This window comes from Capricornis sumatraensis, chromosome 8 (genome assembly GCF_032405125.1).
Source record: "Capricornis sumatraensis isolate serow.1 chromosome 8, serow.2, whole genome shotgun sequence".
In the NCBI taxonomy this organism is placed as follows: Eukaryota; Metazoa; Chordata; class Mammalia; order Artiodactyla; family Bovidae; genus Capricornis; species Capricornis sumatraensis.
The window spans coordinates 102,968,546-103,033,919 of record NC_091076.1 but is presented as its reverse complement, the minus strand read 5'-3'; the positions used below and the strand labels follow the sequence as shown (position 1 = coordinate 103,033,919).

Genomic DNA, 65,374 nt, shown 5'->3' with positions numbered 1-65,374 from the left:
TGCTGGAGTTCAGACCAAATCCTTGCTCTTTTCAGCTGTTTTCCCGGTGAGTCTGGCCACATGGGGGCACTGCTGAGACTGGCACTGGCTTTCTGGCAGTGGCTTTGGCCGCATCCAGGGAGGCACGCTGCGGTTGCAGCCTCCCACCTGTCCTCTCCCTGGGCTGTGATAGGGCAGCCTCCTGCCTCTTCCCCTCCAACCTCGAGGTGCTAACAGCTTCCTGCTGTTCCCTTGGCTTCTCAGAGAATTTCTTCCATCAGAATGTAACCAGTCCCTGCCTTAATCCCTGCTGTTTTAAAGGCTGTGCAGAGTGGTTTGGGGGTTCCTGGTTGGAGTTGGACTGATGCAGACTGTAACCCCAACATCCACCTGACTGGCTAGCATCCTGGGTTCCCCTCTCTCCCTCACCCCCATGTAAATTCTTAATGAATTTTGCTAATTTTACTTTCCAAAGATTTCCTCAAGCCATTCCCTCCACTCCATCCAATTGCCCAAGGAAAGCCACTCTCTGCTTTCCCCTACTTTACTGGATTATAGCTGAGTCCATTGCTCAAACTGCCAAACAGAATGATATACTTAAAAGGCCTACCCAACCCATTTCACTCCTGTCTGAAATCCTTTCCTGAAACTCCCTGCCATGCCCCAGCCCTGCTGAAAGGAGAACCAAGCTTCTTAGCATGGTCTCTAATAGCCTGGGGATGGGGGTGGGGGCTGGCTCCTGCCTGCCTTTTCCCCTCCTCCCCAGCCACTCCCTCCCTTGGATCCTTCAGCAGGTGTTGTTCAGTCACTAAGTCATGTCTGATTCTCTGTGACCCCACGGGCTGCAGCGCACCAGGCTTCCCTGTCCACTATCTCCTGGAGTTTGCCCAAACTCATGTCCATTGAGTCAATGATGCCATCCAACCATCTCCTCCTCTGTCACTCCCTTCTCCTCCTGCCCTCACTCTTTCCCAGCATCAGGGTCCTTTCCAATGAGTCAGTTCATAACATCAGGTGGCCATCAGGTGGCCAAAGTATCAGCGACAGCATCAGTCCTTCCAAAGAATATTCGGGGTTGATTTCCTTCAGTAGAGCTAGTCTCCCCCCCGACCCCGCACTGCACCAGGCCCCAATCAGGCCATCTCTACTCCAGGCTCAGGCTGGTCTTTGGCCTAAAATTCCCTTGCCTGCCTGTCCTTCAACCACCTCCTTCGGCACCACCTTCTCTGAGAAGTCTTTCTGGATTCCCCCCTTCCCTGTCATTCAGTTGGTGCTGCATTTGGCTGGCAGAACATTCCACTTATACATTCAGCTGGAAATTTTCTGGATTTCTCTTCCCTTCCCCACCATGCCTTATTTCATCTGTGTGTCCCTGGGCCTGGTGCACAAAGGTACAGTGGATAAATGTGAAATCCAACTAAATGGCAAATGCTAGAGATGAGATAACTGAATAATCTCTAAATCCTGAAGGAGGAAACCAGAGAAACACTGAAGATGAAAGAATGAAGTATGCTCAGTTAAAAAAAAAACAAAAAACTGTAACTGAAATGGATCTAATTAGAACTTACCTTTTTTTTAAAAAAAGGCATCCCTGTGGCTCAGTTGGGATCTCAAAGAGTCGGACACGACTAAGCAACTGGACTGAACTGAACTGTGGCTCAGCTGATAAAGAATATGCCTGCAATGCAGGAGACCTGGGTTCGATCCCTGGGTTGGGAAGATCCCCTGGAGAAGGGAAAGACTACCCACTTCAGTATTCTGGCCTGGAGAATTCCATGGACTGTATATAGTCCATGGGGTTGCAAAGAGTGAGCGACTTTCACTTTCACTCTAAAAAAAGAGGTGGGTTAACAAATTAACAGTATTGTTGCCCAGAAGTCACCTGGGGGTTCCTTACCTTGGAGGTTGAGGTAAAAGGGACTAGATGCTCCCCACCCCTCCAACCGCCCCCCCATTTCACAGCCTGTAGATGACCAAAGATTTATGCTAATTTATGGAAATATCTACATCACATTTCTAATTGTAAATTAATCATTGTTTCTTTTACATCAGTCATTGTTAAGGTTTGGTTCCTATGAGCTGCTCCTGCTGGGCCTACACAACCCTTACAATTTCCAGTTTCTAGAATCTGCCAGATTAGATCTAAATCCGGTCTGGTTGAATTCACCAAGGGAAAGCCATGTGGCAGAGCTCCCAGAGTTTTGCTTTAGGCCTTCTTTCCCCTGCGTGCAGATATCCTTCAATGGAACTGGGCCGGTGTTTGGTGGTTTGGCCAAAAAGTAGCCGATGGGCCTTAAATCCCTGTGCTGGCCGTGGCCACACGCTTGCCTCCTCCTTCCCTTCCCAGGCAAAGCTTCCTCTCTAAGAAAACTCATCCTGGAACTTCCCTGGTGGTCCCGTGGCTAAGACTCCAGACTCTCAATGAAGGGGGAGCCCAGGTTCGATCCCTGGTTGAGTAGCTAGAGTCCATGTGCCACAACTAAAGATCCTGCGTGCCACAGGGAAGACTCGATGCAGATAAATAAATAAAATGGAAAATTCACCCAGAGTCAGTGCCGTGGGGGTGTATTTTCCCTAGGTGTTTGGGAGTCGCTTCCCTCACTGCCAATACTGAAATCCCCAGTCCCCACAGCTTTCATCACGCCTCCCCCTCCTCTCTGCAAAGCCACCTCCGTTTCCCAAACTCTCCCACAAGGTCTCATCCAACTGAGTGTTGCTCCTGCTGCTGGGTCTGGTCTGGTCCGCTCCTCTGGTTTCCCCTCGGGTGGCTCTGGTTATTCTTTGTAGCACAGTGGTCCTTTGCGTGGCTCTGTTACTTTTCTCAAAGCATTGCGTACATCTGTTTGGCTTCAGGACTAGACTGCATACACTTTTCAAGAGTGTTCAAGACACCACCTTGCTTGCAGGCCCTTACTCCCAGCACTGCCCAGGGAACATATGGTAGGCCCGCCTAGACTTCTCCATGCCCTCTGGGCTTACTTGGGAAGCAGGTGGGTGGAGACAGAGGGGCCGTGGGCAGAAGCTGCGTGTTGAATGGTGCTGAATGGCTGAATGGTGACACAGTCCGTCCAGGGCCTTGGGAGGAGGCAGTAGGGGTCGCCCCCAAGCCAAAGAGTCTGAGACTCTGTGGTGCCTCCTTCCCTCCTCCTTCTGGCTGAAAAAAGAGGACTCTCTGGAAGGTGGTGGAGGACACCACGGGAAAGAGTCCAGGTTCCAAATCGGCCGTGGAGGAAGTCCGCCAAACGTCTCCATTGGTCTTGGCAGGAAATAAACTCCTTTGTGTTAGTCCCTGGGTTTCTGGGGTCATTTGCTCTGGCATCCAGAGCTGCCTTAGCTGCTACGCCTTTGCTCCCAGACCACAGGGCAAGGCTTTTGGGTCTCAGGGTTGTGGGAGTGCCACATCTGAGGATGAGCCCTAGCACCTGGGAATACAGCATGGGGTGACGGGTGATATTCCTCGTGTGGTTGGAAGATGTCCCATAATGACAGGGTGACCCTGCATCACAGTTTCCCAGGACAGGCGGCTGGACACCTACTGGCCCCACTAATTGTTCACAGCACCCCCTTTCTCTGTCAAAAGTGTCCTGGTTTGGAAGATGCAGAATATAGAGATGAATTTCCCAGAGCATTGAACTTTATCCTTTAAGTTTGGAAATTACAACTCACAACAAGGCATCTTGATGTGATCAAGTGTCCTCACTGAGACTCGGATTTTGCTGTCATCGTTGCTGCAAAATTCATAAATAAAGGAGAGAAATTTGCCTTTGTTTTGAAAACAAACACATTAAAAACAAACCACTCACTACAAGGCCCTTCCTAGAAATGGAAGGCACAGCCAAGAATAAATAAATAAAATAATTTTTTAAGAGTTCTTCAAGCTCTGCTCGCTTGGTTTGATTTTAAGTTAGATCAGATAAACATGTCCAGGAATAATTTAAGGGGGGGGGGAATATCTGAAGGGTTTTCACCAGCCCGGGTGGCTCCCCTACCCCCTTCCCACCCTCCGCCCCCAACCCTCATCCTAAACTGGGTCCTGCAGAGGCTTCTGTGTTTCTACTCTGAACCCACACGTGTCTATTGTGGGTTCTGACCCGAGTGCCAGGCTGTCCTCAGTTGCCCCCAATGCTTTTCTTTCACAGAATGTGCAAAGCTGAGGTGGGGGAATAGTGGTGTCTGGTAGGATCCCTAACTATCTGCTTACCCCATATGTGGGTCTTCAGACGGACTGAAAACTGTTTGCGAAGATCAAGAAAAGGGAAGATTGTTCAAACTGGATCATGAATGAATGGAGTTTATGATGTCATTCTCTGCATTTCTGTATGTGTTTGAAAATTTCCATAAGAAGTGCTTTTTAAAAAATTACATTTGACCTAAATACATAAAGTAAATGAAATGGTTGTGTCTAGACCCCAAATGTGCCCTGCAGGTCAGAACGGGCACCAGTGCCAAGGAGGGAGAGGGCAAGGAGGGGACCTGTAAACATGGGACTTGAGGGAGCGACTGCACGTATGGATCTTATTTGGATCCTGATTCAAAGCAACAAACTGTAAAAAAGCATTTATGAGGCCATCAGAGGTGTCTGAACACCGACTAGCCCACGACATTCATGAATTATAATTATGTTCTCTTGGTGTGATTTTAAGTATTTTGGAAAGGTTTTAAAAATAGTTTGTGTTTTTTTAGAGATACATACTGAAAACAGACAAAACTGACATTTAGAAACCTCCTGATAACCTTGGGCAGGGTGGTTGGGCAAGTAGGTACAGAGAAAGAAAGCAGTGGGTTGATGGTGGGAGAGGCAAGGTGGACGCAGGTCTGTCTATGTGTGTGGCGTGTGTGTCTAAGATATGTTCCACAAAAGAAAGGGACATGTATGTACCAAATGAAGGGACCCTGTCCTGCCTCTTGGCCAGTTTAAGAAACCACATTCACTGTGGTCTGCCACATCCCATGTAGACCTCCAAGCCCCCAGGCCTGTTTCTCAGGAGATAAACCAACCCACAGGCTTCCCTGGTGGCTCAGTGGTAAAGAATCTGCCTGCCAATGCAGGAGACGCGGGTTCCATCCCTGGGTCGGGAAGATGCCCCTGGAGAAAGGAATGGCTACCTACTCCAGTATTCTGGCCTGGAGAATCCCATGGACAGAGGAGCCTGGTGGGCTACAGTCCATGGGGTCCCAAAAGAGTCAGACGTGAGTTAGACAACAGACCAACCCCCACCCTCCCGTTCGGAACGTCGGAAATGACCGCATGGAGACAGCTAGCGTTCTCACTGATAATACTGTTTATTGTCCATGGACCGAGCGGTCACTTGAGAATGAAACAAAGCATCGGAGACATGCGCTGTCTGCTTGTCGACTTTCAACAACTCTCACGTGTTCCCAGCACAGGAAGGTCTCAAGACTTCATATTCCAGCAAAATCACATTGCCCCAAAATTGAAAAAACAAACAAACGAAAAAAAAAAAATCCAAACAAAAACGAACAAGATCAACAAAGCTTTAAATTACGGCGGCAGGTCCGATATTTCTTAATACTTATCAAGCAAAGATTTGGAAATAACTACAATGTAAACTTTATTTTAAATATTTTGAGTCGCTTGCAGAAGACAAGAATAGAGGGAGGAAAGAGCAGTGCTTAGAACATAACATATAAATTAATGCCAAATGCAGAGCCTTCTTAAACTATATATATATGGCAATTATTGACTGTGAGGCTATTTGCGTGGCTTCTCGGCCACCACTGTGTTCTTCATCTTGACTTTTTTTTTCCTGCTCAGCATGGCTACAAGACCAAAGTGTGGGGGTTGAATATAAAGGCCATCTTTTAGAACCAAGCTACACAAAGACTCTTTGCTTTGTAATAATTGGAACCAGAGAACAAGAAATAGGGGACAGAAAAGCAATGATACTCAAAGAACGGAAGGAAAGGTCTGAAGGAATCACCGTCACAGGCTAGCTACCATGCCATTTCCACTCTGGATCCAAAGCTCCCACGATGCAGAAACCTTTGGGAATAACCCCTATCGAGGGTAATAGAAAACACAGCACAAGAATGATAACAACTGATGTCAGAAACAAACCAAAACATTAAAAAAAAAAATCAGCAGAAACAGGAGTAAATGTTACATATGATAACACCATACAGGAAGCAGACGGGGGTGGGGTGTTATATCGACTGGAGGGTCTGGTGTTCTTATATATACTGAAATCACATGGACTGGTCCATTATGACATCTTACAAACTTTCTATCACTGCACAACATGAAGATGCCCTTGGAGCGGGCCTAATTCCTGGAGAGTCCCCTAGTCTGCCCTAGAAAGGGGGTCATCAAAATCTGTGCTGACCAGGCCCCTGGGTGGGCATGCGGGCTGCACGCCACGGCGGGGGGAGGGTCAGGAGTCTTAGAGGTGCTTTGGGGTCACCACGGAATAGAGAAGGCTTAGAAGATGACTTTGGAAGAACTCTGCAGAATGACTGCTCCTGGGCCAACAGCCTCCAGTTTCATTGTGTGTGTTTGCATAGCGTGCGTGATAAACTCAGGGCAGTTGACCTTTACAACACACGTGGGGAGAAAAAGGAGATTATCTTTACTGTTACTGAGAAATTTCTGCCTCCGTTAACCCCCGATTTACTGGCATAAGGAAACTACCTTTAGGGAACAGCTAGGCTCCTTAGCTCCCTATAAAGTTTCTTACTTGGAGATCTTTGTAATACAAGAAATATAAGCAGAGGAGGGCGGGTACACCGGTAAATTTGGGTTCACCTATTCTCTAAGAATTCATCTTTAGCAGAATGAGATGTCTCTTAAAGCCGGCCACAGTGTTCTGGAGGCCCAGAAAAGCCATGAGCGCTTTGCTGACACCACCTCCCCACCAAAATTCATCCTTCCCAAGGGAGGACTTCATTCTGCGCTTCGCTGACTTCACTCTGGGGAACCCCTGCACTCCCGGGGCACACTGACAAGTCAGTCTTCCAGGGAGCTCACACTGTTAAAACTCTGGCACCTGCTTGAGGGGCTCTGAGGTGTGTTGGGGGACAGGGCAGGACCCAGCTTTTGACGTCTTCAAGATGTGCCAGACAGCAGGGGGAGTTCATGCCACCAGCCACACAGAACCCCTTGCAAAGCCAATTCATGTCCCTCCACCTGGGTGCCCGAGGACAGAAAGAGGAGGGTGCAAGAGGGGCCTTAGCAGCTCAGGAACGAACTCTAGGGGCAGCCAGGCCTCCCTGCCAAACATCTGCGCCAGGGCATGACGTCATAGACTCCCTCAAGAGCTGGGGCGGGTCCTGCGGGCCGGGGATGGGACCGAAAGGACTTGGCTGGAGCTGATGCCTGCGGCCCTCACGTCTCTACGAGGCCAGGGAGGGAGGCTCCTGCTGGAATCCTGCAGATTAATATGATTAACTGGGGAACCTTCAAGAGCCAGCCACTGGTCCAGGGCTGCTCCCGGAAGTCAGACGCTTGGAGTCCATGGTGGGCGTGGGGGAGACAGGGGGTGCACAGGGACCACCACCCCAGGGCCAGAGGTGTGGAAACTGCAGGAACTGAGAGACATGCCCCTCTCAAGATGAAAGGGACCTGGTAGGCCTGCTACACAGTCTGGCAACGACCCTCGAAAGTTCCTGCAAAATGTACATTTCCAGGCTCTGCCCTGACCAGGCTTGGGGACCCCAACTGCTGTCTGCTCAGCATTTGTGACAGTGCCAGGGCTGGGCCCAGGAGGGACACCTGAGCGTCCGGCCCCTGCCTGCACCCAGGGACGGGAGACTGAGACGCACGGTGCCCAGGCTGGCGGATGGGGTGTGGGACCCATCTCTGCCTCCAGACCCACAGCTGTGTGTTTAAAAGGAAGATGGGGGCGGAGAGGAGAATCACACTAACTTAAAGCCACTTGGATGACTGTTTTTATTCATGCTGTTTCCAGGAAGGGATGTCGGAGCTGGACCAGTCTGAACTCTTGGACACTGTCAATTGGCCCCAGGAGTGCTGGCAGCCTGCTTACGGGTCCTCGATGTCCAGAAACTCCTGCTTGGGGGGTGCTGCCCCGCGGTACCAGGCGCAGGAGCCGTCGCTTCTCTTGATGCAGGCGAAGAACTTGGCCTGATGTCCGTTGATGTTCTTCTCCGTGACCCAGTCCATCCAGAGGCACTCGTCCGGGGAGGAGATGTAGCATGGGATCATGGGACAGCGCGTGATCTAGGAAGAGGGACACGAGATGGATTCAGCTGGGGACCGAGGCCATTCAGGGGGCATCTCCAGAACCTGGCCTTCACCTGGTGAAGGTGTTCAGGGGTAATGTGCAGAATGGATGACCAGGTAAGTGCAGCAGGGAAGGAGGGATGGAGCTGCTCCACCAGTAGGCTTTCCTGAGCTCCAAACTCTCCAAATGGCAGCAGGCAGCCTGTCCAAGAGAGGACAGAAACCTTTCTGTACCCCCCAACCACCAAGCACGCCCTCTACTTTGGGCCATCTGGTTTACCTTCTCTGAGCACAACAAACCAGCTTCAGCTTAGTCCCACCTTCCAGAGAGTATAACAGTAACAACAATAAAGGGACTTGAGAGACTTCCCACGTGGGCCCGCAGTTAAGACTCTGCACATCCACGGCAGAGGGCATGGGTTCAATCCCTGGTCAGGGAACTAAGATTCACATGCCCCATGGCACGGCCAATAATACGGAAGTGGACGTCTCAGAATATATGAATAAAACAAAAAATAATAAAGAGTTTTGGCTATCAGACAGGTTCAACTCAAGTAAAAAGAACAGCATCTTGCTCCTAAGCACACGGATGCTTCGAGGGATCAGCAAGGATTAACAGCATCTTGGCAAAAGAACCTGAGTTCACAGGAGGGTGCAAACCTTCAGGCTGCTCAAAGAAAAAGGCAGAACTTGTTGTTTTTTTTTAACTTCACCTTAGGCCCAGGGGAGTTTGCTAGACTTACAAGTAGTTGTGAGTCAGAATTCACCCTGTGAACGAGCTAAGGGGTGGGCTATCGAGGATCTACCAGGATGGGCAGGAAGGCCACACAAGCAGTGTGAACCGGCACAGGCCAATCTCTGGGCCACACTGGGCCCAGACTCACACCCTGTGCTGGGGTTGGGGGAGAGGCGGCGGGGACCGAGGGATGTTAGGAGACAACAAAATGGAACCCTGGGGGCCACAGAGATCTCACCTTCTGTGGCTGCATCTAAGCATTAGCACTGCTGTAACTGCGCTTGGCACCACCTCTGGGGTGCTTTCAAGAAGAAAGGCAGGGACTTCAGGGGTTTTCATCACACAGACCCCATATTTACATGGACCCATGCGTGGAAATGGCTGGTACACTGGCAAAACCATAACATCTGGGATGTTCTTTCACAAGGCACGCCAAGTCTCTGCACTTGTACGTTTGTAGAAAGACACTGCTAAGGCCCATGTTCTGCCCACAAAACTCCTCCTGCTAGAAGGCTCCCTTCCTAGAAGCTACAGCCCACGTGGTCGGATTCCCCTTACCTCCCAAAAGTCCCTGGCCGGACACCCTCACTTGTGGGCAGACCACACCTCCCCAGAGCCCTGTCCTAAGTCAGGACCCTGTGGATTGAGAGGCCCTGGCCAAGTCTGGGATCAAACCCCGGCAGTCTGCCTGGAGGAGGTGGTGGCGACTTACCTTGCACTCACAGCCCATCTGGTACCTGTGGTTCAGGCTCTTCTTCTGGGTGGCGCTCAGGGTGTCCCAGGGCACGATGAAGTCACAGAGGGTGATATGCATATTGCCATTCCCCTCGGCCTTCCCTGAGGAGACAGGGGTCACCAAGCTCAGAACGAAATTACGGGTTCTTCTCTTTTTCCTGCATCTGGATGAGGCTCAGGCATGGGGAGGGTTAGTTCTGACAGTACCCTGAGGCATAGACTATTTTGTGTCCCCTCCAAAACTCTGAGGTTAAAGCCCTGACCCCTAGCACCTTAGGATGTGTGACTCTATTGAGAGAGAAGGTCTTTAAAGAATTGATTAAAATGAGGTCATTAGGGTGAGTCTGAATCCAGTAGGTGCCCTTGTAAGAGGAAGAGATTAGGACACAGACAGACACACAGGGATGACCACTTGGGGACACAGGGAGAAACTGGCCATCTACAAACCATGGAGAGTGGTCTCAGAAGAAACCAACTCTGTCAACATCTGAATCTTGAACTTCCAGTCTCCAAAATCATGAGAAAATACATTTCTACTGCTTAAGGCCTCCAGTCTGTGGTTTTTGTTATAGTAGCCTGAGCAGACTCATACACCATGGAATATTTATTCTGAGTATAAGAATGCAAACTCACTGTAGAAAACTTAAGAAAGTAACTTTTTAAAACGTCTCTCTTTTCATTACCTAGAGCTAACATTCTGATGCATTCCTTCCAATGTTCTTTTACGCAGATGTATTCAAGTGAAAAATGTCACTGTGGAATATAGATTATATTGTTTCCTGTTTTTGTTTTTTTCCCACCAAATATTTATTCACAAGCCTTTCCTCCATTTGATGTTGAACTTGTAATTCTGGGGTATCCCATTATGAACAATAAGAGCAGAATTTTATAAAATCAGCAATCTGCCCTAAATTCCCTGTATTGGGCATGATGAGACGCTTGGTAAGACACTGTTCGCACCTTAGACTCCTAACTCAGCCCCCTTCCTCCCTTTGTGAAGAGTTCTCACTGGTGACAGGCTGGGCGTTAGCAGAGCAGAAGAAAAAGACAGACCAGTGTATTCTGGTGAATGACAGGACCTAATGAGGGCCGGGAAGGTTGTCTAAAATCTTGTCCTTCCTGTTACAATGGCACCTTGTCAAGAGACACAGATGCCCAGTGATGACACCGGAGCCTGGCAGAGAGTGACACGCGACTCCCTGAGAGGCAGACAGGAGCCCCGGGCTGCACCCTGGGCATCTTGGCTTGACAAAGCTACAGCCCGTCCAGCTTAATGATCTCAGGCACAGTCCTGGCCACCAACAATCGCTAACAGAAATACAGCTCAGGGAAGTGCTGATGCAGCTAGCTTACCACTGCATCCCGTCAGGAGGAAGTGAAACAGAAACCGGTCATCAGGGGAAAGACACCAGCTTGCCTGAGGCCGCAAGCAGCACCAATGACAGACAGCCTTTGTGCTGGGCAGGTGGCTGGCAGCACTCCCCAGGTGTGAATTCTCCTGCTCTTCTTTCTGTCTTAACCACACCTCTAACCTTCAAGCCTTCTATTTTTCTCTTGGACTCGTCTGACATTTCAGGTAAAGAAAAGGGTCAAGAAGCAGGAGGACTTCTTGACTGCATTCATTCTGATCCTAATAACTGAAAAAAAAGATGTATCTGGGTGACCTTAAGCTTCAAAAACAGCCGTAATTTTTTCTAGACCTGATGCTGAAGCTGATGCTCCAATACTTTGGCCACCTGATGCGAACAGCTGACTCACTGGAAAAGACCCTGATGTTGGGAAAAACTGAAGGCAGAAGGAGAGGAAGGCGACAGAGGATGAGATGGTTGCATGGCATCACCAATTCAACAAACACGAACTTGGGCACACTCCAGGAGATGGTGAGGGACAGGGAGGCCTGGCGTCTGTGGGGTTGCAAAGAGTTGAACGCAACTTGACAACCCAAAACACACACAGAGCCATTTTCTAAAGAGTACAGAATAGACAGGGGGCTAAATGGACAATGGCAAATAACTCTTTCCTACATCGTGGTTTCTTCTGGCATTGACCTTGCCCGGCCTGGTCATTCAATAGAGGCAGGATGAGTACTCATTCCAGTCGCTCCCTCCAAACTTACGTAGCAACTTCCCCTGCGTCATGTGACTGGCATCAGCCTCCCACATCACATTGTTCTTTGCCTCTCTTGCATATCGTGTTCTCTAATCAAGTCACAAGCACAAAGGGTAATGGTTGTGTCTTAATCCTTTTTTTATCCATAGTTCCTTGCACATGATAATGGCTCAGTAAAAGTTTACTGATGATGACATGGTTATTTGTTCTAACAATGTGTTCCAATATCTTTTTTTTTTTTTTTGCTGTCTTCCTTTTTAAACCTTTTCACCACCAATTCAAGCTTCCACAGAGAGTGGGCAAAGGCAGGGCATGGAGATGAAATGCAAATTTTTTCTTTTTAAAAAATTTTTATTTCCTTACTTTGGGTTGTGCTGGATCTTTGTTGTTGCGTGTGGGTTTTCTCTAGTTGCAGCGAGCAGGGACTACTCTCTAGCTGCAGAGAGTGCATGGGCTTCTCACTGCAGTACTTTCTTCTGTTGCAGAGCACGGGCTTCAAAAGTTGCAGCACGAAGGCTTAGTAGTTGCGGCACACGGGCTTAGCTGCTCTGCAGCATATGGGATCTTCCCGGACCAGGGATAGAACTCATGTCCTCTGCATTGCCAGGCAGATGCTTGACCACCGGACCACCAGGGAAGTCTAAAATTGTGTATTTTCAATGGCCCCAGTTCCCAGTTCCCATGAGCTTTAAATGTCATGTGTAAATGGTGTAGCATCTCAGAATGTTAAGAAGAGATGCCTTTCAGTAGAGATAATTAAGACTTGATTTGGTACGTGAGCATCTGTCTGCCTTGGAAAAAAGCAAAGCCTTTCTTGGACACAGAAAAACAGGAATTAATTAAAATTTGTAACTGAGGGCTGTATGTTTACTTTTCTTTCTGGAGATGAGGACTGGAGAAGAAAATGACAGGGCCGAATCTATAACCGTCCCTGAACACAAGCGTCTCGCGGTGCCAACTCGACATGTGAAGCTGAGTCATCAGCCCAGGAGGAGGTGGGCTGCCCCAGGCTGTGTGGTCACTCGTGGGGCCGCAGCCAGCGCTGGCTGAGTGATTTTCTGTGCCCCGTGATTCTTGGTTAGCCCGTTGTGACTCCAGGAAAACAAGATCTAGATTCTGTGCTTCAGAAAGTAAACACCAGATTGAATCCAGAGCCGTCTCACCGAGCCAGGGAACGAAGCCGGCTTAGAGAGGTTCCTCTGTAATGGGGTGAGTCAGCAGCCAGTGGAAGGGCCTTTTATTAATCTTACGCTCCACGGCCAGTCAGGAAACTAAAATGCGCCCCACGTTGCTTGCTTCCAATGTGAAATGTATGGCAGCTTAAGACGATAGCTTCTCAGGTGGCACAGGGGTAAAGGATCCCCTTGCTAACGCAGGAGACACACGAGTTGCAGATTTGATCCCTGGGTCGGGAGATCCCTTGGAGAAAGGAATGGCAGCCCGCTCCAGTATTCTTGCCTGGAAAATTCCATAGGCAGAGAAGCCTGGCGGACTGCAGCCCACGGGGTCGCAAACAGTAGGACACGACTGAGCATGCTGGCACTAAGGTGACAGGCACACAGTTATCAACTGAGTGCATCTTCAGACATTTCTAGTTTTCCTTAGAAGTGAAGCTACAATTTGGATGCTTTCTGAAGTTTCTGAAATGTATGAGGCCGTTGCTCGTGCAATTGTTTTCTCATTCAGCCTGGGGACAGCTGAAGGGGCTGGGGTGTGGGATCAGTTTCACAGGTCACGTACATATTACATGTTAAATAGCCTTTGATGGCAGACATGAAACAGCTGAGCTGACACGTGAGTGAAAAGAAATGTTATCAGAGAGTGACTGAAATTATGGGGCTTTCTGCGTTTGACTCACCATGTTCCCTTTGGACATGAAGCCTCTCCCTTTCAGAAAAGGGTCTGAGCACAACGGATGTTCCTATCACATCTCCCAAGAGAAAGAAAAGCAACTACCAGCAAAACCATCATCGCACCACCCTCCACGCCTGTCCTGGATCCACCTTCTTAGCAGCCCTGTGGTTTCCTCGCACTCCTGGGATAAGCAGGGCAGGATGGGACCCAAGCCCCACGCTCCAGAGAGACCTCGCCAGGGCTCCTAACTGTTGGACATAAGCCCTCTCCCCGTCCTGCCCTGGGATCCAGCCAAAGGGCCCTGCGGTCTGGACCACCCATCTCGTGGAATAAAAGAGCAGTGCCACTCTCCTCAGGATCTCTGAGCAAAAGGCAGGCCTGACTGCCCAGGAAGGGCCCCAGAAGATGAAAATCACGCCCAGAGGCCGCTGTGCAAGGGGGTGACTGACCTCGGCTGCTATGGCTCAGCCCTCCTGAGTGTGTGAAGACTGGCTCTTTGGCACCTCTAGAACAAAAGGTCTGCCTTTGACCCAGAGCACGGTAGGTTCTCAGCCCTGGCTGTGCACTGGACTCCCCTGGGGAGCTTTACCAATGCTCTGGGGATGGGAGCCACCCCCACAGATGGTGCTTGAATTGGTCTGGGGAGCTGCCTGGGCATCAGGAATTTTGCAAACTCCCTGTGGAATTCCAAGGAGAGGTGGAGGCGGAGGACCGCTGGGTTAGGCGTCAGGGCAACCAGTAATGGCGGAAGCCGAGTGTAATAGACCCAGGAGTCGGGCTGCTGTTGTGTGGTTGCTCAGCTGTATCAGACTCTTTTGCAGCCCCATGGACTGTAGCCCAACAGCCTCCTCTGTCCGCGGAATTTCCTAGGCAAGAATACTGGAGTGGGTTGCCATGCCCTTCTCCAGGGGATCTTCCTGACCCAGGAATCTAACACTGCATTGGAAGACAGATTCTGTACCACTGAGCCACCAAGGGTTACGCTGAAAGTGAAAGTCGCTCAGTCGCGTCTGACTCTTTGCAACCCCATGGACTTCTCCAGGCCAAAATACTGGAGCGGGTAGCCTTTCCCTTCTCCAGGGGAATCTTCCCAACTCAGGGATCGAACTCAGGTCTCCCACATGGCAGGCGGGTTCTTTACGAGCTGAGCCACCAGGGAAGCCCAAGGTTAGGCTAACCAGGGTCTAATTTCTGGCAGCACCATGGCACCACTTCCTGGCAGTGTGACCCCAGCAGGGATGTGTTGAGAATCGTCTAACCAGTAGCTCTCCTGGGATTAAGTGTGTAGCGTTTGAATTCTGTGGTGTCAATACTGCTACATTGGCCAATTTCAAGCTACCAGCATGACATAAATCAAAGTTTAATCATCGGTCTGAAAGTGACAGTGGGTTCAGGTGCACACCATGGGGCCTGAGCACATGGCTCCATCCTCTACTCCTCACCTATAAAATGAGGTTCGTGATGGGGTTAGTGATGGAACCCACATGAAAAGCATTTGAAGAACATCAGTGCCAGGAAAAGGGCACTCCTATTTCTATTAACAGGAAGCTGGTGGGGCCTGATGTAGAATCCTTTAAGACAGATTCATCTGTGCATGTCTGGAGGTAGACACTGGCCCAGACCAAAGTTACCTTCCCACCAGGAGCCACCAGCAACAGGATGCGGGCTCTCCCTTCTGCATAAGGGCTTCTGCAGCTCTGCAGTTTGGTCATATAGCCCCTAGAGGGCAGTATGGAGACCCAGAGGGATGGCTGAGGCTCTCATTTTAAAGGGTGTTACAGCCAAAATCACTGCAGATGGTGACTGCAGCCATGAAATTAAAAGACATTTGCTCCTTGGAAGAAAACCTATGACCAACCTAGACAGCATATTAGAAAGCAGAGACACTACTTTGCTGACAAAGGTCCGTCTAGTCAAAGCTATGGTGTTTCCAGTAATCATGTAAGGATGTGAGAGTTGGACTACAAAGAAAGCTGAGCGTCGAAGAACTGATGCTTTTGAATTGAGGTGTTAGAGAAGACTCTTGAGAGTCCCTTTGACTGCAAGGAGATCCAACCAGGCAGTCCTAAAGGAAATCAGCCCTTTAGGATTGATTATTGAATATTCATTGGAAGGACTGATTATTGAATATTCATTGGAAGGACTGATGCTGAAGCTGAAACTCCAATACTTTGGCCACCTGATGTGAAGAACTGACTCATCTGAAAAGACCCTGATGCTGGGAAAGACTGAAGGCAGGAGGAGAAGGGGACAACAGAGAATGAGATGGTTAGATGGCATCACCGACTCAATGGACATGAATTTGTGTAAGCTCCGGGAGTTGGTGATGGACAGGGAAGGCTGGTGTGCTACAATCCATAAGGTCGCAAAGAGTCAGACACGAGTGAGTGACTGAACTGATAGCCTGGTGGCTCAGCAGTAAAGAATTCACATGCCAATGCAGGAGACACAGATTCAATCCCTGAGTCAGGAAGATCTCCTGGAGAAGAAAATGGCAGCCCACTCCAGTATTCTTGCCTGGGAAATCCCATGGACAGAGGAGCCTGGCGGGCTACCGTCCATGGGGTTGCAAAACAGTCAGGCATGACTTAGCAACTAAACAATAGCCTTTAAAAGGACAAAAAAAAAAAAAGGACACAGAAAACTAGAAGCTGTTGATTTGTTAGGGCAATGAGGTCTCTACACCACGGAGGAGGTTGGGCTACTGTGATCTCAGAGTCAGATCGTCGGCTCTCTGCATTGTGATTTTTGTCCCTGTTCCCTTCTGTTTAATATTATCTCTCCTATTGTAAAAACAGTAAGATACTGCAAGTGTGAAATGGTGCAGCCGTTTTGGAAAACAGTTTAGAAGTTCCTCAAATAGGTCCTGTCATTCTACTCCTAGGTATCTACCCAAGGGAAATGAAAACATATCCAGGCAAAAACTAGAACACGTGTGCTCAGAGCAGCATTACTCAGTAAATAAAAGGTAGAAACAGCCCCAATGAAATGCTGAGTGGATAGACAAAATGTAGTAAAGCCATCCAATGGACTATTATTTGGCCATAAAAAGGAGTGAAGTTCTGATACATGTTACAGTAAAACATTAAAAACTTTAAAAAAAAAACCCACCAAAACATTATGCTGGGAGAAGCCAGACACAAAGGACCATATATTACATGAGTCCATTTATAAGAAAGTCCAGAGTAAAGAAATCCAGAGATTAGTGGTAGCTGAGAGCTGGGAATGGGAGGGAGAATGGGAGTTAGAAAGGTGTTAGCTAAATGGTACAAGGTTTCTTTTAGACCATGGTGATGGTTGCACTCTGACCCTTGAATTATACATTCAATAATAAATACACCCTGACCCTTGAATTAATACATTTTAAATAACAGATGCTCAGAATAAGACATTTAAGAAGTTCAGAAGACCCTTTAAAAGAAGGGAAAAAAAGCTCCTTAAATATAATCTCTTTAAATATTTATTTTTATTTAGTTTAGCTATTTGGCTGGGCTGGGTCTTAGTTACAGCACGCAGGATCTTCAATGTTTAGTTGTAGCATGTGGGATCCAGCTCCTGACCAGGGATCGAACCCAGGCCGCCCTGCATTGGGAGCGCAGAGTTTTAGCCACTGAAGCACCAGGGAAGGCCCCACCTTCACACTTACATCAATTGCAATAAATAAAATTAAAGCCCCAGCTCTTCAGTTGCACCAGCCACAGCCCTCACGTGTTCAGGAACACACGAACAGCTCGGACATAGGGCATTTCTGGCATCAATGGAGGTTTGGTTAGACCCGTGGGTCTCAACTCGGAGTGATTCTGCTCCCCCCACAGGGCACATTTGGGGATGTGGAAGACCCCACGACTTGGGGGGAGGATGTTGCCGCAATCAGCGGGTAGAAGCCACGTGTGCATGTGTGCTCATCATCTGACTCTGCGACCCCATGGACCATAAGACCGCCAGGTTCCTCTGTCCGGGGGATTTTCTAGGCAAGAATACTGGAGTAGGTTTCCTACTCCAAGAAGTCACAGATGCAGCTAAATACTCTCCATGCATAGGACAAGCCTGCCAGCAAAAAATGATCTGATCTCAAATATAGTACTGATTTTGAGAAGCTCTGTTCTGGACCCTGGGGGTGCAAGCTAGCGGGGCAGGCAGAGGAGGCAATGGAATGAAGTAAAGGGATTTCTGTATCAATTCTGGTCCATGCATAGTAATAAATGTACCATACTAATGTTAAGATGTTAATAACAGAGAAAGCTGTAGGAAGACCTGAAAGAGCTGGCTATACTGTATGAACCTGCTCAAGTTTTCTATAAATCCTTAACTGTTCTAAGAAATAAAGTCTAGTAATAATAATAAGAAAAAAAAGAGAAGTCATTTTATGTAAGACTAAAAGAACAAAGACTTTAAAAAGAAATGCAATGATAAAATTGTGGTCTATCCATTCAATGGAATATTATTCAGCCTGAAAAAAGGAGGAAATTCTGACATTGCTGCAACATGGCTGACCCTTGAGGACACTGCGCTCAGTGAAATAAGCTCATCACAAAAGGACACATGGGGCTAGATTCCGCTTTTATGATGTCCCTAGAGGAGTCAGATTTCACAGGGACAGAAAGCAGGACTTTGCAGGGGGCTGTGGGAAGGGGAGTTTAGTGTGCACAGGGTTTGTTTGGGAAAATGAAAGAGTTCTGAAGACGCATGGTGGCGACGTTCGTGCAACAATGTGGATGTGCTTCGTGCTGCTGAACTAGGCACAGAAAATTGGCTAAAATGGTAAACTTTATGCTATGCACATTTTATCACAATAAATGAAAGAGGGATACGATGAACAAAGGAACGGACAAGTAGCACACACAATAATATTAAGAGATTTAAAACAAGGTTCTGGGACTTCTCCAGCAGTTCAGTGACTAAGGCTCCAAGCTCCCAATGCAGGGGGGGCCTGGGTTCGATCCCTGGTCAGGGAACTAGCTCCCACATGCCGGAGTGAGGAGTCCCTCTGCCTCAACTAAAGATCTCATGTGCTGCAACGAAGATTAAAGATCCTGCATGGTTGCGACTAAGACCTGGCACAGCCAGATAAATAAAAAACTACTTAAAAAAATGACAAGGTTTCAACTCTGCCATCCGCCTCTTGCCCAGCCTTGAGCACTTCCAGCCTCTCATCTCTGTGTCCACCTGACCTCAGATTTCCTATGAATACTGGTTTACTCTATTCTTTCTCTTAAGTCGCATTAGTTCCACTATTCGAACAAGGGGAATGTGGAGGACGGTTGAAAATTCATCAGTCCTCTGATGGGAAAAAGCAGGGAATCCTTGAGACCTCTGAGTAGCACCGTGTGTATCATATGTGTCGTCAAGGCTCTGGTTCACCTCCGGCCGCCCCACCTCCGCTCCCCTGGACGCCCTCGAAGAGCAGCCCACACCCATATCCTCGTACACACCTGCAATGAGATACTCCTTCTTTCCTCCAATGTCCAGCGAGACCCCACACACGGCAGAGGAGGGGGCTGTGTAGATAAACTCTATGTCCTGGTCAGGTCCCTTGAACATCTGGAAAAAGGAGGATGAGGAACATAAGTGAACGTGAGCGGCACAGCCAGGAATCCAGATGCCTCCCTGAACACATGCCCCGACCTGCACCCGGGGTACTGCCAGCACGGAAAGGGGATGGGGACACACCAGTCAGACAGGCTGGAAGATGACAATTCCTAATGCACAGGGTTCTTCGGGGTTGCTGTGATTCACTGCCTAGGGTGGCAGTTGTCACCAGGCTGGGGATGACCTGGTTATCCAGAAGGACCCGCCTCAGACACACCTGCCTTCCCAACCACGTGTGAGGTCATCACAGAATCTCCGGGGAGGGGCTTGGATACCTCCAGGTGATTCTGACCCACCACTGAGGGCAGCCACTTTTGTCTCTTTCCAGGAATTCTGATCGAGTACTGGCTACCTGATGCCAGAGCAGACAGGCACCTCTTAATTAGGATGTAACTCTCTGGGCAAGAGGAGTTCAACTTGCGATTTCCTTAGAGCCCCTTGGGAACAGACCTGGTGCTCAGGAGAAGGGGTGCATTGTTCCAGCAGGAAGTGAGAAAGCCCCACCCAGGGGGTTCCTGCTGCCCCACCAGGGACAGTGACAGGCAGGGACGTGAGCGTGGGCTGAGAACTGCCCTCCACTCCGGTTTTAGGGGTGCAGCTCACTCGCAGCCAGGTGAGTGGGGGTGGGGGTAATGGAAAGGGGAGGGCACATACGTCCAGGACCAACACAACACAGGCAGCCACACAGCACCGTGGGACACACACAACTGAGGCTCCACAGTTCCACACGAACCGTATCAGGACTCTTGCTGGGTGGTTAAACCCAGGTTAATGGTATTGTTTGGTTTTGGCGGAGGGGAGAGCTTCAAGAAGCAAACCCAAATGGCACAGGGTCATCCCAATGTCACAGTGAACCAGCTTTGCAAGAGCTATACCCCAACCCATGCCAAGAAAGGTTATGAATGACGTCTGTCACCAAAGGGCTGAAAGTGCTGCCTTGGTGTCAACACCTCTCTTTTCCTAACACCACAGTGGGTCATTAAAGCAGAGATACTGTCTTAACGGCTTCATAAATAGAGACACTGGCACTGAGAGACCAGGGCACCCCTTTAAATGACACAGACATAATGATTAAGCATTTCGCTGACCTTTCGGTAACATGTATTTTCTATTTTTATAACAATATGGACGGCCACAATGACTAACCAGGTCACAAAGCTGTCTCTCCAGCTACAGCCTACAATCTTCTTCCCTCTTACAGACCAAGTTTTGTTGTTGTTCAGTTGCTAAGTCATGTCTGACTCTTTGGGACCCCATGGACCACAACAAGCCAGGCTCCGCTGTCCTTTACTATCTCCCCAAGTTTGCTCAAAATCACGTCCATTAAGTGGGTGATGCCATCTAACCATCTTGTCCTCTGCCACCAATTTCTCCTTTTGCCTTTGATCTTTCCAGTATCACAGTCTTTTCTGTTACTTACTGTCAACAATAACCTTCCATTAGCGCCGGTCCTGTCCTCCCAGCCTCCCCCGTGTCTTCCCTCCCTCCCTCCCAAACATGGGCTCCTTGCCATAGGACCTTGAACACAACCCACATTCTGAAAAACTGACAAATACCAGTCACCTCCCCCTGGGTCTACAGCTCTCAATGCCTCTGGTCCTACCCGGCCTGGCAAAGCATCTTCTCCATCACCGGCTGGGCTGCCAAGTCCATTTCTTCCCTAACTCCCCTCTCTTAGGTAATGTCCCAGCACACCTCTCCATAGGAGCCAGCCTCTCTCCAAATCCTCACCCCTCTTGAAAGTAAAGCTTAACCAGGCAAGACTGGAGCCCACTCGCACTTTGGGGGAATTAGGTCATTTGCCCCGTTAGTTGTGGGCTCCCAGAAACGATGGCCAAGTTCCCACTGCCTTTGAACCCACCCACCATGGAAGAGGCGGGGAAGCACTCATGGAATGTTCCACAGAAGCTGTGAAGTTGGTGACTTAACGCTGAAGCTCTGCCACTGATTTATAGCCATCAGAGTGAAGAAAACACATTTCTGGAAGAACTGAGCCGATGGGAACACACCATGTGCACACAGGTTCTCTGGCATTTACAGTTAAGGAGAATCAGATCCACCTGCAGCTTGATGCCCCTGCTCCTCACCGTCCGCCCCACGCATGGCTGAGCCAGTTCTAGGGACCTAGAGGCGCACTGAGACAGCGGGACACCCTGCCACACTCCCAAACCTCCCACGGCTCTGCTGGACACAGCAACCCCAGGACGGCCACCGTTACCTTTATCTGCTTGATCTCATACTGAATCCGCTTGATGGGGTTGCCATAGATGTCATTGCCAGAGTCCACCTCCTTCTTACTGACCGCTTTGGCCCTGATCACTGTAAAACAAAGATGCAAAGGTGAGCAGAGTCTCCCGCAAGACCGTCCTGGCTCTGAGGTTGAGGGGATTTGGGCGGAGTTGGCAGCAGGGAGGCGGGAGGCAAGGGCAGGTAATCCCAGCCTGGGCACAGCACTGGACTCCATCCAGAAGGGGCAGACCCGGAATGACGCCAGAGCCCTCTGCTGACAGGACCCCGGAGCAGCTCTTGTCCCTCAAGACCTGGGGGTGGCTGAGGCCATCACTGATTTGAACAAGGATCGCTGTGGATCTCATACATTGGGACTCTGGGGCTTTTTCCCCTTTCTCGCCAATGTGTATGTATTGGTGGCTGGGAGAGCAGATGAGCACACTGACTGGCCAGCCGTCCTGATCGCGCAGTTAAGGATGGTGAGAGCCCCACCCTGCCCACCTCCTCCCATAGCCTACGGTCAGTCAGGCTTTTTCAGGCTGAAGGTAGAGGGGGAGTTACCTTCCTGCAAGAGGCCCCATCATATTTAGGTTGGAGGTCTGACATCAAAAAAGTCTATCCTGCCAGCCTCTGAATCCGTCCTCTGCATGTCCCTGAGAAATGTCCTGGGGCTGCTTTTTGTAATAACACACATTCTATCAGAGGCAATGGCAGAGGGAGGTCAAACATTTTAACCCAAAGGGTGTGGAACGGGAGGAGGAGACATTTAAAAGCATCAGTGGCAGAAAAAAGGGACAGATGCCGAGGGCAAAGGCCAAAACACAAAGGATGGTCCTGGACCTTGACACGAGATGGAGGAGTGGGGAAGAGGTCAGGCTGGAAAGGTTCTGGAATGTTCCCTGAGGCCTGAGGTTGCTCGTGGACCTTGCAACCCAGGGCTTCCTACTAGCAATTAAGCCGGGACCCTGCTCTGCCCCATAACCTGGCAGGCGGGGATCAACAGCTCACGCTGTCACTTGGGCAGAGCCCTCCCTCCCTTTTTCATTTTGAGGTTCATCAGCTGGTGGCACAGGCCATTCTAATGGCTTTAAAAGCTTTGTCCTTCAAGATTCGGCTGTTCAGGGTCACTGTGGATGAGTGTCACGTGAGCATGGGTGTGAGCAAAATAGAGAAACAAGGAGCAGACAGGGCCTGGCTTGGAGGAGCCTCCCACCCTCCACCCCAGTGAGCGGCTGGAGTCTCAGCCCCTGGCCAGCGCTGTCTTTTCCTGCAGAGCAGGGAGGTCCAGGACACAGACCCCCGTCTGTGCCCACCCCCCTGGATCCCCTAAATGCTCTCTGGACCCCAGCCTGGCACCAGAGCCCCACACCACAGCTCCAATGCCCTGCTCTGGCCCAAAGCCACCCTTATTTTTCCTTCTGTTGGCGCTGAGTCATGACTGGCCGAGGCCACAGGTTCCTGTTTCCCAGGCTGAGCCAGGCCCCAACCTACGAAGCCACATCCAGGAAATGCCAAGCGGTGGGCCACGCCAGAACAGAGGGCCTAGCCCTTGTAACAGGTCATCCTGATCTCAGTGTTTCTTCCCACCCCTCCACCCATCTTCCCACCCCAGCACGTGTTGCGTTTTCACAGCCACACCCCATCCAGCTCAAGCATCTTCCTTGGCTGCCCACTGCTGCCCTCTAAACGTCCTCCTGGCGACCTGGTACCAGTCAGCGATTGTTTCAGCTGCCTTGGTGGTCACCCGCTCTTGTTTGTTCTACCAGTCCATAATACTTTCTGAATCTGAACCTGCCCAGAGGTGTCCATATTTTCAGCCCTGAATGCCATCTCCTCTCTGCCTGGAGAACTTCTATTCATCCTTCAAGACCCAGCTGAAATAGCCCTTCTCCATCTTCCATCTGGGAAATCCTGTCCTCTCGTGGCACTCGGTGTACATCCCACACCTCTCATCCATTTTGCTATAAACACCTGTACCCTTGTTTACACAGAGACGAGGGAGCTTCGAACAGGAAGAAGCTATGTTCTAACCATAGAACAGTTAGCTCTATTTGCTGAGCTGAACCTGAGATAACTGGATGGCAACACAGGCGAGGTTTGTCTTGGTCCCTCTTACAACCTGCCTCTTATCGCAACACTGCACGGAAGTTTCTCTGTACATGAGTAAACATCAGATCAGTCTGTCCTAAGCTTGCTCTTCCACAGTATCATCCTCAGCGCATGCTATCAAATGAACCAGGAACATCCAAAGGAGATCATAGGTCTAGAAGAAGCATTGCTGCCAAACTGCATTGTGGTGTACCCAGTCCTGAATGTTTCTTGAAGCTGTTTGCTACTATTGTTCAGAGGCCCAGCACTCTGCACAACGCTTACTGCCTCATAGGTGTTCAATAAACACTCTGCTGACCATCAGAAAACAAGCAAAAAGTCAAAACTACCATGAGGTAACACCACTCATCAGTCAGAAGGGCCATCGTTAAAAAGTCTACAAATAACATATGCTTAAGAGGGAACCCTCTACACTGCTGGTGGGAATGTAAGCTGGTGCAGCCTCTATGGAAAACAGGATGGAGTTCCTCAAAGAACTAAATCTTGAGTTGCCGTATGATCAAGCAATTTTATTCCTGGGCATATATCTGGATAAAACGGTAGTTCAAAAAGACACATAGACTCCCCCTCATGTTCAAAGCAGCACTATTAGCCAAGACACAGAGACAACCCGAATGCCCCCTGACAGATGAATGGATGCGTGACATTTCATCCTTGTCACTCAGCCATAAAAAAGAATAAAATAATATCATTCACAGCAACGTGGATAGACCTAGAGATTATCACACTTAAGTGAAGCAAGTCAGAAAAAGACCAATGCCGTATGATATCACTTACATGTGGAATCCAAAAAAAAGACACGAATAAACAATACCTATGAAACATAGAACTCTGGCTGTCCAGGGGAAGGGGTGTAGGGGGAAGAAGGAATTGGGAATTTGAAATTAGCAGATGTAAACTATTATATGCAGGATGGGTAAACAGCAAGGTCCTACTATACAGCACAGGGAACTATATTCAATATTTGGTGATAAATCATAAATGGAAAAGCATATGAAAAGAATGTATATAATATAACCGAATCACTTTGCTGTACAGCAGAAATTAACAGCACTTAAATCAACTACACTGAAACCGATTGTTTTTTTTAAAGGAAAATAAGCAAAAAGTACTTCCAAATAGCCAAGAGACCCCATTCGATTCCATACGATAAGGTCCATGCATTTTTCTCTCCTAAAAGCTCCTAAAGCTCCCGGGCAGTCTGGGTCCTGATTTGAAAGTGGGCAGCACCGGGACTCCATCCTGCTGTAGCCCCTCTCTGCGACACAGCCTCAGGGAAGCTCCCTGACCTTGCTGGGACGCAGTTACTCATTTCTGAAACAGAGAACCACCACCATCGCCAGTATGGGCACACCCTCAGGGTGAGGGAGGGGACTAAGAGCTGGGCCCAGGAGATGCCTGGCACAGAATGCGTGCACAGCTCAGCGCAGAGCAAACACAGCCCCACCGGGAAGAATGGCACCGACTCTCTCACTCGCCAGGGGGACGAGGAGTTAGGAGAATCGCACCACGCTCACGGCTCAGGCTTAGGGAACCCACCCTGGGCATCGTGGACGCCAGATCTGGGTCTGGTAACAGCTTCCTGGAGGACCTGCTTTGGGGCTACAGAGCACACACTCGTCTTCAAAAATTGTCGTAAAAGAAGAGTTAAGCCTAGAACATTCACTGGCCCCTGAGATGCCGGCAGGGAGGTCGGGGGTGGGGTGGGGAGGCTCTCTGATTGGGCCTGTCACCACGGAACAGGAGTTCAGATTCCTCAGGGCCTGTGAACTGAGTCTCAGTGTTTTATAGAATGAAAGAGAAAGAGAAGGAAAAGAGAGAAGGAAGAGAGAAGAGAGAGCTCAGTTCTATGGAAAACCTTCCCCAAAGCATCAACACCCTCCAACCATGAAGGAGAGAGGCTGGGCACACTCCTGTCCACCTGGGTGCGAGGTGCCATCTGGGCTCAGCACCCTCTGCACAGGGTGGGGGTGGGGAGACACATATAAGTATTGGCAAAGGAACGGCTTACAACCAGAGGATCCCAAGGGCAAGCTACGGATAGCAGACCCAAAGGGAAACAGATGTCTAGGCCCCACATGAGAGGGAGGGCGAGATGGCATCTCCGTGGACCCCAGCCAGCTCAGCCGCAGACATCCTGACCTTCAGCTTTCTGCCCCCGACACGAGCCAGAGTGGGGACTGTCTTCCCTGCCAAGCTCAGAGTTGGGCGACCTTTTAAGTACAAACCCGGAGAGCAGGGGCCCCATTCTGTTGTCCAAAGGAAAAAAGGTGCAAGGTATGGGAAAGTCTTCAGTAATAGAGCCTGCCTTCAAGAAGATCCAACCCAGGCAAGACAGACGGATGATGGACTGGAAAACAAAGGAGTACAGTTTCCACCTGCCAGTGGCTGACAGAGGAAGACGCAAGAACGTTCCAGAAACACGTTTCCTGCACCCAGCACGATGGCATCACCCTGAGCTCTGGAGCCACTCCAAGTGAGGGACGGGGCTCTCTGACACCCAGGCCCAAAGGACAGGGCTGGGGAGTAGCGAAGAGACCCGAAGAATCTGGGAAGAAATGAAAATCGAGGCATGGACTCCTGTTTACCAAACACCTGCTGCGTGCTGAGCCCAGTGTCTGGCCCTGGGGCAGGGGATCAGGTTATGTCCTGTCCACCCCCACGAGCAGACAGCTCTGCTCCACCGCCCCGCCCCTCAAGAACCAAAGGCAGCAGCAGGAGGGAGGGTCTTGACAAAGATCCCTGTTCTAACTGCTCTGCACCCCAAAATGATGGCCTCTCCCCGGGCTGCTCAGATTTCTGTTTCTTTCCCTTCGGCTGTGAACACAACATCTGGGTTTGAGATCAAGGGTGATTCGCTGGCTGATGAATTCACCGCCAGATGTTGGCTACTGGAATGCACAACCGTGGACTTAATTCAAAGCACACGCGACCGCAGAGCCCCCGCCCCCACCCCTGGGCTGTGGACACCACACGACGTCACTTCCCCCACTAGGAGCCTGCAAAAACAATCCTTAGTCCGCCCAGCCAGATTTGGGATGGAAAAGAACGGAGTGGATGGAAAGTCAAGGTTGCGGACGACGATCCAAGGAACACAGGCGACGGTCAGACTTTGAGAGATGACGACAGCCCAGACAAAACCAGCGGAGGCCAGGCTGTGCCACTGCTCCGGGTGGGGAGCCGGGGAGGGGACAGGGAGAGGGCGGGCAGGAAATCTTGGGTGTCCCCAGCACATGGTGTGGCCCGGAAGAACAGCACACTCGACCGGCCCGTGTTGATTCAAGTCTCTCCCATACCCCACTGACATGTGAGTCCTCCCATGTCTGCGGACCTTATGGGGGAAGTGATGGAGGCTAAGAACAAGCCAAGGACATAGTCTGTGGGGAAGCCAGACCGCACCCCCCTCCCCCCAACCAAGGAGAATTGCCTTTCTGAAGTTCATTTATTTCACACTGAAATAAACTGAATTATCTTGATTGTCTTGCCATGGTCCCAAATGCTCTCTGGAGGCACCCCATATGTTACCTATATATCCTATAGGACCTTTCCCAACGGGGCCACTTTGCCAACATGGGCTCCTGACCCCAGAGCATGGTAAACCCCTGGATGTTAGGACTCTGACTTGTTCAGGTCCTTGCCCCAACACACTCAACATCCTTGAATCCCAAGAGCCCAGTGCCAGCCCCAGCACAGCTTCCAGCTTAATAAAAAAATAATCATGGGTCTGCCTGGAAGAGGTGTGGGCATCTCCAGGATTCGGAAAAACATCCGTCTAAACACAAGGTCAAAATCCGGCCCGAACCATCTGAACCTTACGTGTGTACTGACTCAAGCTGGAAAGGGTGGCTCAGCATCCACAGAAGCCACCGGTCCTCTCCCAGGCCAGCGCACCTACTGCAGCCTCTGCTTGGACCTGGGAGGGGTGCCCAGGGAGATGGCATTAACCAGGACCCCACTGCCCTGCTCTTCAATCTTGCTGACAGTCGCATGGAAAATGCCCAGTGGTCCCCCTGGTGAGGCACACATGGCCTGAGAGTCACCTACTGCAGGGGAGGAGTTGGGGGACTTTGGCCAGCACATCAGCCAAAGACCCTACTGGCCCCAGTCAAGAGTGGGTGGGGGGTCGCTCTGCTGCCATGCCTGGAATGGGAGCCCTGGTTTGCGAGCAGGAGGGTCGCCTGGTCCATCTGCTTGTTCTGGGAAGAATTACACACCAACCGTTTCAGAACAGTACAGATAGAAACAATTTTGTTCCAGACAGGACCTTGTTCAGTTGCTAAGTCACGTCTGACTCTTTGCAACCCCGTGAACTGCAGCACGCCAGGCTTCCCTGTCCTTCACGACCTCCCTGAGTTTGCTCAGACTCATGTCCATTGAGTCGCGATGCCATTCAACCATCTCATCCTCTGTTGCCCCCTCTTCCTTCTGCCCTCAATCCTTCCCAGCATCAGGGTCTTTTCCAATGAGTCAGCTCTTAGCATCAGGTGGTCAAGGTACTGGAGCTTCAGCTTCAGCATCAGTCCTTCCTAGCCCCCAGTTATTTCAGGCTGGGCTCCAGCCCCCCGCTCTCCAGCTGTGCTCTGCTCCGCTGGGGTACTTTGGAGGGGCCTGGAGGATTCCACACTTTTGTCTACACTCACTGGAGAATGGGCACCTCGAGTATAGACATCTACACCCTCAAATCACAGAGCTACCAAAGTCTTTGCTTAATCCCTGCAGCGATATCCCGGGGCTGCCACTTGGGCTGAGGGTCTCCTGTCCCTTTTGGGTGAACACAGTGACACTGTAGGCTGGTCGACCTGGCTGAGGCCCCTTAACCTTTGATTGATGAACGTGTTCCAAGTCTCAGGGGGATGTGAACGGGGGCACCTCCATCCCAGCTGCCACTAACCTTTGAGGCTAGAGTCAGGAGAGCGAGGGGCACCCTCTTCCTCCATCTACCACCTCAGACACACAGTCGGCTGCTCTGCCCTCTGAAAGCTGTAATGGAATGATTATATTTTTTCAGAGCCATGGTCTGGTATTACTGAAGGAGTTCTAACTGCTTGCATGTAACTAAATCATCTCAGGGGGCCATGGGGTGTGTGGTAAAGACACTGTGAGCCTTGGCAATGGGGCTGCATGTGCTTGTTTGGTGGGGGCGGGGGAGACAAACTTCACTGGCTGGAGTGGTGGGGGGGGTAGATGGTGACTTAAGAGACAGGGTCGTGCTCACATGGATGCAGACCACCCCGACGCCCCATGTTTCGGGACCCCACCCCTCTCTACAAAACAGTACGTGGAAATGGGGTGTGGCTTCAGGTCCTGGGAGATGTCACAGGAATGCATGACGTCAGCGCTGGCCTGGTGCCTGGAAGGCCCTGGGAGCATCCAGCCCCACCTCCCCTCCAGCCTCACTGTGCACCCAGCCCTCACCTTCCCAGCTGTCCCTCGGTGGACCCAGCCCTGGGAGCTCTCCCTGGGCACTCAGCTCTGCCTTCCCTGGCCTCAAGGCCAGGCCCCTTTCAGTCGGGCTGGAGGAGACCTCCAAGTGTGCTGCTTTCAGGGAAATGAAGTAATCAGAAACAGCCCTGAGATGCTGCAGGCAACTGAGGGTTTCGTCTGTCCCCACAGCAGCTGTGAGAGACCGGACCCTCCCCCCGCCCCCACCAGGTCCCCCAAAGCTTCCTAGACCTCCCCAACCCCAGGAGCCAACAGATGTCCAGGGCGGAGCAGGGCTGGGCTCTCCAGGGTGAGGTCAAGACTTGGCCAGCACAACTCAGGCCAAGGTCAAAAACGCCTGGAATGATAACTGCTCAGCGCAGATGTGTTTATTCGGGAATCAAGGGTGGGGCAGGGAGGGTGCAGACACAGGAAATAGCTCGGCCCCAGCCCGGGTCTGCTGCTCGAGAGCCTGCTACCTGAGGATCTGCCAGGCCCGCCCTTGTTGCTCAAGATTCTAGCACACACACGTGAGCGGCTGTCCACTGGATGCCCCGTCTCCATGGAGACCAGCTCGCCTATCTCCATTTTCTGTCCGTTGCTTCGGCTCCCCTGGGGAGCGGGAGAGAAGCAACTCTAGGAGAGCCTTGCCGTGCAGACACACGCTGCAGGCCTCACCGCCCCACTTCAAGCTGCCCTCCCGACCACCCCCACCCGCCCCGCCCAGGACCCGGATAGGACTGCGACTCAAGCCCCACCACCCTTCCTCCCTTCTCCCTGTCGGCCCAGCAGGATCTCACGCCAGAGGCCTTGATCACGGTCTCCAAAGCCTTGGGCTCGGGGCCCTTCCCATTCACGTGCTGCTGAATCACTTGAAAAAAATGCATCCCGCTCCTGGGAGGATTTGCTGAGAACAGTGCGGCTTTGTGGAGGGAACTGCTGCTCTGCACTTTCTCCGCCAAGACCCTGAGGAGGAGCCAAGCTCAGCCCTGCAAACCCAAGCCTGGAGCCTGCAGCGGGGGCAGGAGCAGGACTGGGCGGGGCAGGGGGCAGCAGGAGGCTGGGAGAGACTCTGGGAGGACACCCGGCCACCCCGCCTTGCCTTCATCCCTCCCTGCCCACAGGCTGAGGAAGGGGTGGGATGGACAGCAGAGAAGCGAGGGGCAGCAGACAAAGGTCCCATCCTCACTGGTGGGCTGGGCCCTTGGGCAGGCCTCATTTCAGGGTGTGTACACAAAGAGTGCCGGGCCGGTGGCTCAGGCCCCATCCGCGTGGACAGTGCTGCAGCGGCAGCCCTGGCCTGGGATGCTGAAGCACGTGGTCTGTGGGCTGACCCCGACGCACGGCACTGCTCAGGAGCCAGGGGCAGGGATGGGAAGGCGGGAATCCCAGGACCACACCCCCAGCTGTCAGTGTGCAGGGATCCTGGGCGAGCGGGCTGGGAGGTCATGCGCCCACTCCTCAGCTAGTCCTTGTGAGCTTAGCTCACTTGTCCCTCGGAGTGGGTGGTGTGTGGGGTGCAATCCACCCCCCAAACCTCATCTCCAGGCGGGGATGAGGGTGGGCTACACTCTGCCATCGACTCTCCATCCTGTTAACAGAGCAAATAGGGTGGAGGCAAGAAGTGGCCGCACCTTATGGCCGCCTTCTGCTCACTGGAAGAGGCGCCCCCTGCCCCATGCCCCAACTTTAAAAACCTATTTTCCCATCATTTTACATTTCTGAGCTTCTGGATGTTCTTGTGCACGCTGCGACCCGGCACCTGGCTGGATGGGAGAGGGGACAGGCACGAGGACCCCCAGGGCAGCACCCACGGAATGCGGGGACACACCCAAAACCAAGGGTGCCCCCCTGGCCCCACCAGGGCAGGACCTGTCCCGTCATCTCGGCTGAACTGCTGTCCCTTGTCCCGCTTCCTGTCCGTCACTGCCGGCCCACACGTGCCCGTGGACAGTGGACCTTGTGACAGGTACCACTGGCACTGCCTGCCCCGTGCGGATCGCTTGGGCAAATGGGGGCACGGAGGCCTTCCCCAGGGGCCACCGTCTGGCTGCAAGCACGTGACCTGATGACCCAGAGTGAAACAGGAACAGGGAAGCTGCCCCAAGTGTGTGTGGGGGAAGCACACAACCAGAGGAGCGTCCTAGAAGATGCAGTTCCAGAGAGGAAGAGCCCATGGGGAAGGAGGGAGGGCCCCCCGGGAGGAGCCACCGAGTCGGGGTCCTCACTTCCCTCTGGCAGGACTGGGTGGAAACCTTCCTGGGGGCGTTGCCCCAGGGTCCTTGGCACCTGCATCCACTCGCATCAAAGTGACCAACAAGGAGAGAAGGCGGTGTATTCGCAGACGCCACAGGGGGCCCCTGGGATACCATCGAGATCAAAGTGCCCGGTGACGCCTCTGTTGGGAACCACTGGAGGGTCACCTGTTTGGGGGGAGGTGGTCCTGGAGGGCTGTTCCATTGCTCGCATTGCCGGTCCAGGCGAGAGGGTGCTGCAGACCACCCTGCTTCGGTCTTCGGCAGGTCAGGTGGAGAAGGGCAAGGTGTCTCATACAGCTGCCGGGGGACGATGTGGGAGGGACCGTCCAGGCAGAGATGAGTCACCCTCCACCATGTCTCGCTGCCCTTCCCCGACACCTACTTTTAGCTCGTGTGGCCAAGAGGGGACAATTCCTCACCTAGAACACACGGGGCGCAAACACGACCTTTGAAAGTGGAAACAAAAATAACGCACTCAAAGGCAGGCTTGCCCCTTCATTAGACTGTGGCTTCCAGGCCGAGTCAGGAGAACATCATTACTCAGTATTTGGGTCCCATCGTGGCCACGGCTTTAAACCTGGTGACCCCAGGGCGCCCCCTCCACCCTCAGACCGAGGCAATCCCATGGCGACAGACGGAGTTCTGGCTGAGCACCTGCTGAAGGCCTGTATCCCTCCCCGCGGGGAATCCTCATTTGGCCCGGGAGTGACAAAGCTCTCCCAGCCCCAGGACTTTTGTTTTTATTCACATTGGACTCAGACCACACTGAGCTGCTCTGCAGCCCTGACCCATGACTTTCCAGAAGCAGATGAGAGAAATGGGGCTGGAATCCAACACTTTCTCTACCTCAAATGGAAAAGCCACAGACAGCAGAGACCCACATGATGGAGACGTGAGATGGTGGAAGGATCCTCACTCAAAACTATTGATTTTAAAACAAAACCATAAAAAACCCACAAAACACCAAACACCTTGTAGGATGCCATTACTGCTCCATACAGATGGGCACGTCCAGGGGTTGGGGGCTGGATGCTCAGAGACGTGCATCGGGTCACTCACCCTGCCTCTCTGAGTACCCTTCCATTGCCAGCTGAGTCGTTGTGCTCACCTGTCACCTGTATCCTCCACTAGAATGCAAGATTTCCATGCGCCTGCTGTTCACTGTTCACCTCCAGGTTTGTGAGGCAGTGTCTGCCAGTCAATATTTGCACAGGAAAAAGGGTGCAAGGTCAGGCCAACATTTTCCAGAGGCAAAAAAGAGGTGAAAATGGGAAGAAAAAGAGGAAGGAGACCTTTCCCACACCTCCGTCCCAGCTGGGGTGGCCACACATTCCCAAAGCACTTTCTGATGACAGGCCTTTTGACCCCAGTGCATTAGGGATGTTACTCTCATTTCGGGAACTGGCCCAAAACAAGCAGCGATGGGAAGAAGGCTCAGAGGGTCCCATGATAACGTGACGCAGCAGCAAAATTGACACCTGCCTGTGAGATGGACGAACTCACTACGCTGGGTCCACAAAAGCTTCCAAAAGACCACATGTGCTATGACATCCTTTTTTATAGGGGTCGAGCATAAGCTGGACAACACAGGGTGTGTTCTGGTGGGTGAAGTGGGGACAGCTCCCAAGTTCTGCAGATACACAATACAGCTAAGCAGCAACAGTGCACAGAAGAGGGAAGAGGCACACAGATATAGCTGGTTTTCGGCAAATATTTCAGATCTCAGATTTGAATGGTGGGCTCACAGGTGATGATTACACCGTCTACATATGGGCAGGCTGGGATCCCAACAGACCCTGCCTTTACTTCCTGTTGGTCACTACAGCTGGGCTATGGTGCCAAACATACGTAAGATTAAAAAGGCCATTGATGGCCCACTGATGCCCACACACCATGACTAAAGAGGGGCTCCTACTCAGGACAGCTGAGGTTCCTGGAAGGGAGGGAGGGAGGCCCATCTTCTTGATATGCTAGGCCCAGGGGTCAGCTAACACTGGCTTGAGGGCCAAAGCCTGCCTACCCGTTATTTTTGCAAATCAAGTCTTATGGGAACTCGGTCACACCCATTCATTTAGTCTACGGCTGCCTTCCAGGCACTGAGTAGTTGCCCAGAGACCATATGGCCAGTGAAGCTTAGAATGTTTACTCTCAGCTCCTTGCAGAAAAGGTCTGTCCACTCCATTCCAATCCCTAAGAATGCAACTGGTAGATAAAACCCCATCCAGCGGAGGGTCTCCGCGGCTGCTGAGGCTTCTGGGTCAGGGGTAAAGCTGGGAAAAAGGCAAGTGATGAGACACCCTATTCCCCGCCCCCACCAGCCTCAAAGGAGTCTGTAGGGCTGTGTCACTGAGAAGCATTTCCCCTTCCTTTTCTTCTCTTTCCTCTTTCTTCCTCTTGCTCCCACCCCCTTCTCTCCCTCCCTCCCACTTTCTAATATTAAATTTACAACAATGTTACCAAGTGATGTCCTATGAAATGATGTTGCTTTGAAAAGACTGAAAGATTTTCGTTAAACCTCTCCGTGAACGTCTCAGCCACTGGCTAAGCAACCAATGATGTATCTTTTGAAACTGCGCCCGTCTGACCTTGGATGCCCCCTCAAAGTCCAGTGTTTATTTGACTAAAACATCTGAAGCACTTAAATGTACCTGGCGCTTCCATCTGCGCTTGCGGTACATGAAAACAGCCTCAGCTCCAGGACACACCCCTGGGCTAACGCTGGCCAGACCCACATACCGCGCCCTACACGGGTTCTTATTTTCATGCTAAGGATTCTTTCCGAATAGGACTTAGTTTTTAAAGGCAAGATTGGGAGTAAATAGGATTTCTGCAGAGGAACTCGCGCCAAAAGCACAGGAGGATGACTGATGGCCCATTTCAAAGAGGCTACGGGTTTCTGAGCAGATGACGCAAATACAATCGCACAGACTTGGGTACCAGTTCCGGCAGAAGGCCCAGTTATCGGCGATGTATTTACCATGGGTGGGACTCTCACTTCTAACATGTTTTCTGAAACTCCAGCAAGCGTTTCCTGGCTTCTTTGAGAAACTGCTTGTGCAACAGGTTCTGCTCTAGAATCTGCTGTTGAATGTCACGGATCATCTGACTGTGCCTGTCATCATCGACGACGGCAGCCGAGGGGGAAGTGGGGCTGCGGTCATACCCGCCTTCCTTCTCCGGGTCTGGAGGGGAGTCAGGCTTCGGATGAACCAGACGAGCTTGGCTGTGTCCCCTCCTCCCGTCTTTCAGCTCCTCTGGAGGTCAGCCTCCAGGCTTACCTTGTGGTGTTCGATTGGCTCAAGCAAGTCCAGCGGCTTCAGTCTTCTTTGCTCCACCTGCATTTTCTGCTTCTGCACTGATGCCATCAAGCCAACCCTGTCTACCTGTTCTTGTGGGTGAAGCTGATGGGAGCCCTGCACCAGCGCATCCAGTTGGGGCTGCTCCCATCTGGATCCGGGGCTGCATGAGAGCCGGTCCTTTTCATTCAGAGAGGTTCCTGCCTTGGGAAACCAAAGTGTACTGTCGCTCTTAACCACGCCCTTGGCCATCCTCTGGTATTTCTGGCTCTCGAGCTTGCTTAGAAACTTTTGCAAGCTGGTTCTGGACGGCGTCAGGTGGGCTTCCATCCCCACTGGATTCATGGGCTCCCCGGCGGGCACCACAGGAATCTCTGCATCTCCTTCCGCCTTCTCTCTCTGGCTCTCCCTTCTCCATGCTTGCGTCTCCTCCTTGGAGTCCTGACCTGCACCAGGGCTCTGATCCACCGCGGGCTTGAGATTCAGCTGCAAGTTCAGGTGTTTTTTCAGCTTCCTGTTGGTATCAAACAACTCTTCGAAGGCAAATTCCAGCTCTCTCTGCCACTTGCTCTTGTTCCCGAGCTTCGCGGGTGGCGAGGCCCCCCTTCTGTGGGTTGGGCCGACTGGACACAGCTGTTCCAGGTGGTCGGCTTTGCCTTCGGGGCTCTGATCCAGACAGTTGTTTTTCGGGCCTTGACGACGAGCTGGCCGCTTCCCCAGCTGCCTCCTGCCCTCCTGGGCTGCGTCACTCTCCTGTCCCTCCAGGCACTTGATCCCCTCTGTGGCAGCCAAGAGCTTCTCCACGTCTGTCCCGTGACGGCAGCCCCCGCCCGTCTTCATGGAAGGCGCTCGTTTTCCTTTACTCCTCTCCAGGGGGCTCAGGGAAGGGGGACACGGGCCCGTGGCTCTGGAGGCCCCCTGCCTCTCTCGGTTCACTGCTCTCCTCCGGGACGTGGCGCACCAGGGTTGTCGTGGGGCCAGCTCCTCCGTGCGTCCCTTCTCTTCCTGCACGGCCACTCTGTGCTTCCCCCTGGCCCTGGGCAACCTGGCTGCTCCTCGCTGGGCTGAGCCCTCTGAGTCAGGTTCATGGTCCTCAGCCCGTTCGCCCCCCGAGCCCAACAGATGCGCTAAGTACAGCCGCCCCAGGCCTCGAATTTGCTGGTCCAGGGCCTCCGGCCACTCTGCCTTCAGCTCCTCAACCAAGCGCTGGAGCAGCTGGGTCTTCTGCTGCTGGGGGTCCTTCTGTCTTCTCTGCGGGGCCAGGGCTCCCTTCTCTCAGACCTGGAGCAATCTGTCCAAAAGGTTCTGCCTCGAGAGCAAGGATTCCTTGTCGGGACTGGGGCTCCGTCGAACAGCTCTCTCCGAGCTTCTTCGCATGTCAGGGACCTCTACAGACACAGCTTTGGAGAGAAGGTGGTAGGAACCGAGAGAGCGGAGGTTCAAGGGCACTGGGGGCCGAGAGGCCACAGGTGCCACGGCTGTTCTGGGTCAAGCCCACCCAGCAGGAAGATGCACAGCGCTACCCCGAGCGTTCCAAGGAAAGCGAGGCCCTGGAGACAAGGCACAGGGGAGGACTCTGAGTGTGGCGGGCTCAGGGGGGCCAGGGGAGGTGACCCGTCCCTTCAGACTGCCCTCCTGGCCCCCACCTGCAAGGGCCCGTTCTCAGCTCCCGATTTCTGCCTCACATGCCTCCACACAAGACCTGCAGGGCAGCTGTTTTGCTTCAGAGGGGCACGTGTGGCCATTTCTGGAGACAGTTTTGGTTGTCACAACTGGAGGAGGGGGGCAGTGCTACAGGCATCTAGTGGGTGGACACAGGGCTGCTATGAAACAGCCCGGGATGCAGAGGATGGACGGCCCTGCGACTAGCAGACCCCTGGCCCCCAACGTCCACAGTGCTGAGGTTAAGACCCCACCTTAGGAGATGAGTTAGGGCTCAGGTAGGGGGGAGGTGTGCAAATGCCTGGCCCTCTGGAGGGAGCTACTTATAAATGAAAGGAGGAAGGAGTGTAGAGGAAGAATCTGGCGAGAAAGGTGTGTGCGTGTGTGCACGTGGATAGGGGGAGGTAGGCAGGTGACTGCGGATCGAATGTTTGTACTAAAATTCAGTGCAAACAGAGGTTAAGCTGGCGCTATCTCTTTTCTCACATCTCTCTGGCATCAGGCAGGGACATGTGCTCCACCAGACCTTCCTAAAGAAGGACCTGCATTTATACCAGAAAAAAAGAGTATGGAACTATAGCTACTCACAGCTGGTGTCCAAAACTGCCATTATTTGTGGGCTACATGAGCCGCCTCCTGGACACTGCAATTTGAACGGAGCCCACTTCACCTGTGTGGGATTCCCTTCCCTTCTTTCATCTTGGGGTGTGAGGGGTGGAGTCAGGCTGAGCAAATTTTAGCTCAAAGTAATGGTGGTCCCCAGAAATCCCACTGCATCAATTGGAACAACTAATGTGAATTGTGCGGGCTGCCCTCCACTCATCTTTTTTCCAGTAACCCTGGAGGTAAGGAGGTATCAAGGGTCCAAGGGTGAACCTGTGCACCCCTGGTTCACAGGTGGGGAAAGTGAGGCAGGGCAACTAAGACACTTGACCCAGATCACACAGCTGGGAAGTAGCAGCTGCCGCTCAGGTAGACATCTCGTCTTTGACCAATGTCACATAGCCACCAGCTTTTGGTAACTGTGATCATGCAGTTAGACATGTGGAAACCTGGTTAATACCATATTCTACCAGTCTGCCAACCCCCATGATGAGCAAGAGGAGAGAGAAAGAGAAAGCGAGGGCGTTAAACACAATGGTTGAGATTTTCACCCAAAGTGACACGGGTATCCACATACAAAGAAGATTAATTTAGACCCTATCTTACCATATACAAAACTGTATATCATATACAAAAATTAATGCAAATGGATCATAGAGCTTAACGTAAAGTCTAAAGCTACACTTAGAAGAAAGCAGAAGTGCAATTTCATGACCTCAGATTGGGCACACATTCTTAGATACAACTCCAAGAGCACAAACAGCACAAGAAATTGATAAGTTTGGCAACATCAGTATTAAAAACCTCTGCACTTCAAAAGACATTGTTAATAGGTATAAACACAAGACACGGACTGGAAGGAAATACCTGCAAATCACACACCCAACAGAAGACCTGAAGCAGTTGGTATAAACTACTCGTACAACCCAGTAAGAAGACAACAAACAATCCATTTAAAAATGGGCAAAAGGCTGAAATATACACATCATCGAAGAAGATTTATGCATGGCTGATAAAGCCCATAACAAGATGTTCAACATCAACCCTCATCAGGGAAATGCAAAATGAAGACACCACTTCACACCCACTAGGATGGCTACAATGAAAAAGATAGGCAATGACAAATGCTGGTGAGGGCATGGGGACATCAGAACCCTCACAAGCTTCTGGTTCCTGGTGGGGATGCAAAATAATGCAGCTGTTCTGAAAAACAGTTTGGCAGTTTTATACGAAGGTGTAGGTATGGGACTTCCCTGGTGGTCCAGTGGTTAAGAATCTGCCTGCCAATGCAGGCAACACTGGTTTGATCCCTGGTCCAGGAAGATCCCACATGCCTCGGGGTAACTAAACCCGTGTGCCACAGCTGAGAAGCCACTGCCGTCAGAAGTCCAAGCACCGCAACTGGAGGGTAGCCCCTGCTCGCTGCAACCAGAGAAAGCCCGTGCCAAGCAACGAAGACCCAGTGCGGCCATAAAACGTGAAAGTAGATCCACCTAAGCACACGCCCAGGGAAAAGGAAGTCATGTCCCTACACCAAGAAAGGGAAGCGCAGAAACCAAGTAACTGCCCCAGCTCACAGGGACGAGCCGGGTTTGAATCTGGGTCCCAAACATCAGAGACTGAGCTTTTCCTGCCCCTAGGAATGGCCACAGGCTTCCCTGGTGGCTCAGAGGGCAAAGAATCCGCCTGCAGAGAGGGAGCCCTGGGATCGATCCCTGGGTTGGGAAGATCCCCTGGAGGAGGGCATGGTAACCCACTCCAGTATTCTTGCCTGGAGAATCTCCATGGACAGAGAGAGGAGCCTGTCTGGCTACAGTCCATGGGGCTGCAAAGAGTCAGACGTGACTGAGCAACTGAGCACAGCACAGGAATGCCCACAGCGGTGTCCAAACAGATGAGGAGAGAGAAAGAGCTGTGAAGGTCTCTTTGTCTGTCTTGGAATACAGCTGGAGAGAATAGCGTAAACTGCACTGCTAACAGGTGACAATGAGCATAACCTGGACGAGCGTCTCCCACTCTGGAGGGCCCCCACCCACTCAATCACCATTACAGCCCAAGCCAGGTCGGCTGGGGCAGGTACCCCAGTGCAGTCCAGTTGGTTTTCCTAGAGACATGCAAATGGATGAAAACCTATAACATTTGGATGGTGACCTTGGGGAAAAAGTCCAGAAATTAGTCAGCTCCCTCGCTGAGGAACTGAAAACCCTGGAGCAACTGGCAGATGCACCTGGGCCCTCTGCCCACGTCCCCAGCTTCCCAGGGCCCTCACCTCCAAGCCCTGCCCTGCTCACTGACCAGACCAGAATGCTCTGGGCATCCAGTTCTCCCTGGGGTCTTCTGCTCCTGCTCCCCCAAAGGGGGATGGGCTGGGCTGTGACCGCCACCCTCAACCCCTCAGGAAGCCGCAGCCCCATCCTTACAGAAGGCCCGTTCAGCATGACCGCTGGGAGGGACACTGGGCCCATTCTCCTCTCACCCTCTGCTGTCCCCAGTGCGTAGAGCCAGCCCTCGGTGGTCACCTGGGCAGCGGCTCAGATGACTCTTCAGCCAAGGCAGATCCCCTCCCAGGCCACCGGGAAGCACCCAGGCCCACAGCAGCCCTCCTGCCTTCTGACCCCTCAATGGAGCTTCCACGGCAACCCCACTCCAATGAGGAGGAACAGTGACCACGAAGGAGGTGGTGAGGCTCTGATGCCAGGCGGGCTGGATCGAAGGGTCTCACCTGAGCGTCCTAACCAGGCTTTTGTCACCTCCCCCATCTCCACCCCACCCGGCACCTCCACGCCACCCCTGCCCTCCTCCCTGGCACTGTGGTTACAGCCATGTTCTGACTCAGCCCGCTGTGTCCCCTCAGCATCTGCAACTGGCCCCCTGGTCCGCAGAGCAAGTCTCCAAGCAGAACGAGAGGCCACCTGCATCACGGTTGCCTGAGCTACTGGCTAAAATGCAGATTCTGGGGCCCTGCCTCAGACTGATGATCCCACCCCAGCCTCAGTGGGAAGGGGGCCCAGGAATGTGCTCGGTTAACCATCTCACCAGAGTCAGTTGGTCGATCCCTGATCTGCAGGCTTGAGAACATTCCAGCAGTTCATGATCTTGCCCCCTTCTCCCCAGCCGGGCATAGCTGGCCAGGCTCCGAGCCATCCCAAATGTCCCCCACGCAGGTCCAGCGCCTTCGCTGTATTCAATCCCATCCTTCTTCCTCAAACAGAACCCCTCCTCATCCCACCCACCCACCTTTCTCAGATCTCGTCTGGTTCCTCCTCCCTGACAAGGTGGCCCCTGATTTCCACAGCAACGAGAAAAATGCTCCGGCTTTTCTCCCAAGGCCCACAGACTCAAGGCCCAGGTGACATAGTTTAGCACATTTTCTTTGAAACATTTAAAAATAGAAATAAAAGGGCCCCCAGTTAGTGGCATGGCCAGCGAGAACCTTTCCATGTAATTAAAGCTCTTTCACACGTGAAGTTAAACATTTCTCTGTCTCCTGAGTGTACACAGAAGACATATAACTTGACCTTTTTAGAACTCTGGATTACCTTTAGGACTACAATATAGAAAATCCCTCAAGGGCTTTTAAGATATATAGGACCCCTCAAAAAACATTTCTGAATATTCTGAATATTCATTAGAAGGACTGTTACTGAAGCTGAAGCTCCAATACTTTGGTCACCTGATGCAAAGAACTGACTCACTGGAAAAGACCCAGATGCTGGGAAAGATTGAAAGCGAAAGGAGAAGGAGGCAACAAAGGATGAGATGGTTAGATAACATCATTGACTCAATGGACATAAATTTGAGCAAACTCAGGGAGATAGGGGAGGACAGAGGACCCTGGCAGGCTGCAGTCCATGGGGTTGCACACTACTTGGCAACTGAACAACAAGAAAAACCATACATATATGACGCAATTCCTCTGGACTAAATGGCCCCAGAATATAGTTTAAGTCAACTTTTCACAGCTTCCTCCACAGTTGTAACTTTCTGGGGGGTCTGACGGCATCCTATCCCCCTTTTCTCATACAGCTTCTAAACTGCTCTGGACTGACTGGGACTCACACAAAGAAGTGTCTTAAAACTGTGTCTAAAACCAGAAGAGTGAACGGAGTCTGGGGCTCTGATGGGCTTTCCGTGAGTCAAGTGCACGAGCGTCTGAGTCCAAGTCCATTGTCACCGAATGTGACGTCCCCAGCACACAGTCACCCACAGGGAGATGGAAAACCAGCCGTGCTGCTGGAATGCAAGGCTTCAGCTCAGATTTTTCACAGGTTTGAACACCTGGTCAGATCTAACAAGGCCAAGTGTCCTGGGAACCCACTGACAACCCACACGTGGGTCTCCACGTCCAACCCTGCATGTGCCAAGTGGGAGACCATAGTTCCTAAAGAAGCAACGCAGGAAACGAGAGGGTCTGAGCCAGCTGTGAGCTCAGAGTCGGCAGAGACCTGTGGCCACCAAAACAGCCAACGTGATCTTTACCACAGGTACTTGGAAGAATATCCATGCCATTCCCACCCCACAGGATGCGTGAGGATCCAAACAAAATAGTCTGGAAGTTTCAAAATCAAAATATAATTACTGAAATGTTTAGGAATTCACCTAATAGAAAATATACACCAGAGCTTCCCTGGTAGCTCAATGGTGGAGAATCTGGCTGCCAACGCAGGAGACACAAGTTCGATCCCTGGTCTAGGAGGGTCCCTCATGCTGCAGAGCAACTGGGCCCACGCGCCACAACTGCCGAGCGTGTGCTCTAGAGCCAGGGAACCACTACCGAGCCACGTGCTACAACTACTGAAGCCCAAAGGCCTAGAGCCCGTGCTCCGCAACAAGAAAGCCACCACAATGAGAAATCCATGCACCAGTAAGAAGCCTGTGTGCACTGCAAGGAGAGAAAAGCCCTCAGCAACGAAGACCCAGAACAGCCTGAATAAATAAATAAAACTATACATTAAAAAATATATGTATGCTAGATAAGAACGACACATTTACTAGATAAGGAGAAAACCTCAGTAAAGGAGACGCTGTCTCTTCCCAGATAGGGTTCAGAAAGACAAGGAATGGTTAAAGGATGAGGAGGGCCTCAAAGTTCAGGAGAAGGAAAAGAAATAGACAAAAACAGGTCATAGGAAGTAGTCCTATGGAACTAAGAATGTTTGGAGGGATGCTTGCAGGTGGTAGAAAAGTCTAGAACAATATACGCTGGTGGTTCAGAGTATTGAGCAGTTGTGTGACCTAGGGTATGTTTCTTAACCTTAGGTGCCTCAGTTTGTTCGCCTGTAAGATGGGGATGATAACAGCAACATCCATCTGGGCAGATGCTCATCACTATCAGAAACACCTATAAGCTTGGTGAGCTGTTTAGAAAAGAGGGTGGTACTTACTGTGCGTGTCTCCAGATGCCTGGACCAGACCACTGAGAACACATTACAGGGAGGCAGAAATTGGCCCAGGTGGAAAGCAGCACTTTCTACAGGGCTGTCTTGAAATAATTGGGCTGACTTGATAAGTAGTGAGACACCCATCACTGGAAACATCCAAGTCAAGCCAGGATAAAACAAACATCAGAAACATTTTAAACTCCACTTCTCTGAGTTCTAGCCTCTCAAAGCACACTTGTGACACCGCGTGTGCTGCCTGGAGTTTCCGTTTTTGCTCACTTCCCTGCCCAGTTTCCGTTTTTGCTCACTTCCCAACTCTCCCTCAGTTAAGTGATGGCTCCTAAAGCCGGCTGGGTGTTAGACCAGCTGTATCAGAATCGCCTGGCAAGGAGGTGATCGTGGACAGAGACTGTGACTATGAGTCCTGGCTGGGCCCCACCACAGGTCTCTCCTGGCGTGGTGTTTGTAAACCTGTATGTTTAACCATCTCCCTGATGCAAATTCAGGACCAGGACAGTTCTAGAAAGCTAAGATGGTCAGGCAGCCAACCTCTTAGGAGAACAAGCCTAGGTCACTGTGTCTGTTACCTTCCCAACCAGCTTCATTAAGACAGTCCTAAGGCATAGACTCTTCCAAAATTAGGAGAGACACCAGGCTAGCTGCGGGGGGTGGTGGGGGGTGGGGCTGCTTATGGCTGATCCACCTAAATCTCTCTTGATGATGTCAATCGTTTTCCCTCCGACCTTAGGCCTGTGACTACCTGCCTAGGTCAGGGGTCCCCATTGCCAACAACTGTTCTTGTTGTATAATGATCTATCCCCGCCCCCGAGGAACAACCACATTCATCCCCAACCCTGTCCCACTAGCTTCCACTGTCCATCCTCCCCAGTCGAACTGTAGGTGCAGAGCCCCATGGTGCAAGGACTTTCAGTTAGCCTCTGGACATGTGGCCTGGACATCCTTACTGACCCACTTCCTAGGGCCCCCTTCAGAGCCTCACCAAACCACTGGCCACAGAGAGAACACGGCCCCCACAATGGATAAGGTGCCGGACCCAAGAACCTCAGCCCTGGGTGGTCTGCATAGGGTTTCCGGGGCCCACTGACCAAAGTTGGCTGGAATTGCAGCTCTCCACCTTCGCCAGCAGCCCAGCACCCGCCCTAGCTGGTGAACTCTGGCAGCCGCTGCCACGGAAATGACAGAGCTGCTGTGCCGTGACATCAGAGCAGGGGAGAAGTCAGAGACAGTGACGGGCCAGCCAGAGAGCGAGCACGGGTCAGCACACCGGTTATGGGTCCACTGATCACGGAAGACTTGGCTTAAACAGCTGGGGCGATGAGCGCATGCATGCGTGCTAAGTCACTTCAGTCGTGTCTGACTCGTTTTGCAACGCTATATGGAATGTGGCCTGCCAGGCTGCTCTGCCCACAGGATTCTCCAGGCAAGAATACTGGAATGGGTGCCACTTCCTTCTCCGGGGATCGTCCCAAACTAGGGATTGAACCCATGTCTGTCTACCTGCACTGGCAGGCGGGTTTTTGCCAATAGCGCCACCTGGGAAACGCCCGGCAATGAGCAGAGGGATGGCAGACGGCGACCATGAAGATGCCTGTGGAGAGTGAGCTTGCGTGCTTTCGATGTTTAAAGATGGCCTGGCAGGGAGAAAACCCTTCCTGTTCCAGCTTGACAGCACGATCACAGTGGTCCTCGTCAGGACGTCTCTCTTCTGAGTTGCGGCACCTCAAGGTCAGGGCTCCCTGACTATGCTGGCCACCCCTCCTCCCACAGGGAGGGTGTCTGGTCCACTCAGGTTGGGGACGCTTGCCCCTCCAGGATCCACTGCTAAGCTGAGCTGACTGGAGGTGGAGGGAGGGAATGCTGGCCTGGGGCCCCCGCTGCACACCCAAATTAAGAAATCATACAAGCCTGACCTCACGGCTAGGACTTAGGGCACTCGTCTTGAGAAATTTAGTTTGGGGGACATGATATTGGTCCCGAGATGTCAAAGCAACCGATCTCAGGGTTTGGTTTCTTGACAGTCAACAGCAGGAACTTGGAATCTTGGAGGCAGAGCGGATCCAAGGATGAAACTCTTTCGTGTGGGGCTGGAAGGGTTCTGGAGAGGTCATCTGGTCCCTGACCTGGCACGTGGTGGGAGGAATTCTGCCCCTGAACCCCTCAACCACAGCCCACCCCACCCACTCTCTGGGCCCCTCTTCCAGGCCCCCTAGATACAAAATCTTATGTGTATTTCTCCTTCCCCAGAGCATACTCAGCCCCCAGTCTCTTAGCCTCTTCTCAGCAAGGTCATGGACACTCACCTTCAGCATGGGACAAGTTTGGAGTGGGGTCAGTGGGGAGGGCAGATAATATGACTAAAACCTACAGCCTGTGGGGCCTTTGATGGCATTCCAGAATGTCCCAGCACAGCCACCACTGCCATCCTCTTCCAGACGATCCTGCACTGAGGGCATTTCTCCCAAGCCCAGGCTCTCCCGACACCAGCTTAGTGATTCCGAGAACATGGTTCCCATCCTCTGGATGACCCTGCTCTGCTCAGGGGGCCCTTCTTCATGGGGCCCATTGCTGAACGTGGACCAAACCAGCTTTAAGAGTCTGGGTCCCATCCTACTGTTGCCCACAGTCAGACCCATCCTTCAGCAAACTCTGACTTTAAAAACAACACGTGTCATTCAAGTTCAACACAGAAAAATTAGAAAACCACATTGCAGAAGCAAACCTAATTCCTCCTCCTTTATCTGAACATTTTACAACTCAGTAAAAAGTCCTCGGGGACTCCAGAGTTTACGACTCCATGCTTCTACTGCAGGGGGCGCAAGTTCTATCCCTGGTCAGGAACTAAGATCCCACATGCTGCTCAGCTTGGCCAAAAAAAAAAAAAAAAAAAAAACCTGCACCCTTCGGTCCTGCAGAGCATCTGCGGCTGTGATGTACCTAACACTGAGATAAACAAGATGGAGGTGAGGATCCTCGTGAGGAGATGCTAGCACACATCCTTTCTTATTTTCTGCAGAAAAATTTATAGATTCAGAGTTGCTTGACCACAGGGGAGACTTCTTTTCTCCCTTTCTTTTTCTTGTATAGTTGACTTACAATATTGTGCTAGTTTCTGGTGTACAGAAAAGTGATTAAACTATACGTACCTTCTTTTTCATATTCTGTTCCATTCTGATTTATTACAGAATGTTGAATGTGTCCCTGTGCCCTACAACAGGACTTTGCTTTATGTTCAGTGGTTTATATAATCTAGCCTTCCACCCACTTTCCCCTTTGGCATCCATGTTTGCATTCTACGTCTGTGAGTCTGTTTCTGCTTTGTAAATAAGCTCATTTGTATATTTTAGACTTCACATATGAATGACATCCTATGATATTTGTCCTTCTCTTTTTGACTTGCTTCACTTAGTACGATAATCTCTAGGTCCAGCTGTGTTGATGCAAATGGCATTATTTCCTTCTTTTTTTATGGCTGAGTAGTATCCCACTGTATAAACAAACCACATCTTTAGCCATTCATCTGTTGGACATTTAGGTTGCTTTCATGTCCTGACTATTGCAAATAGTGCTGCTCTGAACACTAGGGTGCGTGTATCTTTACAAACCAGTTTTCTCCAGATACAAGCCCAGGAATGAGATTGCTGGATCATGTGGCAACTCCACTTGTAGCTTTTTAAGGAACCTCGACAGTGTTGTCCGTAGCGGCTGTACCAATTTACATTCAAGGGGAGACTTATTTTTAAAGTTGTAGATCGGCGCTGTCAAAATGTCCTTCAAACTTCTAAACTGCTCAGGTTAAGACAAAACACACCCACCTAGAGTCAGCCCTTCCAAGGACAACACGCTTCTTGGCCACGTGGAACAGAGCAATGGAAAGGCCGTAGCTGTGACGTCCAACCTGTTTCCAGAGACTTGAGCCAGGTTCTGGCTCATTAGATTCCTGGCACCACGTCGACCACGAGACCCTGGGTGAGTCATCGACTGTTCCCCATCCAGACAGGGGAGGACACCTGCCTGACCTACCACCTACCTCATGAGTCCTTGCCAACAGGAAGAGACAAAGTCCTTTTGCACCAAAAGGTCATAGTTTTTATGTAAGGGACTTCTGATTGGCGACTATTTGCCGGTCGTTTTACCCTGCTTTCCAGAATTGGCACATAAGAAATAAACACCCCCTTATATGTGTTCCTTTGTTCCCTAGTGTTAGTCCCCCAGGCGTGTCTGATTCTTTGCGGGCCCCATGGACTATAGCCCGCCAGGCTCCTCTGTCCATGGGATTCTCCAGGCAACAATACTAGAGTGGGGAGCCCATTTCCTTCTCCAGATCTTTCCAACTCAGGGATCAAACCCAGGTCTCCTGCACTGCAGACAGATTCTCTACCATCTGAGCCACCAGGGAAGCCCCCTCCTGGAGCCAGTGTGCCCGAGAGGCCAAGACGTCACAACAGAGAATCAGAGACCAGCTGTGCTCATCACTTCTCTGCTCCAATGCCTCTCTTCCCGATACCTGGTTTCTTTCTGGGCAGAGCCTAGCGGGGCCATTTCTCCCAGGGGCTTCTGAGGGTTGAAGGGTAAATGCTGGAGAGGCTGCGGAGAAAAGCCCCCAGGAGAGAACTGTGTTTGCCCTCAAAGCTGTCCTGTCACAGGGTCAACAGTCTTGAAAAGGGACGCTTCCCTGGGAGTGGAAAAGTCCACACAGACCTGAAATCCATGAGTGACCTCCAGTCTTTTCTCCCAGCTACACAGAACACTGTCTGTTTAATATTTATTTTTATTTGTTTATTTGGCTGCACTGGGTCTCAGTTGCAGCATTCAACCTCTTTGTTGTGATTTGCGGGATCTAGTTCCCTGACCAGGGACTGAACCCCAGTCTCTGTCCCGGGAGACTCTGTGCTCCTTGGTGGTCCAGTGGCCACCAAGGAAGTCCCTGGAGTGCTGCTGACAGCCTCCTGGACTCCAGCGCCTGGGGCACCCACTTCATTGTGTGTGTGCAAACGCGCTAGACTTGGGGCCCTGTAGGATCATTCCTACGCATCTCCATGCCTAATGCATTCCTGGCATCCCCCCCTCCTGGTCCTTGTTCTTCAGTACCTCACATGTCACGTGACCCATGTGAGATCACAGTGGTCTGGGGCGTGTCAACCAACTCTGCACAGTGAATTCTCAACTACCCTCACATCACGTGCCTGCACTAAAAACCCATCCGGGGCCCTGAATTCTTGATCTGGACCAAAGGAAGGGCAGCAGAAGTGAGCTGAGCCAAAGAGAAAAACCAGGCTGAGTTTTCCACATTGTAAGGACAGGCAATCCTAAAGGAAATCAACCCTGAATACTCATTGGAAGGACTGATGCTGAAGCGCCAATACTTTGGCCACCTGATGCGAAGAGCCAACTCATTAGAAAAGGCCCTGATGCTGGGAAAGATTGAAGACAGGAGGAGAAGGGGACGACAGAGGATGAGATGGTTGGATGGTATCATCAACTCAATGGACATGGGTTTGAGCAAGCTCTGGGAGATGGTGAAAGACAGAGAAGCCTGGCATGCTGCAGTCCATGGGGTCGCAAAGAGTCAGACACGACTGAGCAACTGAACAACGAGGAAGAGCCAAAAAAAAAAAAAAAACGGAGGGGGCCAGGAAAGTCAGAGGAGGTTTATTTCTTTTTTTATGCACATGACTTTCTTCTTGAGGAGCTCTGAGGACAGAGGCCCACAAGGTTTCACAGAAGCATTATCCAGGATCTCAGAAATCTAGATGGAGTGGGCGGGGTTGACATTTATTGAGTCCCTCCCATGCTTTCGCACACTTTACTCATTCATCAGAAATTCACTCACCATCTGCTGTGGCCCAGCCCTGAGGAGTTTCTTTTTTCAAAAAATATTTTTTATATTTATTTGGCTGCGCCAGGTCTTAGTCTAGACATGTGAACTCAGTTGCAGCATGTGGGATCTAGTTCCCTGACCAGGGACTGAACCTGGGCCCCCGCATTGGGAGCACACAGTCTTAGCCACTGGACCACCAGGGAAGCCCCCCAGACATTTAATTCTGCTTTTGCAGAAGAAACCGAGGCTCAGAGAGGCACAGAGGCAGGACTCAGAACCAGCTCTAGTAGGCTCCAAAGACCCAGGCTTTTCCTCTGATATCTTTTACTGCATCTTTTTTTCTCTAAAATGTCAGACCACTTCCCCATCCTGTCCTTGGTTAACAATCAGCTGTTGAGAAAGATGATAACGATAACCCTGTATGCAAGACAGCAAAAGAGACACAGATGTATAGAACAGTCTTTTGGACTCTGTGGGAGAGGGAGAGGGTGGGATGATTTGGGAGAATGGCATTGAAACATGTATAATATCATATCTGAAACGAATCACCAGTCCAGGTTCGATGCATGATACTGGATGCTTGGGGCTGGGTCACTGAGACGACCCAGAGAGATGGTACGGGGAGGGAGGAGGGAGGAGGGTTCAGGATGGGGAACACGTGTACACCTGTGGCGGATTCATGTTGATGTATGGCAAAACCAATACAATATTGTAAAGTAATTAACCTCCAATTAAAATAAATAAATTTATATTAAAAAAAAGAATCAGCTGTTGAAGTGCCTCCTAACTAGAGACTTTGACGGTCATCAGTGAGTCAAAGCAAAGCCTGGTGCAGAGCCTGAGGGCTGAGCCGAGTCGGTGAAGATGACCTGACCCTACAGGGTCTCCAGGAAGCCCAACCAAGACCTCCAGACCACAGATGAGAAAGGGCCAAGTGAAGACTCATCCCAAACCAGGCTCCGTCCCTGGGAACTCTCCACCCTAGAACGTCACACAGCAGAAGGCTTACGGCCTTGAAACTCATCTCTCCCTCTCTAGGGTTCACAGGTTCAAAATTCACTGCATCTTCAGGGTCAGTTCAGAGAATGATACCCCAAGGCATCAGTCTTTCTGGAAAGCAAGGAGCAGGCCACCAGGTGAGAGGTGAGTCGACCCCAGAAAGTTCATACCCAGGGATGAGGGAAAGTTTTCATAAAGGGCAAGATGGTAATTCACGTAGCTCTGTTGCAACCACTCAAGGCTGCCATTTTTACAGCCCGTAAGCAGCTGCAGACTTTGTATTAGGAATGGGTATGGGTGCATTCCAGTAAAACCGTATTTACCGTAACAGGAGATCAGAGGTGGGTGGGGGGGTAGTGGGGGTACTGTTTGCCAAGCCCTGAAAGGCTACCTCCTATGCGTCCTGTTGCAGGGCATGGCCTTGCTGCTGCAGCACCAGGTGGAAACATACTACCTGAGTCTCATTGGAAATATCAGACTGAACCCAGCACAGGGGTCCTTGGGATGCTAAAATCAGATAGTGGTGATGGCTGCACAGCTCTGCGACTGCATTGAAAAACCCACTGAGCTGTCCTTTATTTAATTTATAATTTAATTAATTAACTTATAAAGGAGAACTGAAATTTATTGATTTTGGCCATGTCGCACGGCATACGAGGATCTCAGTTCCCCCGAGCAGGGATCGAACCCCTGTGCCGCCCTACGGTGCAAACGCAGAGTCTTAACCACTGGAGCGCCAGGGAAGCCCCTCCCTGAATTGCCCGCTTTAGACGGGTGAATGGTAGAATCACAGCTCAACAAAGCAGAGAAAAAGCATACATCTCTGAGGCAGAAAAATGGTAACAGTTCTTTTCAAGAAGCAATAAACCCTTCCCGAATCTGCTTCTCAGAGGAACAAGGCAAAGGGAGGCAGCCCTGGATGTGATCCCCACCCTCTAGGTTCAAGGCTCTCACGGCCTCGCTTGTAGCCTTCTCTTCCGCCTTCCCAATCCTGAAGATATCCCTACCCCAGTCTTCCTGTTGCCTTTTCACTTTAAAATAATTATACAACTAACACACGTTAATCACAGAAAATTTAGAAAATACAGATAAGCAAAACGAAATAAAAACTACCCTTGATCTCACCCACTGCCTAGAATTTTGACAGACATCCTGCTAGACTTTTCTCTACATGTGTATGTATAAGCACAATTTTTAAAAAAAAAACAGACTAGAGATAAATACAGAATCAGTAAACTACATTAAAAAAAGCCAGGGGAAAAAAAAAAAAAGCCAGGGAATTTTCACCATAAAGCCCAGGACAGTGGTTATCTAAGGAAAAGGAGGTCCTCTTTTCCTTAGGGACCAGGAGGAATTAAGAGAGTTTTTAGGGTTGGCAGGGTCTTGTTTTTTTTAACCTGAGTATCTGCTTGATAACTTTGTTAACAGTGTACAGTTATGCACTGTGCATTTAAAAATTATATTAGACAGGGTTTGAAACGCGAAAGCATACAGATGTAACAGGGCTTTTAAATTTAATGCACTCTGAACATTTTTCTAGGTCATAAACATGAATCTATAATACTGTTTTAAATGACTGCTTAATATTCTGCTGTCAGGATAGAGCTTAATTTAATTTAGCTCATCTCCAGTTGATGGGGAAATCTCCCGAACAAGGTCAGCTCTCCAGAGTTCTCCTTCATGGTCCTCCATCCTTCATGCTCTGCAGAGACCGCCCCCTCCGAGCCTCGGTGGACCGAAATGGTCGCCTTCAGCTTCCCCTGTACGCCTCCTCGCATTTTAAAACCCTGCCTTCTTACTCTGCCATTTGATAGTCATATGACCCAAGCAAATGAATCAGCTGGTGCCTCAATCTGATCATCTGTAAAATAGGGATAATTATAAATTAGATGAATTAACAGCAAAAATGTGTGAAACACGGTTCCAAGCACTTAGCACCGATGGTGACAGCTGCTGTTACCGTTTGTCATAGTCACTCTTCCCTCACAGACCTAGCGCAGTTTCCCTCCCAGTTTCCTGGCCGCCCTCCTGGAGGCACCAGAGCCCAGCTTGTGCGTCTCTGCACCCCCCCACACCTGTATGAGAGCCACGCCAGCTCTCGGGGTGGGGTGAGGATTACGCACCCAGCACAGCATCAAGCACAAAAAGTCAATACCCTCCCAACCCCAACAGTCTCCATGGGCACCGTCCCAGGCACTGCACTTCTGCCCTAGGAGATTGGATCATCGCTTCTTGGGAAATGGAGAAACCGAGGCAGAGGGCACCTGCCCAAGTCTCACCCCTGGACTGAGGCGTGGGCTGCAGGGCAGCCATCCTGACCATGCTGCTCCGAACCTACGTGCCCCCACCCCTTTCTCTGCCTCTTCCCTCCAAGGCCCCTCACTCATTCCCATGATCCGCTGGAGCTACAGCTGGAGACCCCCCTGTCTCTCTTTCCCAGCAGAACTCAGCAGGGAACGCGCACCCCCGCTGACCACCTGACCACATTAGGGGATGCCTGGCCCCAGCCCTGAGGTCAGACCCCAGAGGCAGCCCCCAGCCACCCTGCCCTGCCCCTCCAGCCTATCACCCTCCCTCCTTCCTGAGTTCCTCCCCCGTCAGGTACCTGCTCTGCTCACTTGGGTGACTACAAGCCCCTTAACCCGGCTCTCCTGCCTGCAGCTTCCTTCTTCCTCCCCTGCCATGTCTAACAGCTCTCAGGGGGACAGCAAAGACCCTCACCCTGGTCCCCACGGCTGGGGCTCAAGGCTGCCCACCCTTTGGTTCCAGAGCCCCTACTCCCCCCACAGGCCATAAGAACACCTTCTAAGGCAGTGGCTAACCTTTTAGAGGTCACATATCCCTTTGAGAACCTGGTGGAAGCCACAAACACAGGCATGCACACACTCAGCTGAGCTGACTGCTTCAGGGCTCAAGGCTGTCCTGCCAGCCCATCTCTGGACACACATTCACACCCCCCGGGTTCAAAGGATGAAAAGGATCAGTCGTGTCCGACTCTGCGACCCATGGACTGTAGCCTGCCAAGCTCCTCTGTCCATGGGATTTTCCAGACAAGAATACTGGAGCGGGTTGCCATTTCCTCCTCCAGGGAATCTTCCCAACCTAGGGATCGAATCCAAGTCTCATGAGCTTCCTGCATTGCAGGCGGATTCTTTACCACACTGCACCATCCGGGAAGCTCCCTGCCCCCTGGGTTAGGACCCTTCTTTAGAGGTAACATCTCAATTTGATTTTAAACTTAAAAAAAAAAATTATTATATTTTAAAATGGCTGATCTGCTGGCCATGTGGGAAATTAGTTCCCCAACCAGGGTTCAAACTCATGCAATGGAAACTAGGAGTCTTAACTACTGGACCACCAGGAAAGCCCCTCAATTTGATTTTTACAGCAAACCCTCACCCAGTCCACCGTGCTGGGGCCTCCAGAAGCTTAACGCAGGAGGCTAACTGCACACAGCTGACCCCAATTTTATCAGCTACAAAATGGGATTCCCCTGGGTCTGTATCACTTTTCCACTGGAGCTGCACATCCATGCAGTGATGGCGGCACCGAAGGCTCCAGGATCCCAGCCAGACCAGGCCTCGGGGGCCCGGGACTGTGGGCCTGGGCTGGGGGAAGCCAGCTTCATTCCTGCCCTTTTGGAGATGCTGGTGCCCCTGACCATCCCTCAGGCTGGAAGTCCTCCCCAGCCTCACTCCTCTTGACTGCCTTTCCTCCCAGCCTTCCAGGGTGTCTCACATACCCCTCCTGCACCCTGACACCCTGTGGTCTCACGGTCTACGGGCCCTGTGGCAGCCAAACAGAAACCTAGCCAATCACTCTCAAAGTCTACCTGTTCATTTTAAAACTGGGCACAAGTGCTGCTGTCAGGCCGTATGCTAAGTATCTATAAGGTTCTCCTCTCAAATCCAAGTTGCCTTGGTTACCCACTTTGGAGATGACTGCTCTGTGCAAACTTTGGTGGGCATCAGAATCACCTATGAGATGCCAATGGCCAAGCCCTGGGTCCTGAGGGTCCCATGTGTGTCTGTGTGTGCACTCAGTCGTGTCTGACTCTGTGACCCGATGGACTGTAGCCTGCCGGGTTCCTCTGTCTATGGAACTTTCCAGGCAAGAATACTGGAGTGAGTTGCCATTTCCTTCTCTAAGGGATCTATCTGACCTAGGGATGGAACCCGTGTCTCCAGCACTGGCAGCCGGATTCTTTACCACTGAGCCACCTGGAAAGCCCCAATATGGGACGCTAATTCAGACATCTGCCTTTTGGCAAAATCCCTGAGCAATGCCCACTGTCGCCACAGGGGCACAACCTCAGTGCTTCTCCTGGGGTCCTTCCAGATGGAATGCAAACTCCACGTGATGAACCGGATGTCTAGTCTCATTCGTCCTTTTGGGCCCTGCTGTCCAAGAGCCTGCTATGTACCCAGACTCTCACCTTTCCCAAGTAGCCTGTCTGTTTACTTTGGCACCATGAAATGGCACTTAACCATGCCTAGTCCACAGAGAAGGCAATGGCACCCCACTCCAGTACGCTTGCCTGGAAGATCCCATGGACAGAGGAGCCTGGTAGGCTGCAGTCCATGAGGTTGCTAAGAGTTGGACACGAGTGAGCGACTTCACTTTCACTTTTCACTTTCATGCACTGGAGAAGGAAATAGCAACCCACTCCAGTGTTCTTGCCTGGAGAATCCCAGGAACGGGGGAGCCTAGTGGGAGGCCCTCTATGGGGTTGCACAGAATCGGACACAACTGAAGCGACTTAGCAGCAGCATGCCTAGTCCATGTTTCCCTAGCTCTATCCTCCAATTTAGGGTTCTTTATGCTTCCAACCTTGACTTCCTAAGTCCGCCCTTCTCTTTTCAGAAAGCCCATCCTAGCCACAAGACCACTTGCTCTTGGCTCCGGGGGTGTGTGTGTATACGCAGGGTGGAGGCATGTCCAGGACAGGGGAGAAGAATCAGTGGCATTTACACTCCCACCCCAGGTCTGCCTTCTCTTTATCTCCTTTCTTGTATTTTTTTCTTTTTTTTGCTTTATTGAGATATAACTGACATATAGCACTGTATAAACTGAAGGTGTACAGCATACATAATCATTTGACTTACATATATCATGAAATGATTACCATGAAATATTACATTAACACCCATCATATAAATACACATTAAAAGAAAACCAATTTTTTTTTCCTTGTGATGAGAACTCTTAGGTTTGCCCTCGTAACAACTTTCTTATCTATCACCCAGCTGTCTTAACTACAGGCAACACATTGTACGTTAAATCCTTAGTACTTATTTTTATTTTTTAAACTTTTTATTTTACATTGGTGTATAGTTGATTACGGAGAAGGCAATGGCACCCCACTCCAGTCCTCTTGCCTGGAAAATCCCATGGACGGAGGAGCCTGGTGGGCTGCAGTCCATGGGGTCAGGAAGAGTCAGCCACGACTGAGCAATATGTCACTTTCACTTTTCACTTTCATGCCTTGGAGAAGGAAATGGCAACCCACTCCAGTGTTCTTGCCTGGAAAATACCAGGGACGGGGGAGCCTGGTGGGCTGCCGTCTATGGGGTCGCACAGAGTCGGACACGACTGAAACGACTCAGCAGCAGCAGCGGCAGCATAGTTGATTAACAATGCTGTGATGGTTTCAGGTGTATAGCAAAGTGGTTCAGTTAATATACACACTTTTTCTTTCTCCTTTTTTTTTTTTTTTTTTTTGCCCATCCGCTAGACTGCCCCGGGGTCCTCCAAGCATATCTCTTAGCTGTTTTGGGAGCCAAGGGCTTCATCTGCTCCCACAGCCCCTTGGGCACTGGATCAGTGGCTCAGGATGAGGATGGCTGCATGCCCCCACCCGAGCCTGGGAGTCAACTACACCCGCGCATATGGGATGCCCTTGGCAACTCAGCAGAGACGGCAAAGAGAAATAGCGGGATCCCAGCCCATCTGCAGCTCAAGGACTAGCATCCAAGACCACTGATTGCAGAGGACACGGCAGTCCCCAAGCTGCAAGCTGGCACCACGCCCTCAGATCAGAGAGGGAAGAATACGTACGGTAGGAGAGCGCCCTCCCAGCCACATGCCACACCCACAGCACAGCCTCTAAGCCCTGCACACATCTCTTCCCACTTCCCAACCCAGGTTCTAGTCAACCCCCTGGAGAATACATCCATCCAGGGACACTGTCCAGGACCAGGAACTCAAGTGCCCCACCCCTGCCACGGTACCCTCCTCCTCCCATCAGAACCTGGAATCTCTCTTTGGAACCCCAAATGCTTTTCATCTTGTGACCCAGTTACTCTCTTCATTATTTGCCCGAAGCACATGGAGTCTGGTTTACTTTAAACCATCCCCTGGCAGTTGGCTGGGGTGGGGGGTTCTACAGGGCTTCGGTCCCCCTTGACCCACACAGTCTTACACCCACTTCCACCCTGCCTGGAGCCAGAGTCCTGGTATTCCTTCCCAAGGGCAGGGAAAATGCCTTGCATCTCCCTGCCATCCCCTGGGGTGGAGTGGGTCACTCCATAACTGCTTGTTGAAACGCAAGCAAGCCCAATAGGCTAACTGGGATTACAAAACACAGCTGATTGTACACTGTGCAAACAGACTTGCCAACAGTGTCTTTAAAGACACCCACCCACACCCCCACGGCACCCAAGGCCTCACTCTGCTCACAGGAAGCTCTGCCTTGCTTTCTCCCAGCATGTTTCTGGAGAGGGCACTGCCCTTTCTGAGTGCCTGCTGTGTATCTCCCCGAGAGCCCACTATCTGGAACCCATCAGCGTGTGCCCTAGGCCAGCCCATTTGCCCTGGCAACCAGCATGTGGCCTTGGCTGCAGGCCCTGCCCCACTTGGTGCTAGAGACCATTGGAGGGTCTGCAGAAAGCAGTGACTGGAGATGGAAGCGTTCTGAGAAAGATGGACTGGAGGTGCTTTTCTGGAAGACAGTGGCCCTGGGCACCACCACCCAGGTCAGAGTGGGTGGGGACTGGTGGAGATTTTACCGTCTGGATCCAGGGAGCTCCTGGATTTACCTGTGACTCCAGAAACCAGCTGGAGCAGCCCAGGTCTGCCAAGTCACTCAGCTGGCTTAAGGAACCCCAAACTCCTTCACAGTGGCACTGCCCAAAGAGCAAGCCCAATGCTGGCTTCCAGCCAGATTCCTGGAGCCATGCGGGCCTGCAGGAGATGGCGAAGGACTCATCCACTAGATAAGACAGGGCCAGGCCAGCGGCACTTTGGAGCAGGGCTCTGAGACCCAAAAGGCTTCCGGCTTATTCCCACTTTCCTGGAAAGGTCAGGGAGCAGGGCCGTCCAGGAAGAGCCCCGGTCACCCCTTCCCACCCCTTCCTCCTCAATCACATAACCTCATAACAAACTTTCTGCCAACCCCAGTTCCAATCCCACAGGCTGCAAGAGCTAAGGAGATGCCATCCCCCACCCTTCCCCCAGTAATCTCTACACAGGCAGACAGAAACATAACTGTTTCTTAAGCCAACTGCCTCTTGCCGACCCCAAGCCTTTTATTAAGCCTGCGTCCAGCCAACAATGAAAGGAGCTGGCACGCTGCATTAAAGATCAGTCTTTAGGGAACCCCAGTGTGCAACAGGCCATCACCCTTCCCGGATCCCTGGCCCACTTCCCTGGTGGCAGTCACCTGTAGAGCTTGACAACTACAAAAGCCAAGATCTGAGCCAGATTTTGTGTCTGCAAAGAGCTCCAGACCCCAGGCAATTCTGCTGTCAGTCAGAGCAGGGAATCATCATCAAGGACGTCATGGACTTGTACCACGTAAAGTGGAGGTGGAAAGGCTATCATTTTGCAAGGTTTCCTCCACAGCCACCCAGGTCTGCCACCCTAGGCTGTCTCTGCGACATGTCCCCAGTTGAGTGAGCACAGAAGGGCTGCCTGCACAACGGGACTGGGCAGCATTCCCCCCAAATTCGCATCCACCCAGAAGCTGTGAATGTGACCTTATTTGGAAATAAGAGTCTTTGCAGATGTGATCAAATGAAGATGAGGTCAGTGGACTAGGGTGGGCCCTGAATCCAATGACTGGTACCCAAGTAAAAGGAGAGGACACACACACACAGAGAAGGCGGCCACCTGAAGACAGAGCAGAGATGGGAGTGATGTGTCTGCAAACCAAGGGACACCCAAGACTGCTTGGAGCTACCAGGAGAGGGGCCTGGCACAGATTTTCCCTCCGGGCTTTCAGAAGGAACCTGCGCTGCCAACACCTTCATTTTGGACTTAAGGCCCCTAAGCTGTGAGAGATCGATCTCTGCTGCCTTAAGCCCCCCATTTGTGGTCACTTGTTACAGTAATCATGGGGACCAAAAACTCTGGGCTCTGCAGCAGGACCATGGCATCAGCACACCCTGTGGAACCTCTGGGCTGGGCTGAGGTGAAAAGTTTTGGCTCTACAATGACTTTGATACAATGACTGAGACACAAATGCCAGGAGATGCAGGTGGAAGAGAGGGCAACCTACAAAGCAAGGAGCCTTGAGGCATATGGACACTCCTGGACCCTGACCTTTGCTGTCCTTAATCCAAATCTAAAGCAGAAAACAGCCCCAGCGCTGCCTCAGCTGATGCTGAGCAAGGATGGGAGTTGCTGGCTGGACATCCTCTCTGTGCAGCTGAGGAGTGTGAGATGGTCCCAAGCCCAACCCCTTCCTGCTCCTAGAATCTTCTAATTTATGGATTCTTTCCGGCCCTGGGCCTGATCCTGCCCCAGAAACACAGCTTCTCTTTCTGCAAGAGGCCTGGACAGGTCTGGACTCCCAGGGGACACCCCTTGGAGGGCCGATCCTGACTCCCACACCAGGACGAGCCTCTCCTCCCCATGCCAATCTTCCTGAGCAGTGAAGCCAAGTTGGAGGGCTTCCCACGGTTGGGGTGCTGTAGGGAGCCACTCTGGGAGTGCACGCTGGGTCCCAAGTGCAGGTTGGCCTGAGCTATGTGACTCGCACAGGTAGGATCACCTGAAGACTGCCTGGAGCTGGCGGTGGTGGCAGCTCCAAGGGCCAATTGGGCTGTGGCCAGAAGTCGTGGCGAGATCAGAACGGTATGGTTCAGAACGGGAGAAACCCAGAGACCCCAGCTTTGAGCCTGCATAGGTGAGGGCAGCCCAGCCTCCCTACCCCTGGCAACAGGCTGTGGGGCTGGCTGAGACTTAGAAGCAGAAAATAAACCTGTGCGGAAGTGAGAGGGAGCCACAGAGACCCACCTGCTGTACATCTGTCGTCTTGGTGAAACCTGTCCCAGGAAAACCAGGGCAGTGGAGGCCTGCAAGTGAGAACTAGATGGAAACCTCCAAGGTCAGCTGGTTCTCCCCATTTTGCGGTGCTCTCTCCCCACTCTGCCTCCTGCCCCTATGTGGCTCAGAATAACTGGGCTCTCTTTTCCTTGCCAGCTCCCATATTTGGGGGACAAGGAATCTGGAGGGGAAAGGATATGTGCTGAGGAGTCTAGGCAGCCAGACAACCCTACCTGCCATCTCCAGTCACCAAAGCTTGTGTGGATGTCCAGAAAAAGCGGTCCCTACTCAAGGACCATCCTGCCTGTCCCTGCAGAGCTGTGCCTCCTGGGCAGAGCCGGGGAGGAGCCGGCCCTGGGGCTCGGCCCATCTTTCGGATTGCCCCACTGAACCCGTGGGGAACCTGCCCAAGGGAGGGACGCTTCCATCCAGCCCCAGCCGGATCTGGTGAACCCCACATGGGGTTGCTGGCAGAGGCCCAGGCGGAGTAGCTCTTCCCCACCCAGCTCCAAGCCCAGAGGAGCCCAAGTCCCATCTCATCTGTGAAAGTTTCTTCCTGGGGTCCTCCGTCCTTCAACCCACCGAGGTCAAGAGGGCCCCCACTCCCGCGCTGTGGCCCCCACTCTCCCCGCCCCCCCTCGCTGGCATCCCGGGGCCCTCCGCCTGCCAAAACCCAATCCGCTCCCTGGCTCCCTTTCTGGGGCTGGAAATGCAGCGGAATTTCGGTGGAATTTTGAGGTTGAGAAGCATCTCGGCAGAGAGGAAAAGAAAGGGAGAGAAGGAATGGGGAAAAAGAAAGTACGATTTTGGTGTCAACTTGCAGGATTCTAGAAAGCACCAAGGCCCCCGGGAGGCGGGCGCTGGGTCCCTCTGCAGGATGCGGACGGGCGGGGCGCTGGCGAAACCTCGAGGTCCCGCGCACCCCGCGGGGGCGGTGGGCGCCCGGCCGGGGCGGGGTCGCCGTCCTTACCTATGTCTGCATTGCAAAACGCCTGTTGCGGGTGCACCGGGGAGCAGCTGCAGGCGTCGGCCCGGGGGAGCAACGTCCCCAGCAGCAGGAGGCAGAACGCGAGCGGCAGGCTGCGGGCCGCGGCGCCCATGGCGGGCGGAGGGGCGGGGGTCGCGGACTCGGGCTAGCCGCCGCCGCCTGGGCTCGGGGCGCTCCCCTCTCGCCGGCCGGGGCCCCGCTGGTCTGGACGGCACTCCGCGGGCGCGCTCTCCTCTCCGGCCCTCACTCGCCGCACAAACTTTCTTGGCTCTAGGTTGCGGGGTGCAGCGAGGGGGGCGCGGGGCGCGGCTGACGGCGCGGAGGCGAGAGCTGGCTGGGGGGCGGCGAGCGAGCGAGCGCGCGCGCCGCGGACCTGGTCCCGGGTGCTCCACTGCCTTCTATGGTTGTGTGCGCTGCGGGTGCGGGCCGAGCCGGCCTTTTATTGCGCTTCGAGGCGGTTTGGCTCCGCCCCCCGGTGGCGGGCAGCCAATGCCGGCTCCGGGAGCTCTCGGCCGCCTCCCTCCTCGCGCGCCTCCCGCGCCTCCCGGCCCTCCCCCAAGTCCGGCTTTTGTTGTGCCCAGCCTGGCACTGCCCGGGCCCCCAGCTGCTCACCTGGCTTCCCACCGCTCGGAGCCGCACCCCCGCAGCCTCCCAGATCGTCAGAGGTTGGTGGGGGGAGGACACTGCAGGCAGACAGCGCCCAGTGGACCCTGACTCAGCACTTGGGACTCGCAGTCCACCTCTCCAGGGCACCAGGCGACCCACCCATCACCGCTTCCCCTCCAGCTTGGCGCGGGAGGTGTACGCTGCCTGATTCACTTCCACCCCTGGGATCCCTGCGATTCTAGCCGGGATTGAGGGAAAGGATGTGCTACTTTGGAGCACGGATCGGATCGTTCTCTGCCGCCCCTCTCCCTGCACCCTGCTGGGTGGACTCCTGAAACTTACTGAGAACACCTTTTTCAATTAGAGGCCTTAGAATTTTAAGTGCGATTGGCCAGTAGAGTCAGGGGGCGCGGGGTGGTGGGGGGAGGGGGGGAAGTGGGTTCTATGAACAGCACAGGATTTCATATAAACCGGCCGTCATTTTGACCAGCCGGCAAGAGTGAGGAGCCAGCCCAGAAGAAAAAAGGGTTGGATGAAGGTGTTTTCTGGGCTCTCCTTCTTTAGCCCACAAATGTGGAAGCTGAAATACTTTATCCAAAACAGTTCTGTGTTCCAGGAAAGGCAGAGGGTCTTAGAGGCATGGATGGCATGGAAAATGTGACCCCCCCGGGGATCTCTGTCTCTGAGCCCCCTCTGTGGTGGGCACTGTTGCACGTAGGGCCTCATTCTTGTCATCTAGCCCAGGAGTTGTAAACTGAGAAAATGACACAAACAATCATTGTCCGCTCCACTATGTAATGCTGTCTTGGGATATGAAACAGGAAAATACTGAAAGAAATTTTAAAAATGGCTGCCTTCTGTTTATGCATGGTTTTGAACCAGTAAATGGGCACCCCCAGAGTAAATTGATTGGAGATTCGTTCCCTGAGGACTGAAAACCAAGAGGAGAATAGCAGGATAATTAAGAGAGGAGGCTGGGCTCTGCCCAGTCATTCTCATTCTGGAGGTCAGGAGATCTCCCAACCACACAGGCACAGAAAGGCTTGTTGGAGGTCAAAGAGGAGTGATGCTAACCTAATGCCAGGCTACCCGTAGGTTTTTCTGGTAGAATCCATCTTGGCCAAGAGATGCATGTGCCCATATAGAAGGATTCTGAGACACGCCAAATGTAGACTGTGAAGCAGACAAATCAAAATGATCGGCCAAAGGAAACCAGAAAGAAACGCCCCATTTAAGTGATTTAAATTGCCACAAGGGTGCAACTCAGGGACTTTCCCTGAGTCTGCCCGTGTCTCTATCTGCACGTACTGTACTCTCTTTCCTTATAATAAATCCTTTGAGTCACTACTCTCTGTCTTTGTGGGGATTCTTTTCTGCAAAGCTGAAGCGCCAGAGCCTTGTCATTGACCGCTGGTCTAGTGGCTAGAACTTGGTGCTTTCACTGCTGCGACTTGGCCCCAATCTCTGGCTGGGAACCCAAGCCCCACTTCAAGCCATTGCAGCCCGTGGCGACCCCGGATCACTTGGAAACAGACAACTTAGAGAAAAGTTAAACTGGTAGAATCCGGACAATTCCAAAGTCAGTGCTTCAGCTTCTGTTTCTGTAAAATAAAGTGTCATTTGTGAAATGATGTTTGATGCTAACTTAGTGAGTACAGTTAATGCAGAAAATTATGACAAGTTGGCTGTCTGTAGCCTTTGCTTTCTTTGTTATTGCAGGTAGAACAAAATGCTGTTGAACTTTACAGAAGCTAAAATTCATTTGTCAGTTTATGAAAGAAATAGATAACCTAGGGGCTTTCAGCCTTTTAGGCAAGGTAGACACATAGATGATCAAGTACACAGAGGATGAGAAATACATTACAGGCAGATTGATGGTGGTGCAGGAGGGGATTGGGGTCCACACTGGGCACAAGGCAGGAAAGGAGTTGCCTGGGCTGGCCTTCCTTCCATCAGGAGTGCTTTCTTAAACATCGACAGTGGACGCTGTTCAAAGAGTAGGATGGTCAGGCCACCACGGAACAGACAACAATCCCTGGACCAGTGAGACTCCTGAGCTGGTGGAAGAGGAAAGAAATGAAGGGAGAGGAGCCGCGGAGGAGACTTTTGAGGGTCTGGTAGGGGATCTCATCTTCTTCTGAGGTCAGAGCTTCTAGAGCAGAGGGGCAAAGCGATCCCCTCTGAAAGGATGCTCTCTGTAGTGGGATGGGCAGGAGTAGAGGCAAAGGGTCCACCTTGTGGCTCAGAGATGCTGCAGCCCAGCTGCCTCAGTGGCCTTGCCAAGCCTCTGCCTCCCCGTCTACAACATAGGGATAAAAGCCCCTTCCTAATATGTGAACCATGAGCTTCCAGATGTTCAAGCTGATTTTAGAAAAGGTAGAGGAACCAGAGATCAAATTGCCAACATCTGCTGGATCATGGAAAAAACAAGAGAGTTCCAGAAAACCATCTATTTCTGCTTTATTGACCATGCCAAAGCCTTTGACTGTGTGGATCACAATAAACTGTGGAAAATTCTGAAAGAGATGGGAATACCAGACCACCTGACCGGCCTCTTGAGAAACCTGTATACAGGTCAGGAAACAACAGTTAGAACTGAACATGGAACAACAGACTGGTTCCAAACAGGAAAAGGAGTACGTCAAGGCTGTATATTGTCACCCTGCTTATTTAACTTATATGCAGAGTACATCATGGGAAATGCTGGGCTGGAGGAAGCGCAAGCTGGAATCAAGATTGCCTAGAGAAATATCAATAACCTCAGATATACAGATGACACCACCCTTATGGCAGAAAGTGAAGAAGAACTAAAGAGCCTCTTGATGAAAGTGAAAGAGGAGAGTGAAAACGTTGGCTTAAAGCTCAACATTCAGAAAACGAAGATCATGGCATCTGGTCCCATCACTTCATGGGAAATAGATGGGAAAACAGTGGAAACAGTGGCTGACTTTATTTTTCTGAGCTCCAAAATCACTGCAGATGCTGATTGTAGCCATAAAATTAAAAGATGCTTGCTCCTTGGAAGGAAAGTTATGACCAACCTAGACAGCACATTAAAAAGCAGAGATATTACTTTGTTAACAAAGGTCCGTCTAGTCAAGGCTATGTTTTTTCCAGTAGTCACGTATGGATGTGAGAGTTGGACTATAAAGAACTGATGCTTTTGAACTGTGGTGTTGAAGAAGACTCTTGAGAGTTGCTTGAACCGCAAGGAGATCCAACCAGTCCATCCTAAAGGAGACCAGTCCTGGGTATTCACTGGAGGGTCTGATGATGAAGCTGAAATGCCAATACTTTGGCCACCTGATGCGAAGAGCTAACTCATTTGAAAAGACCCTGATGCTGGGAAAGATTGAGGGCAGGAAGAGAAGGGGACGACAGAGGATGAGACAGTTTGACGGCATCACCAACTCAATGGACATGAGTTTGAGTAAGCTCCAGGAGTTGGTGAAGGACAGGGAAGCCTGTTGTGTTGCAGTCCATGGAGTTGCAAAGAGTCAGACCCGACTGAGCAACTGAACAACAAGTGGGTTTCTGGGCATGCCTGACCATGCCCAGAAGGCTCTAAAATCTGGTGCAAGTGGTAGTTGCTGTCAGGAGGCACTGAACATTAAATGACTCTCACGAGGGACTTTCCTGGTGGCTCAGTGGTGAAGAATCCACCTGGCAATGCAGGGGACACAGGTTCAATCCCTGGTCCAGGAAGATCACACATGCCGCAAAACAGATCAAGCCCGTGTGTCACAACTGCTGAAGCCTGCGTGTCTAGAGCCTATGCCCCACAATAGGAGGAGCGGCTGCAATGAGGAGCCTGTGCATTGCAGCTGGAGAGCAGCCCCCATTCGCTGCAACTGGAGGAGGCCCGCATGCAGCAACGAAGGTGCAGCGCAGCCATAAATCTTAGAGAAAACAAGCAACCGAAAAACTCATGAGAGCACAGCAAGTGAGGGGACACAGTGGCCCCGGAAAGCTCGCCACACCCTGACCTGCCCAGCCTTTTCATGGTGCCCATGCGGCCTTGGCTGCTGGGCACGCACCCTCACTTCCCTGACCTCTCCATTCTTCCTCGTTAACCCCTGCCTGTGCTCCCGGCTAGAATCTTCCCATCTTCAGACCATGGGAACTGAGCCCTTTGATGAGAAATCTACCAGAGACACTCATAGGAAGTAGATTACTTAACGGCGGCCCTTTCGTACAGTCTCTGCTCTGCCGACAAGAAGGCTCAACTGCTGTGGGTGAGTGCGGGTAGCCGCTGGGGGTGAGTGCAGGTAGAGGGCTCAGCTCTGACAACTGCCTCAAGGAGCCAGGTCAGGGTCAGGACACATCCCAGACTCAGGAAGAAGGAAGACCCCGGGGCTGACAGCTCCCTCTGTGGGCTTCTCTCCTAACCAGCCTCCCCCACCCTGATCCTAGGGGGCAGGCTAACAGGGGAGCCTTAATAGGAGACCCCAATCACACTGGATACCCATATGCATGCTGACCACAGCCTGCTGGACCTTGGCCTGGGTCTGTGGCTCCTGGCAGGACTCAGGACAGACAGGAGGGGGCAGCACCTACCAGACTAGTTGGGGTTGGAGGGGCTTCTAGGACCCTCAGACCACATTCCTATGGTCCCCATTTCCCACCAGGAACGCCCACTTTGCCCCTGCCTCCTTCCTAAAGAGACTGTCTCAAGGCAGAACCCAGCGGAACTGTTGGGTGGTCCCATCTACATGGGAGCACACCCAGCAAGCATGTCCTGGGCTGGGCTTGGCAGAGTGAGCATCGTCCAGGGCCAGGAGGAAGTGCCAGCGCTGCCTCCTTCCAGCTCCTTGCAAGTAAACAGCGTCAGAATGACCTCATGGCCCTAGGCAGGAGGCGCTGCTGAACCAGGTTCTGTCTGCCCAGCACGAGGATGGACATCAGTGGGGCCTCTTCTTGGTAGAGCCACTCTTCCAGTTTGGAGACGATCCATTTCCTTCTGAGCTTGGAGTGCTCTCTCCCTAGAGACAGCTGAAGCCCCCACACTCCTTCCAGCAGGTTCCGAACAGCCAGACACACTCCGGTATACAGAATTAACATTGGCCTCATGGGCTGTGGGCGTCACTTGGGAAGGTGTGGGGTCAGCAAGGTCGGGTGGCTTGCAAGGGTGGGAGATGTGTCCATGTGCCCAGCTGTTTGTGATATGCGGCCCCTGGAGACGGATGGGCAGCTGGCATTGGGGTCATGATGCCCCCCCCCACAGCCCCAGTCAAATCCAGGCATCAGATTCATGGCCACAGTAGGTGGGCAGTGCCACCCAGCTCAGACTTCAGCCCCTGACGTTCCTTTCCGTGGTGGGGCTGTTTATCATAGGACATCCCAAAGGTGACAGGAAGGTAACTAAGGATGACTGGGCTGTGTGTGGCGTGAAGACAGGCCGCACGTCACAGCACAGTCTGCGTAAGCAGCTCCGTGATCAGGCAGGAACACTCTCAAGGCCATTTTGATTTTCATTTCATTAATTTCATTATTAATCCTCTTCAGCCCAAGCCA

The 65,374-nt window shown here is 51.8% G+C and overlaps 2 protein-coding genes across 2 annotated transcripts; both read right to left on the bottom strand.

The window, feature by feature from the left end:
- Window positions 1-5,334: 5,334 nt before the first annotated feature.
- Window positions 5,335-59,397, bottom strand: TIMP2 (TIMP metallopeptidase inhibitor 2). The gene is made up of 5 exons (XM_068976252.1): window positions 59,237-59,397; window positions 21,421-21,521; window positions 19,046-19,154; window positions 9,628-9,752; window positions 5,335-8,176 (listed from the first exon to the last, which is right to left on the bottom strand). The coding sequence occupies exons 1-5, from the start codon at window positions 59,364-59,366 to the stop codon at window positions 7,979-7,981; spliced, it is 663 nt and encodes a 220-aa protein (XP_068832353.1). The 5' UTR covers window positions 59,367-59,397; the 3' UTR covers window positions 5,335-7,978.
- On the bottom strand, window positions 34,217-35,892 carry CEP295NL (CEP295 N-terminal like). The gene is given in 2 exon segments (XM_068975819.1): window positions 34,217-34,473; window positions 34,476-35,892. Coding segments are annotated over 2 exon segments (1,674 nt in total).
- Window positions 59,398-65,374: the final 5,977 nt, after the last annotated feature.

Bases quoted from the DNA above. Each gene is read 5' to 3' on its own strand.
- TIMP2 (XM_068976252.1), bottom strand. From the start codon at position 59,366: ATGGGCGCCGCGGCCCGCAGCCTGCCGCTCGCGTTCTGCCTCCTGCTG. The intron at 21,522-59,236 runs GTAAGGACGGCG...TTTGTTTTACAG, and splicing joins GTTTTGCAATGCAGACATAG to TGATCAGGGCCAAAGCGGTC. The intron at 9,753-19,045 runs GTGTGTACGAGG...CTGTCTCCTCAG, and splicing joins GAAGGAGTATCTCATTGCAG to GGAAGGCCGAGGGGAATGGC.